The sequence below is a fragment of the Mirounga angustirostris genome, unplaced genomic scaffold (assembly GCF_029215605.1).
Source record: "Mirounga angustirostris isolate CCGP_5_RB_7025 unplaced genomic scaffold, mMirAng1.0.hap1 SCAF_12, whole genome shotgun sequence".
NCBI classification, from domain to species: Eukaryota; Metazoa; Chordata; class Mammalia; order Carnivora; family Phocidae; genus Mirounga; species Mirounga angustirostris.
In genome coordinates this window covers 25,817,729-25,889,817 of record NW_026991720.1, presented here as the reverse complement: position 1 = coordinate 25,889,817, position 72,089 = coordinate 25,817,729, and positions in this window count along the sequence as shown.

Below are 72,089 nucleotides of genomic sequence, written 5' to 3'. Positions count from 1 at the left end.
CCCTACTTTAAGGGGTAAAATATTGGGAATTGCCAAAGTTATTTACCCTAATTTAGAGATCTAGCCTTCAGTAAATAGAAGGAAAAGAGAATTACTTTGCATTGGGTACTGAAAGCAGACCCCAAATCATGTTAAGATTTCCACATATTTTATATCACTGAGGTGGGTATTGTTAGTTCAATTTACAAATAATTTAGCTCCAGAAACACTAGGTCTGTAGGTCACAAAAGCAGGTGCTTTTTCTATATCATTTTGCCCTCATCAAGGGCTAGGAAAATGGTCTAACACAGAAGCTAACAGTTCTGTTGGAGGTTATATTTTCAGATGCCAGTTCTGTCTATACCATTTTCAGAGAACTCTACCCCCAACACCTGCTGAGAGGTTGTCAGATCATAAGACTCCATATCACTTCAGCACCCCTCCTCAGGTGTGTACACCTGACCTAAGAAAAACCTTCTGTAGCTGGCTTTAAACAATATGATGAGTCAATTAGATTGCTTTCTTGGGAACTTGAATTAGAAAACCAGAAGCAAGTGTCGGTAACCTAGGGATTTTGAAACATAATTTATGAGGTCAAGTCTGGGGAAAAAACAGAAAATTTATGAAACAGAGTCAGGAATGAGGTTAGTGCCCTAGCAAGCCAAAGCTACTCAAAAGCTGAGACTATTAAAGAATAGAAATAATAAATTAGGAAAGACAAAAGAGCAAGGAGCCCACAAGCTGAGATTAGAGAGAACATGTAGCTCCTAAGAAATGACAAGAGAACCTTTGATTTCCTACTACTTCGTTTCAGTCCCTGTAAGACTATGTGTCCTATCTTTGGATACAATTGCCTACTATGCTTTTATCTGCTACCTCTGTTGGAGAAAGGAGAATGAATCTTGCTTGTAGGAGCTCTTACTTTTAGGAAAGGAAGCAGTTCAAAAATAGAATAGAAAACCATGGAAATCATCATTTGTTTGTTACTTCCTCCCAATGTCAGTCCTATAACCTGAAAACTCAGCTTTACATAATGAGAGCTACATCCATCACATAGCTACAATTGCAGAAGAAATTTAGTTTTGCAGGAACAAGCAATTAATACAAATAGCAAATGAGGATCCCTTAACCAGCTTAAAGATGGCATTTTACACCATCACAGCATTCAATTAATGCAAATTTTTATTGCAACTGTTAGTGTTCCATTGACTTAAACTAAGCATTATTTTTCAAAATGAAAGCTGCACAAATCAACATGACTTTGTAACTTAAAGCACTGATAGCCGAGCTTAAGTCTGAGTAGGAAGTACTTTATGTCATAGAAACGTACAGACAAGACTATGGTTGATATTAAATGGAAGGATATTGTATCAGGCTAACGCAGAAAAAGTTCTGCTAATTATATGCCAGGACTCTGAAGGAATAAGATTAATGTCCTTATAGGACTTTAAACCCAACTTAATTATGTTATAGTCACACTGCTATAACCTCAGACTGAATTAAAAAGTGCTGTTATTTTAGTTTTAATAAAAAGTAAAGATAGGCTTTCTGAGTGTACGAATGTTTTTAGGCATGGATATAAAGATGGTAGTCGGGTTTCTGGATATGGTAGAAAGAATAAAGTATGCAACACAGATTTAAGTAATCAAGCAGAAGGAGCAAGAATTGTGAAACACTAGCTCAGCTTTACACAGGGGTAAAGTCATTTCAATAGATTATTCTTCAAGACAATAGTCGCCCATTCGCCAAGGGCAGAACCTCCGTTCTCATCAGGACTTTTTGTAAATACAAAAAGGGCTATGTTCCCATAAACCATTTACTCTGCCAGTTCTGTGGTTCCTCTGCTCTGTTGTCACTTATTGTCCCATTAATTTCTTCTTAAACTTTGATGATATCCTGCAGGTCACCATCCAGAGGCCACTGTCAAAACTAATGCTGATCCCTCCTACAGTCCATACTCTTTGGCTGATGGTCCCCTGAAGCAAATGCAGAAGCACTGAACTCTGTTCTCACTGCTGTCACAGTGAAGATTGCCTCTCCATTTGTCACCAGCCTCTGGGTGCTGCTTCATAGAATAACCTACCCTACTAGGGTTTACAAATATATGTAAGACTGTATGTCCTACCGGGGTACCTGGGTGACTCTGTCAGTTAAGTGTCTGACTTCACTCAGGGTCATGAGATCAAGCCTCACGTGGGGCTCCCCACTCAGCGGGGAGTCTGCTTGTCCCTCTGCCCCCTTCCCTGCTGGTGTTCTTGTTCGTTCTCTCTAAGTCCTAAAAAAAAAAAAAAAAGTACGCCCTATATGTGGGCTAATATGTGTACCATATCCCCCAACCAACTACTCATGAAATGTCAAGGTGTGAATGCAAGCATTCATGCCCTTGAAATTTATTTCTCAACAATACTAACAAAATACCCTAGCCTAATTACACACTTTTCCTAATGCCAGCAGTTTATGTTCACTAGATAGGAGCCCAATGTTTTTACATATTTCATCTCCTTTTACATTCATCTCCTTGATTTGCATTTAACAGATTCTCTGTAGATAGGAAAGGAAAATAATTCTCCCAATGAAATAGCCTTTAAAGTGAACCAATTTCAAAATCTTCTGCTGTGACAGGAAACAAAAACAAAAAAAAATTAAGGTGAAAGTATATAGCTTACTTACAAATAAACTGTTTTCTAAGGAAAATGGGAACTTGGGTATCTTTTCTGAGTAAGAGGATGTGTATATGGAATCAGATTTTAAAAGTAGAGAGAAAGCTGTGAAGCAGAAGGGTTAAGAAAGATGGTTGAAAAGCAAGAATGTAAAACAAAAATGAAAATTTGGGGAATGGCTAGGTGCTGTGTGTTGTAATGCCCCTTCCTTCCTGAATCAATCCCTAAGATCTTTAATAAGTTAATCTCCTAAAACATTACATTTTGAAAATGCAACAAAAGTGCCAATGCGCTGGTTCAAGGTGAGTAAGAGGGGAAAGATGTAGGGTCTATAGGCACATGTATATTCCTCTGGCATAGCACCCTCCTGGCTACCTTTTATGTCTAAATATTTATCGCTTTAAAGACTGACAAAAGCCTAGTTTAAATTTACAAATGTTAAATATTTTAAGGGCATTTTATGGAATATCTTATATATACGCCAAAGAGGTTTCAACGATTAAAGAAAAATTTTCATTTGGCTAAAAATAGGAATAATATTGACATTTTCTGAATAAAACTGTTCTAAAATAAAAACTGAGTTTAGCACTGTTTTCATAGGGTTTTGACAAGTCATCAGAGGGTACATTAGTTGATGAGCACAAATTTAAAAGTGTTACAGATGGAGATCTTCAGCTGTTTATTGCAATATATTTCTTACCTAAGATGTACAAAATATAAAAGCACCTATTGATTCTAAGGTTTTGCATGTATAGTGATTAATAGTTCTGTGTGGTTTATGTATAACTGGGATGAAATGGAAATTATTGGCATGATCCTTACCTCTTTCCAGATACCAGAAATGTTTGCAGTAATATTTTCTTCAGAAAATATACATGCTTACTACTTAAACGTATTAGTGCTTGCAATCTCAGATAAACCAATGCTACAAAGTGTTCTGTTCTGTAAAATATTCTTACTTCAATTTAGTTGATTTGGAAAAATTTAGTTCTTGAAAGTTTGAGTTTTGTTTAGAGTTAGCAACCCACTATGTTAGGTTTTAACGGTGGCTTTAACCAATTGCCAAAAAGTTCGTGGTTTAAAACAACTCAAATTTGTTATCTTAAAGTTTGGGAGGTCAGAAACCCAGAATGAGTCTTGCTAGACTAAAAAATCAAGATGTCAAAGAACTGTGATCTTTTGAAGCCTCTACAGATAATCTGTTCCCTGCCTGTCTCAACTTGTAGAATCTTCCTGCATTCCTTGATTTACGGCCCTTGCTACCATCTTCAAATATTTGACTCTTCTGCCTTACTCGTCCACTTTTAAGGAAATGGTGTTTACGTTGGGCCCAATAAAATAATCTAGAATAATCTCAAGATAAATTGATCATCCACCCTAATTCCACCTGCCACTTTCCTTCCCCCTTTGTCATGTCAGCTAACATATTTATGGATCCCAGGGATTAAAACATGGATATTTTTGAGGACCACCACCAGCTACTAAGAAAACTGAAGTTGCTTCATTTTATAATCTCTATGATTTTCAAGCATTTGTAGTTCACTTTTAGATTAATATTTTACCATAAATTCTAGAGTCCTATAGGACAAGTTTTATGTTTGGACAGAATTGATCTATTCTTGTGTTAAAAATTCTCTGGGGCGCCTGGGTGGCTCAGTCGTTGGGCGTCTGCCTTCAGCTCAGGTCATGATCCCAGGGTCCTGGGATCGAGTCCCACATCGGGCTCCCTGCTCGGCAGGAAGCCTGCTTCTCCCTCTCCCACTCCCCCTGCTTGTGTTCCTGCTCTCGCTATCTCTCTCTCTGTCAAATAAATAAATAAAAATCTTTAAAAAAAAATTCTCTGGTAGCACTCAAATTTGGGGAGACCATATGATGTACCAAATCATAAATGCATTGTTTGCATTGCCCACTTTGTGAAGATTGGCTAGGACCTTACTATAAGTTTCCATGATAAGTGAATGCCCAGAAATGGAGAGATCTTTTTCTACCTCCCCCCATTACTCTTGGCTATACAAATTATGCTGTAAATGTCAGAAGCTTTCTACAATTCAGTTTTAAAAGTTTCCCTTCCATTGTACTGAAGTTTAACAACCACCGAGCCAAACAATAAATCTAAGCCATATAGGCAAAAGTAGCTTTCAAATAGAATTTTAGGATTGACTGAATAAACCACTATATCGTAGAAAGTTTTTATGATATTTGTTGTAATACTGTATTTCATATTTGGCATTTACAACTCACAACTAGAAGAACAAATTTAAGTTTCAGTCCCCATTGAATTGATACAGTTCAATTATGCTTAAAATCGGACATTACTCTCTAAGCATGTGTCTTTATAAGATTTAGAAGGAATGTAGTTGAGTGAATTACTGTTATAGAATAACTTTGTAATAAATGTCTTTTAGTCTAATATTCTGAATGTTCTATAAATGGCCACTGGGGAATGACTGGTTAAAAGTATTTTTATGAACACTGATTTACCTGAGGTGGGTGTACAGGGTTCTAAGGTGATCACAAACTTTTCCCTGTGGTTTTCTAGTTTAGTCCTATAGTAAGATATTATTTAACCTAAAATTTAGATAGTCTAATAGATGAAGATGCCTAAATTAGAGGATTCTAATAGTTGATAATATCTAGTATTCTATAGACCTGGAAATATAAGGACTTAGAGTCAGGTCTGGATTCATACTCCAAACTGCTGTTAATTACGTGTGTGGCTTCGTACCTCTGTTTTCTTACCTGTAACTACACTAAGTTGAACTGTACAGGTTGACTTTTATGCAAATTTGATACAGCAAATGTATTCTCTTCCTTATTTTCTTACAATAGAGAAAATGTTAAAAATATAGTATATAATACATATAATATACCAAACAGGTGTTTATCAACTGTTAATAGCAGGGCTTCCAGTCAACAACAATAAAGTTCTTTAGGAGTCAAAGGTATACATGGATTTTTCAACTGCATGGGGGAGTAGGGTACCACAACACCCACATTGTTCAATGGTCAACTCTGTCAAGAATGTGATCCATCTAAGATTCCTTGAGGATTAACTATAAATATGAGTGCTTAGCATCACATATGTATTTTACTTGACGCGATGAATGATAGAATTTTTTCAAATAAAAGATTCCACTACTATATTCTGTTAGTCTGAGGAAAGCTGGTAACAAATAGTAACCCACATGGATAAAGAGTATATCTTGACTCTCAGATCTGTAGAAGAGAGAAACTAGTCCTGAACTAGTCTTCCCCTCAAACAAATGGGGGGAAAACCCACATACAACCCTGCCTGGAATTTATTATCAATGGATCGATTTAATATTTAAAGATTTTTATTATTTTTCAAATATTTTTTTCTCCCCTCTTCATATCCCTTCTTCTGGGTTCCTAATTACTCACTTGCTTAATATTAGGCCAAGAACCATTGAGAATAAATTTATTTCAATCTTTATTCTGAGGATTCATTTTAAAAAAATCATGATTCACTTTAAGGTTATTAATTTTAACATAACATTTCAATTGAGGGTGTACATTTGATTTCATTTTTCTGTGACTTTAGTTTATATAATTCCTACAGACTTTTGTACCTGATCACTTGATGAGCTTGATCAGGAGAAGTATTTCAAATATGGTGTATTTCTCAGTTCCTATTTTATTCTTTGGGGTTTTCTATGATCTATTGCATCCTTAACCACAGAAACTTTTTATAGCCCTTCTCCACTAATTCCAACATCTGCAATTGTCTTCTCACTTTTTATCCCTCTTGATAATGGATTTTCCTGCTTACGTATGGTAATCTGTTATACTCTGGACCTAACAAGACTCTTGCACAGATCCTGAATTTTCATTTTCTTCTGAAGATTCAATGTTGTCCAACAGGCAGGTAAGTTATTGGTGTTTCACTTGATCAAGTGGAGATTTTGTGTTTTGCTAGGGTATATTTTGGTTTTACATCTGCTTCTGGGGAAAATCTCTTTTCTGGGGTATGGTCTTTATTCCCAAAATAGAATCCTTCTAGGATTTTGCTGAAAGCCTGAAGTGTTCAAATATACCCTCTAAATTTGACAACTTGAACATCTATAGCTCCAGAACTTGGAAGCTTTTGAATAATCTACTGTTCCTTAGCCTTCCAGATGTTTTTTTTCTGTGTCCTTTGGAGCCATGCTCCTGTTTTAGTCAAGTACTGTATCACTGCTAGTATTTACAAGAAATCCTACAGCAGCTTTATTACCACCACCCAAAACTGGAACTAAGATGGTTACCAATAGATGAATGAATGAACACACTGGTACATCCACACAACAGAATCTTATTCAGTAAATAAATGAGCAATCAACCTATGAAAATACAGGGATGAATCTTAAGTGAATATTGCCACGTGAAAGAAATCCATTTGTAAAGGCTAAATACTGTATGATTCCAATTATATGGAATTCTAGGAAAGGCAAAACTCAAGTTATAGTAAAAAGATCAGTGGTTTATGAGAGTTTGTCCTGGGAAGGTGGGACAGGGTTTAATAGTTGAAATAAAGAAGATTGTGTAGGGTGGTGAAGCTATTCTGTATGGGAGTGTAATGATTCCTACAACAATGCATAGGTCACAATCCATAGTACTTTACTGCACAAAGAATGAATCTTAAGATATGAAAACTTATAAATCATTTAGGAGATCAGGGAATCCCAGGACAGAATGCAGAATGTAATAAAGTCATCAAACTGTTACAAATTCATGAAAAGACTTCATTGAAGAGGGCAAAAGTAATGTTGGAAATGAAGTATATAATACAGACAAAAGCAATTGTGTGTAAGTACCATACTTTAGTTGATAAAGTTGTTTCCCATCAGGGTAGAGATAAGCAATTGATACTGCTATACGTGTATAATGGAACTGAACAATGTTCAGTAGATGGCAGGGCCAGATTTCTCAGTTTTGGAGAAGGAGGTTACACATAAACAAGGAAGAAGAGTCTACAATGATGCAGGTGGTAATAGATCAGAGTTGGAGACATCATATGAGCTCATTTATGGTCTAATAAGTAAAGATGGTTACATATAGAAGTATTTGTAGATATATGTATATATGTGTTAGTACATATACATATCTACTTGCTCAGTTATTTAAGGGAACCTATAAGCAACTATATCCCTGTAACAATGAACACATTCAGCACAGAGTTCTTAGTTTCTAGTATTATTCAAGTTTTAAAAACCAGGGTTCCTTGGAAAAGTCCACAGCATACAAAATGAGCTTGGAGCATTTTTGTAGTGCCAGAGAGTGAGAAAGTGCTAAGAAAACAAAATACAGAAGATACATGATGAGCATATTTCAAAGACACAGAAGCCAACTGAAAGAGCCTCTAATGGTTAGAGCTGGAACCATATGAGCAGACAGGATTATACTTCAAGGTATAAAATTAATGAGTCTTTTCAATCATCTAGACCAAGTCTCCTATGCAGAAAAGTTCCAAATAATGCATATGTGGCATTCCATCTTCAAAGTGGTGATATATTCTGAACTCCTGACTTTAGTATGAACTGCATAGACTTCCTTGCAAAGAGTACAATATGGAAAAGGAGGGAGGAGGTAAGTTTACAGTGGACAAAGCTGGCCTACCTCAAGCCAGATGATAGGGTTAACAATAAGTCACGTACCCTCAATATGACAGGATAGGAACACTGTATCTCTGAGGTCTTCCTCCCCCAAATCCAGAACACCAGTATGATCATAGTGGGGGAGGGATCAGAAACCAAAACAAGTAACATTTTTTAAAACATTTGACCAGTAATCCTCAAAACTGAAGGTCATTAAAAAAAAAGTCTTAGAAACTGTCAGAACACAGAGATGCCAAAGGAGACAGGACTACTAAATGTATTGTGTGATACCCTGGATGGTATTCTAGAACCAAAAGAATAATATTCAGAACTGCTTACTTTTAACCTGAGGCCTATATTGTAGCACTTTACTAATTATAACAAACATACCATACTAACACAAGATGTTAATCAGGGAAACCTGGTGTGGGGGGGAGATAAAAGCTCTGTATTAGCTTTATATCTTTTCAAGAACTCAAGTTCTAAAGTAAAAATTCTTTACATGTAGATTTATAAAGAGGACCTTCTGTCTTTTAAAAATGGATATTTAATACTGAAAATAAAGTAACATATCTAATTGCCAAAGTACAGAACAGCCTTAATGCTTTATCCCTCATATATTATCAATATTTATATATGTGAATATGTAAATTTAGGAGGAATATTGTTTAATTTTATTTGATGTTCCTCACCTTCTCTATGCGACAGTAAGACATCTCTGAGAATTACGCATCAGAAGAAGAGCAAGGAAACTGGATGTTCGGCATTACCAAAAAATGCTTTATTATACATGATAAATATTATACATAATAATACATGTATTATTACAACTACATTAGCAGAAAAAACTTTGCACGTTAATCTGATCTTATGCAAAGAACTCCTCTGTTCACATCCTCCCCATACTCCAAAGGACTGTCTTCAATATTGGCAAAAGCATAAGGCACAGAACTTTGCGGTATTTAGGTGCACTCACCTCTCTCCTTCTTGGGACTGGAGTTGATTGGTGAGGAGATGCATTGGTTTCCTTGGGCTTAAAGGATATTCATCATGAGAGTAGACGTTTATAGTTGTGAGTTGTATGGTGTTTGCACTGAGTACCAGACGACAGAGTGTTGATTTTTTTTTTAATATCTCATTTTTTTAAATTTGGCATATGGAAGGTCCTCCTAAGCAGTGCTATTCAAAATCTGTTCTGTGCCTTAATTCTAGTGCATAAGCTTTTGGCAGCTAGGTATTAAGAGGTAAGTATGGAAATTGAAAATAAGCACATAGAAAATTTTATTGCACTTTGAAATTGCCATTTTATAAAAATATTTATCCACAAGGGATTAAAAATAGGACTTTAATCCTTGATTACAAATGGTGAGGAACACTGTTCTCAAGCATAGGGCCTAGGGTAGGGGATCCCCTTTCCCAAAGTCTAAATATGATGCTCAAGGCAGGGAGCAGAGGGAGGGGGAGAAGAGGAAAAAAGCACCACAGATGAAGATCACCTTTGACCGTTCCACATTAAGATGGGGTCAACTTCTACTCTCAAAGAACTAAAGATAGTAGATTATTTTTAACTCTCCCATGAGCCTTTAGTTAACAAGCCTTATAAGTCACATTCACAAAACTCTTAACAATTAACTGGGAAACATGGAACTAAAACATTTCATCCTGTGAACTTGAAGGAAGGAAAATACAAGGTTGAATTGTGAGATTACAAGATTAGTCATGCTTATTTTTCATGGATTGATTTTTGGATCACAGCATAAGGATAATGAGGATGCCTGAAGAAATGTACTGCTGTCTTCTCATACATCGTGAATTAGAACTATAAAGGGAAACATTGATTTTTTTTAGGCCTGTGATGTATTAGGAATTATTATGGTTTCTTACTTTGGAGAATTTAGCTCAGCTTTTTGAAGCCATAGGTAAACTTCCACTGTCCTCCTATACTACAAACATCAGTTTTAGGTTGGAAATGTGTATGATAGCATATACATTTTTAACTCAACTTGTCTTTTCATATAAATATATATATTTTTAAAGACTTTTGACAGAACACACAAGTAGGGGGAGCAGCAGAGGGAGAGGGAGAAGCAGACTCCCTTCTGAGCAGGGAGCCCGATGCGGGGCTCGATACCAGGACCCTGAGATCATGACCTGAGCCGAAGGCAGACGCTTAACCGACTGAGCCACCCAGGCGCCCCTCATATAAACATATTTATATATAGAATCCCCGTTTGTGATTCACGTTACTGCCTTGCAAGCATGAAGGTCGCTACTCCCCACCTCTGCCTGTGGAGTGCTACCTCTGTGATAGGTTTGCACTTCTTAATCCCAGACTCTCACATTTGCACTTCTCAGGTTTCATTATGCCCAGGATAAGGTGCTTGGTCTGTGTCTTAGTTTGGGTTGCTTTAACAAATATATCATAGGCTAAGTGGCTTAGACAATAAATATTTACTTCCTTATACTCCTGCAGACTGGGAAATTTAGAAGCAAGGTGCTGGTAGATCTAGAGTCTGGTGAAAGCTTACTTTCCGGCTTGCAGATGGCCCACTTGCTGTTTCCTCACAGGTTGAGGAGGAAAGAAAAGGGGGTAGGGAGGGTGGGGAAACAAGCACTCTTGTGTTTCTTACAAGGACACTAAAATCCCATTATGGGGGCTCCATCTTCATGACCTAGTTACCTCCAAAAGGCCCCCCTACTTCCAGCTATTATATACATTGATTAGGCTTCAATATATGAATATTGAAGGAACACATTCAGTTCATAGCATTCCTTCCCTGGCCAAACAAAATTCATGTCCTTCTTATAAGTAAAATACATTCATTCCATCCCAATAGCTCCCAAAGTCTTAAGACTTTAGGAGTTGATGCTGCAAAAGTTAAGTCCAGCATCTTGTCTAAATATCATCTAAATCAGATAAGGATGAAACTTGAGGTAGGATTCATCACAAGGCGCAAAAAAGAAACAAAGAGAAATCCTCCAGCTGTGAACCTATGAAACCAAAGAAGTTATGGGCTTTCAAAATACAATGATGAGACAGGTGGGGAATAGACTTTATTCCAAAAGGGACAAATATGAAGAATGGGGTGATTGGTTTTGAGCGAGTCTAAACCTAATGAGTCAAACTCCATGAAATCTTAAGACTTGAGAACAATCTTCCTTGGCTCAATTCTCTTTTAGGTCTACGGTGGTAGTGTCACCCCTACAGATCAACAAGGTACTATGCAATCCTTGTTTCTGTGCATGGACACTGCTCATGTTGAGACTGAGGTTGTGCCCTTGGGGCTCCAGTGGGTTGCCTGACCCTACAGCTTCTGTTGGAAGTCTAGACAGTAACCCCAATGATCTGAGTTCACCTTTGGTGTCCTTCCCTTTTCTTAAAGGATGGCACACATTCACAGCCGTCCTTCATTCCATCTTGTTTTTTGGTTCTTTAGTCGCAGCTGACTGCATCTCTGCTGGTATAGTCCCATCTCTGTTCCTGGATTCTGTTGAGATTGCTGATTAAATCAATGGTATGCACCTGCACTGATCTCCTTATAAAAAGATCATTCTAGCACATCCTTAGTGTTTTCTTCCAAATACGCTGTCTCATTTTTTTGTAGGAGTGGATTGAAAATTTTCCAAGTATTTAAGTTAAAAAGAAACCATAACTTAATTTCATCTTTATCGCCTCGCATTTTACTAAGTAGTCAGGAGGGCCCAAGTTTCAAAACTTTGCTTAGAAACCACATCAGCTAAATATGTAGTTTCACTGCTCAGAAGTTCTACCTTCTATAAACCACAAAAACATGAACACCATTCAGCCAAGTTCTTTGCCACTTTATAATAATAAGGATTGCCTTTTCTCCATTGTCCAGTAATAGGTTTCTGGATTCTGAGATCTCATCAGAATGGCCTTTACTATATTTCTCCAATATCTGTGCTAATTTGTGTTCTATAAGATGGAAGCCTTTTCTATAACTCTCCTCTGATCTCTTACCAGAATCACCTTTAAAATTTCCTTAATGGCTTTTTCTAGCATGCACTCCAAGACTCTTCTAGCTTCTAATTATGACCCAGTCACAAAGCCACTTCCACATTTTTAGATATTTGTTACAGCAGCATTCCACTTCTCGGTACCAATTCAAGTCTTCTTGTGTAGGCTAATTTAACAAATACCATAGACTGGGTAACTTAAGTATTTCTCAGATCTGGAGACTGGGAAGTCCAAGATCAAGGTGCTGGCCTATTCAATGTCTTGTGAGAGCCCACTTCTGGTTTTCAGTGGTTGTCTTCCCATTTATCCTCCCATGAGGAGAAGCAGAGAGAGAAGCAGCAAGCACTCTTCTTGTGTCTCTTCTTCTAAGGGCATTAAGCCTATTAGGTGGGGGTCCACACTCATAATCTAATTACCTCCCATGTCCTCACTTCCCAATACCAACACACTGGAAATTAGGTTTTAATGTATACATTTTATGGAAACACAAACATTCAATCTATAGTTGTCAGTATACAAAAACAGGGCTAAGTATTATTTTAGGCCAACTATGTTCAAAGCAGCTGAACTAATTGCTACATCTGGTGATGAAGCAATAAAATATACAATTCAAATCCCTCAAAGTGAAAGTTCTTATACTCATGCATATTGAGATAATTTTGCTCACTTTCTGTGTTTTCTATAGTCAGCCTTATGTTAGCAGTGGTAAAGATCTGGCCACAGAGCTCTTACCGGGGATGATTGTCACTTGAAATCTAAATGCTGATAGCATCACTTAGTGTGATGACCATCATCCTTACAATTGGTAGAAATAAAAATTCAAGGGAAAACTGGGTGAAAGTATGATATCTCACTAGAATTCTTGGCCATCTTGTGAAGGAATTAGGGACAATAGCTCTACTTAGGATTGTATACAGGTTCCATACCAACACTTTCCCTACCCTTTTCCTTCTTCATGGCAAGACCCACCTGAGGGCCCTAATAATGGATTAAACCAAAGCACGGATTTTTTTTTTTTAATTTTGGCAAGACTTCTGCTCTAATAGGTCTATGCTCTAACCGGTCTTTACATATAGGGATGGAAATGAGAATTAAGTTGTCAAGGGTTAACATTTTTACTATAACATTTCTTCCTGAAACAGTTAAATATGCCATTTCTTCCAAGGCTATTGGACCTAGTCAGTAGGTTAGACAAGAGAATAGGATTTTAGAAGGATGAAGCAGTCAGCCCTTACAAACGTTGCCAATGGTGACCACAGAGATAAACCCTATAGAGGTGAACAAGTATTTTTAGGGGAGGGGTGAGAAGGTATACCTGACTGGAAAATACCAAGGGAAGAGTGGGAGGAATAGAATTAGAGACAGAGCTACCGACAATCCAAGCTGTTTTGTTGTCAAATGGGGCAACTCCAGTAAAGGAACTGAATTAATGTGGGTTTGTTAGATTGTTCTAACAAAAGACTTGAGCATCTATTTGGTCTCATACACTAAAGCTGAAATATTCTCTGGCCAGGTTTTTAAAGTTGTTCATAGATTACCAATTGACTAAAAATTCAGCCAGAATCATTCTCAACATAATACCATATGGAAGTTGTTTAATATATTCATCCATTCCTTTATTTCTTCATTTGAGGGGCAGGAATGAATTTAGCTTTTGCTCTATACCTTGTTTTTAGTCCCTAGTATCGGTGGCTTTTCCAAAGTATAGCATCAAAGTCCTCTTTTGCTCTTGCTAGCCAAGAGAGACCAAAAATGGTGAGAGCAAAAAAGAACTGAAATACTCAATATCACCTTCTCTATCACCAGTAAGGTTGGAACCTAGTTTCTCTGAACTTCGGGTTAAAGAGAAGCCTGAACTAAGAAAGTTAAAGATTTTATTGGGGGGGGGAGCCATAGGAGGGAGAGAGAGAGAGAGAATACAAGTGGGGGAGAAGGTTGGAGACTCCGCTGAGCAAGGAGCCCAATGCAGGGCTAGATCCTAGGACCCCAAGATCATGACTTCAGCCAAAGTCAGATACTTAACCAACTGAGCCACCCAGATGCCTCAAGAAAGCTTCTATTGACAGATACCTGAAGGGTGAAGCTGAAGAGTTTGCAGAGAAAGGGACAGGAGCTTCATAGCCAAGCTAAGCTTTGAAAGGGAGCTCTTAGAGGAATACAATGAAGAGTGTGAGGAGACCTACACAGAGGGGATTATTCTTTCCCTGTTTCTCCATCCCATATGGATGAACAGAGGAATAAGGAATGAGTCAGTAGCATTTGCATTTTATGAAAGAGGGTTTGGTCAAAGGAATGGGTGTTTCCCAGAATATTTAAAATTTTTCACTTATGCAAAACCCTGATTCTAATTTCCACTGTTAGTGATGAAGCATTTCATGAAACATTTAGAAGACATGGTTTCTGTTTTCCCAGAGGATACATAATTCAGTCAGGACTAACATCAAACAATGAAGAGATATTTCTATCATTTGTTGCTTTAGTTATAAAAGTAAAAAGCCAACCTCAGCTGTTCAAAAATACCCAAGTGCTGAAGGGAATTGTTAGAGGGATGGCAGCAGCTGAGTTGGGCTTAGTCTGGGAAGGCTCCGTGTTGCTAATTCCCCGAGTGATTCATCCTTTCCTTGCAACAACCTTGAGTTTCCTGCCTCCTGTTTGAAATTTAGCCTTAGTGTCTTCATTCTTTTTTAAATGCACATCATAGGTGTGTGGGGGGGAATATAAAGTTGATAGACAACTTTAGAACAATTTCTAAATATTGAGAAAGTTACCTAAATTTGTTAGATGTTTCAGTTACATGGTCTTATTTTCCTGATTCACTGGGGTTAGTCCAGTTTATTGATTACCCTTTTCATACCATTTCTCCTTAAAATTGGATAAGGCCAAAAAATAGAAATAAAATAAAATAGGATAGGGCCTATTTGGATGTCAGTAATACAGGGTGGGAAGTAAGTACTTGGGCAGGGGCCTGGAATAAGTAGGGAAGATCAAGTATCACATCAGCAGTTTAGGTGTTGCCATGGCAACAACAATGGCAGGGCCCCAGCCTGTGCTTATAAAAGAAACCCTGAGGGCATCAGGAAGAGTGGAAAATCAGAACTGCAAAGGAGAGAAAGGAGGAACGGAATATACATTGTAAGCGTTTGCAACTGGGTGATAAGGAAGTCACTCTGTTTTATCCAAGTAGGACCCTAAAAGGACTAAGATGCACCATCCATTGGCATATTGATTCAACAAAAACACTCCATTCTGTGTGCTACACACCATGTTAAAATATAGGACATTAACATGGTTTCTCGAAGTAGTACTTAGTCAAGAAATACACTTATGGGATGATACCAAATTATCCATTGGCTATCACTGCTATTGCTCTTAAGAGAAAGACACTTCTAAGTTGCTTAACTGTATATTTTCAATTAATTATTTCCCCTACTGGTATTAGTTTCCCCAACCTACTTTGTTAGCACATCCATTCATTCACAAGTTTACTTCTATTTATTGATGTCATCTATGTACCAGCTAGTGGAGATTCAACAGTGAACAAAATAGACCTAGTCTCTACATGATCTTACATAGTTACTACCTAGTCCCATCATTTGTTTACAATAGGCAGACAAGACATTTAAAAAGTGGTCACACAAATAAGTAACAAACATCACCTAGAGATCAAGGCCATCAAAAGTCTCTGTTCTCTTTGTAACTATCGCTAATAACTATCACTAGGCTTGGTGGGGCTTGAGGAATCAAAGTCTTGAGTTTGAGGAAATCAGTATCGACAAGAGAGACACCCCTCTCAAGAAACATCGGTGGGGAAATTGGTAGGTATTGAGTGCCAAAACAGTACTTCCTGAAGGTCTTGAAATCGGCCTTAGGCATTTTCTTACTATCCCCAAATGATACTATTCTGATAGGACTTCATCTGCAAGTCAAATTTACTTAAGATATTCACTTCTATATTCATGCTTATCAATATGCATTGAGTGCCTGCTCTGTATAACTGTCAACCTATGCTAGATGTTTGGAGAGAGAATAAGTGGTGCAGACGCAGCTCTCCTCTGGAACTTATATTCTTATTGTAATGCGGAAGGCAAGGCAGGCATTAAGTTCCTATTATTTACATAAACTATGGTAAGCGACACAAAGGAAGATACAGAGGGCCAACAGATTATAACAGGGAAAATTAACCTGGTTTGGAAAGAAGGCTAACAAAAGTATTTGAGAAAGGGACATTTAAGTAGAGGTCATAATGCAGCTAGAGGAAGAGATGGGAACCAAAGACCCAAGCTTTGAGGTCGAAAGGAGCAAGTGACATGAACAGAAACCTTTTACTATAAACTCAGATGGAAAATGAAGGTCAGTTTTAGATTTCCCTTTAAAGCAAACTAAAAGGGACTCCAATCATGCAAGATGGGGAATTTCTGTTCCTATCCTGGATTCCAGCTACATTTGTCACAATCACACGATAGCCCAGATCTTCACCTAAAGAGACTTTTCAGGAAAGCCTTTCCAGTTACCAATTCACTATCATCAAAAGACTCACAAATGTAGACTGGCTTGGGGACCTTTAAGCCCAGCTGCTCCCCTGTTCCTGTACAATCTTGGGCATGGGAAACAGTTTGTGGAGAAGATCCCCTGACTCTGGGGTCACCGTCTTCTCTAGATGGATCACAGATCTTCCCTAGGATCTTAGGAGGAAGCCAACCAAGGAACATTTCTGTTAGTTCAGCTTCCTAACAGCCATCAATTTCTCACCCTTAAGGGGGACTGCTCTCTTTACCTTGCATAAGTCACTCAAATAACTCGGGCTACTGGGAGAGAAAAAAAAAAAAAGCAAGTGGCTTGCAACTTTTGTTTTTGGTACTTCCAAGGCAATGGAACAGAAGTCTCGAGTATCTGGTAAATTTGAGGAAACATTCAAGAACAAACCAAAATGTAACATCTCAAATTACGATGCTGCACATATTATGTTTAGAAGAAAAAAAAAATCAAATATGCCACAATGACCAAACAGGAAAGATTCGTGAGAATTTCAATAGAGAGGAATAAAATCATACATGATCTTGAGACCACCTTAAAAAAATTAATGTCTATGGTCCTAGGAAATCATGTTAATATTAGCATCTGTTAATGTTCATGTACATTACAATTACATTTACAGTGTCAGTACAAAATTTAGGACACAAAATATACGTAGGTGTGTTTAACTTGATTTTCTGAAGTTAAAGTAATAGGTGTATAGATATTAGGTATATATTAAAATTTAAGTTACTATGAATAGAAAAGTCTAATTAGGAAGCCATCTAACTTTTAGAACTGTATAATAACCACATGAAAACATACAAAGTTAAAACTGTTGTGAAGAAGGTGGAGCATCTCCCACTTTCCAGAGTGTACCTCTGTTTCTCATCAGCCACTCATCATGGAGTAAAGAAGTAGGAAAGATCTAGATTAGTCACACTGTCATTTTTATCAATATGAAAGTTCAAAATCCTGAGTATCATGTAGGCAATTGAGAAATAGGACTTTTCTTATTTTTAGGACTTTTCAAAAATATCTTTATCATGACAAAGGGACATGGGAGGAAAATAGCATAGAGAGCATGGTAAATCAAACCCAGGACTGGTTGCAAAACACCTGAGCTGGAAAGGATAGGTCTTGTTCTGAAATATTTTAATTTCAATCCAGACATACAAGAGAGAAAAATTTGAAGGCATTGGAGAAGTAGATAGTTTCAATTTGAAGCTATGTGGCTTGGCTCTGATGCATGTGAATCAGAAATTAGTCACTGCGCAATAAAGGCATTATGGGCTGTTCGGAGAGGAGGAGAATTATGTTGATGTTAGTGAGAGGGAGAGCCAGCCAGAGAGAGAGAATCTTGATGTTCATAAGGCTCAGTCACCTAGGCAGTATCTGCTGGCTACTTACCAAGGTTGGCAGTGACAAATTGATGTTCATTCAGTATTTATACAACAGGTATTTTAATTCTATTTCTGGTTTATGGTAGGCACTAAGTCCTGAGGTTAGGACTGTAGACCAAGAACAGATTAGTCAAGAACCATCAAAATGTTACTAACTAATGTGATGGTTTTGCTCCTAATGCTATTTTCATGATAAAGGGGCCCCTGAATTGTTTTCATTAATTCATTTAAATTTCAACCATGTCTTGATTAATCATTTAGTAAATATTTTTTCAAGGGTTAAGGAGTTCCAACACAGTTCTACTTTCTAAATTTCCTTTAGCAGAAAGTTTAAAGTATGTTTATAATGATATCTAAGGCCAAAAAGGAAAGGTTCCTTCACATGATAATCATAGGGAGTGTAATGTTTGAAAGTTAAGGTGACAATGCTATGCTAACATGAGGCATATCTTTGTATAAAGTTCGATACCATTATCTGATAAAAGTTAGTGTAAAGACATTTTCAAGAGGAGCTATAACCTAAAAGAGGGGCTTGAAAGAGGAAGGAGGGAAAAAATATACAGGGATGAGGTGCTACAGAAACTTTTTAGAGCACTGCCTTGTAAGTGGTTTCCTAGCATAATACAAAAGTAGGACTTGGAAAAGCTAGTACCTCTCAATTCAATTCTCAATTCACATTCCTCCCTGCCACTGTAACGATGACTCTCCTATATCTGCCGTCTATTCTGGCACAGGTTTTAGACTGACAAAGTAGTAATCCAGGAAATACTAATCACCTTCCCATATCACCTTACATATGCTAAGAAAGAATAGCACCATGCTAGAGAAGCATTTGACCACTGACTTTTTGACCAAAACTGGGTTATCCACAATGCTGGAAAATTCCATGAGGCCACAGCAGCCCAGAAAATATGCCCACACATCCCTGTTGCAAGATATTAAGATTGAATTCCCTGGTTAGGCAACACACACGCACGCACGCGCACGCGCGCAATGAGAGCCAATTAACTTTTCTAGAAGTACTATAGCGCATGAGTCTCTTCCTCTGATTTTTTCTCCCGTCGTTTTCCCCTCACTTTACAGGGGGGAAAAAATTAAAGTCAATGAATACCTCCAAGTGAATATTTCAGTGAAAAGCCAATCTTTACATTTAAAAAGCTGCTTGAACAAAGAGGTTCCAGGATGCAAGCTATGTATAGACCTTAATTATCCATATTTGACCAGAGATCAGGTAATTTTTGCTGGTATTACAGAAGCATTATTTAAGCCAAATATCCTACCACAGAAGTTTTGTATTTAGTAGAGGAGATATGATTTGGCCTATGAATAAATAGGACTTATTTTCCGTAAAAAGTATTCCAGAAATCAGCATTCATGTATCAGTGATTTAGTACTCACATTTTATCACAATACTATATGAAACGGTTACCTTCCAAAGGGATGCCATGAAACTAAGTCAACTCGATATAACTGACCATATACATATGTCACAACATCAACTCAGGACATTAGGATTTCTGTAATGTACTTCAATGGTATATTTATGTATTCATTTTGTTACCATCACCACACCTGTAGTTATAGTGAAAAATGGCTGTAACAAAATAACCCATGCCTGAAACTTGTCATAGAAGGTATCATTGCATTGAGATAAATGAAATGGAGGGGTATGTAGTTGGCTAAACATGAATTCTAAGGGGTCCTACTTGATGATCTATTACTGTATTTAAATATTAATGCAGGGGAGGATTCTAGATCTTGTGGCTGACTAGGACTTCTGGGATAGTGCAGACTTTAGAAATCCTCTGGTTAATTAGTACCCCTTATATTGATCAGATATGGTATAGGAACTGGACTGGAGAATGGGAAAGCAAGAGATCTACTATCAGCCTTCTCTCTTTTTTAAGGTATTATTGCTATTATTTCCCTACAGAGCCTGATCTTCCCACAAAATCCTCTCATATTGTCTCGAGAAGATTATTGATTTTTATGTGTGAGGGCATACACTGACCACTTAATACTCCTTTTTGCCTTTTTATTAAGAATTTTAAATAGAAATATGCACAAGTAATTATGATATGCTACATACTTTACTTTGGGATGCAAGCTATAATACATTTTGTTCTACAGTAGGTCATGATGGGGAGGATTCACTGCTAAAAGCAAAAGTACTAAAATGTGAAGGAGGAACTTGAATGGCATTCCGAGGACTCAGCTTAGGAATAGGAGGTAACTAGGAAACTGGCTTGCAGTGGAAAGAAAATGCCCTGGAGATACAGAGAGTGAGCAACTTCTGATGGTTCCTTAGTTCTCTAGTTTCATTGTTGCCTATCATGTCCCTACTCTCCTTTCCTTATTCTAGGCCTTAATGCCACTACACATGGCTTAGGGCTAGGGAGTGTTTTCCCCTCACATTTGGGGAGATGCAGAGGAAGACAGAGGGAAATATACCTAAACAGGTGATAGTTGGGGTGTCAACATGTATGCATGTAAATAGTGGTGGGGGTATCTAGCCATACTTCAGAGAAGCATCTAGAATCCAATTCCTCTCAATTCTGCATTCACATTTGGAATGTGAAACATGATCTTTAGGAAGTAAAGAAACCGAGTTGGGCCAGAGTTGTCTGAAAGGAGGACCAGACACGAGAGTCCTCCCCTGAGGAAGGTGAGGGAACCAAGGTCATGTGCCCTTTCCCCAGCCCCCACTGTTTAGTCTCTACAGGTACCAGAATCCCATTTAGACCAGATCTTCAGCACATGAGACCAAAAGGAGTGAACAGCAGCATCCACCCAAGAAAAGTGAGACCAGAAATGACCCCCAAGTTCCAAGCAGCACCAGTGGGAACCCTGACGTATTTGGGGTAAGCACTGGCTTTTAAAACTTATTCAAGCTATTGTTTAGGAAAAAAATTAAAAGATTGTACAATGGTTCATTTTGCTTTAAGGAATTTATGGGGCAATTCATTATGAACTAATGTCTGCTCCCATGAAGTAAATGTTTCAAGTATCATAAAACTCTCACCATGTATAATAGGAATTTAAGCCCAAGTGTTCTTACACTAACTAAAGGTATTAACAATATTCTCCCCTCACAAGTGATGTTGCTATTTGATTTTTTTCCTTTCCTTGACTAGTGAGATTTCTGAGGATGTGTGAAGGAGGTGGAGACTAAGAATAAAATGGTACTGTCTTTGCGGAGTTCAAAGAACTCAGCAAATGTTAAGTCAGTTCTCAATATCCATGAGTGAGGATAGACAAGTAGTAACGTTAGCTTTGATTTATAGAGGAAACTAAAGCACACTCATTAGCTTTTCTAAAGGTCAATGACCATAAATGAGCTTATCACCATGGAGATTCAGGGAGCAGGTAATTCCCCTCAATGTGATTCCAGTCGCAAGCTATTCTTACAATCCATGTTGGAAGTAAAAAAACAGGATTCTCCTGTGAGTCTTTTATTTTAATACACCCACTTAGTTCTGTTTCTGAACCAGCTGTGATGAAATATACAGCTGATTATCAGATTTGATTATTGCTAGTCAAATCTTAGCATAAATAGGCTTAAAATGGAAGTAGGAAGACTACAAGAAAGGGATAAAAATCACAAAGATTATGTATATGTAAGATGTGTGCAGTTGATGGCTAAAGTCTATTGGAGAAATTATATACATACACAAAAACACTTGTGATATTCTGCAGGTTGCTGTCCTAAGACATTTAATAAAGTCATTAATTCTGCAATTCACTCTTGCACTAGACAATTTATATGACCACAAGTAGAACACAGTGACTCCTTAAAGAGAAATGAAGGAAAGAACATATATTTTAAGAATTTGCCTAGCAGTCCAATGAATTATTGACTGTAGATATTAAGGCATACAGAAAGTCAAAAAAAGGTATTAATACAGTTTGTTCTAGTACTTTGCAAATAGTCTCAACATAATTACCAATGGAACACATCACAGCCCACTAAGAAGTTTAAAGGGAAAGAATAGTCATGCATTTTAGGTCATTGATGAAAATTGTGATCATAAGCAATGAATATACAATTTTATTCAACACAAAATGCCTTAAAAGAGGTTCTACTTCTGGTAATGGCTGGAAGGTTGTGTAATAGATTATCGTCCAGAAGATCTTATGAACTCTGGCCAAATATACATATGATGTTATATTTCTTTAAATATAAAAATAGGTGTTCATGCATTTAGGGACCAACCAAAGTAGTCAGACTGGCAGAAGGTATCCTGCTCTTGAATGAATGGCACTGGGGAGAACAGCAATGTTCGTATGTCTTCCCCTGCAAAGGTCTTTCCTAAGATGACCTCCAATGAGCCCTACTTCCTGGTATTCATGCCACTGTATAATCTCCTCCCCATGAACAACTCCTTCTAACAGAAGTTGTGACAACTTCTAACAAACAGAATGTGGCAAAATAACTCGATTCGAGATTACAAGACTAGTTTCCATCTTGCGCCCATTCACTTGCAGCCCTCACCCTGCAGGAAGCAAGCTGCCATGTTGTGAGTAACCTTAAGGCAAGGCTATATGGCAAGGCATGGAGAGGTCTAGATAGAAAGAACTTAAGGTTGCCAACATTCGTGTGTGCGTGCGTGCACGTGTGCACATGCGGGCGCATGCGCTTGGCTCTACATGAATGAGCTCCTGAGATTTCCCACAGCTGAGCCTCAAGAGGACCACAGCCTGTGAGAACCCTGAGCCAGAGGACCCAGCTAAGATGCACCTGGATTTCTACACCTCAAACTGTAAGATAATAAATCTTTATTTTAAGCCACTGAGTTTTAGAAGTATTTGTTATGCAGCAATGAATATGCATATGTAATGAAAAATAGACTTTTATTCAACAAAGATCCCTCAAAAGATATTTAGCTTTTGGAGATTACGGAAGAGTTTTTACTGACTGTCCCACAGATATTAATTATAAATGCTGGTTAAATTTTAATTAAAAAACTTATTAAATTTTAGGGAGTAAAGTAGGCAGAGACTGGCAAATCCTTGATTCTCAAAAGAAAGGAATCCTTGAATAGGGGTAAGATAAGGCTCTTCTTCTGAGAGTCCTCTACACACCACTGGAAGAACATGGCTAGAACTCAGAAGCGTTGATCTTATTAGCATTAAGTGACAGAGGATGGAGATCAAGGCGGTCAGAGTGGTTGCAAAGCAAGGAAGGAAACTCCAGACCGGGTGCGGGGGGTGGGGGGGGGCGCTGTCATAGAGAAGTGAGTCCCTAAATGTTTATACAAACTCTCCTCAAATTCTTGGCTGATTCATGAACAGCATGTGAAGGAGACTAAAAACAGCACAGATTTCAGCTGCTAGGTACAGAAAGGAACATCCTTTAGTGTTTCTTACTAAGAGAGGATATTGGTAAATAACTTGCACTTTACATCAAAAGTATAGCAGCTTCATGCTTTTAAAAAAGCTTTTTAAAGGTTTTATTAATTTGACAGAGAAGGAGCACACATGAGCACAAGCGGGGGGGTGGCTGGAGAGGGAGAAGCAGGCTCCCCACTGAGCAGAGAGCCAGACGCAGATGCAGGGCTTGATCCCAGGACCCTGGGATCCTGACCTGAGCTGAAGGCAGACACTTACGGACTGAACCACCCAGGTGCCCCTGGTTCATGCTTTTTAAGTAAATACTATATGCAAGGAATAAGGGTTTACTCTAAGAGTAGGGAAAAATGAGACCTATCTGTAGTAACCAGATTTTAAACCAACACTCCACTAGTCCGAGTGATTTTTCCAAGATCAATCAAGTACCTCATAGAAAAACACAAAACAAAACAAAACAAAAAACACTCTTTAGGGAGTTTGGGTGAGATAGACACTAGATTCTATATAAGGTATCATTGAACATTCTTAATATGCAGTAACAAAAAGATACTAAGTTGTAGTAATTATTAAAAATATAAAGATACAGAAAAATATTATTTGGGTCACATCAGTCAGTAAGAAAGGACCAAGATGATTCAGCATTTAGAATTAGCAGGAAATAAATTTTAAAGGAGCAATTAGAAATGTTCATGACCTAGAAGATCACTGCAATGAATGGACAAGACTTTTAAAAAATGGAATTTCTAGATTATTTCTAACTTTGGGTATTTACTATAAACTGGGAGGGGTGCCTGCGTGGCTCAGTCCTTAAGCATCTGCCTTCAGCTCAGGTCATGATCCCAGCCAGGGTCCTGGGATCAAGGCCCCCGTCAGGCTCCCTGCTCAGCGGGAAGACTGCTTCTCCCTCTCCCACTTCCCCTGCTCGTGTTCCCTCTTCCGCTGTGTCTCTGTCAAATAAATAAAAACTAAAAAAATCTTTAAAAAAGAAATAAACTGGGATTATTTAACAGATTAGATAGGGACAAGAAGGTTAGTGATACTGAAGACCAATGAACAGATATTACCCATTAAAAAAAAAAAAAAAGACTGAAAAGATAGCCTCCAGGACCTATGGGAACATAGTAAACAATTTAACATACTACATTAAACTGGAATAACAGTGTGGGAACTCACAGTGCCTGGATAGACAAATCTGACTTGTATATGCCTCCCTGGATGGGATTCATTGAAAAGCAAAGGAGGAGTGCCCAGAAGGCTGGGCCTTCGTTGAAGTTTCTTGGCTGAAAGTGGCCAGATTCTTACTGGGGCTCAAGGTTCTCATCTAGGGAGTAAATGTTTAAATTTTGAAGAAAAGCAGGCACCTGTGATGGTCACATACTGTATCATGAACTCCTTGCCTCCTTATTTTGCGCTTGCACTTAGCATATTGATAAGACCCCAATAAAAGTGGAGACAAAGCTTGGCTCAAGGTCTTTGGCCACTAGAGCATCTGGTCTCCAGGCCTCTCCTTTTTCCTACTAAAGGTGTCTGGAGTAATCTTTTCATTCACTGTGTCAGGGTTTGTGAGTAACCTTAAGGCGAGGCTATGTGGCAAGGCATGGAGAGGTCCAAATGGAGAGAACTTAAGGTTGCCAACATTCGTATGTGTGTGCGCACATGTGTGCACAAACAGGGAGAAAGCTAGAAGGAACAGAATGTGTAAGACAGTAATGATGAAAATACAAAATTTCACTTATTAAACCTCAAGAACGTCGATACCAAGAAAACCACACATAAGTGCAAACGGATTAAAAATAAAAAATTGATAGCCAAAGGGAACAAAAAACAAAAAAAAAACACCCAAAATTCTACACCCTGAAACATTCTGAAAAGACATACTCTGCAGATAAATTAAGACTAATAAAGCTACAGTGATCAAGGTACTTTGTTATAGGCATAATAAGTATATAAATACAATAGAATCCAGGAATAAACCGACATATATGGTCAATTGATCTTCTCCAACATTGCCAAGGTAAGTCACTGAAAAAGCAATGGTCTTTAACAAGTATTTCTGGAATATTTGAGTATCCACAAATTAAAGTGAGTGAACAACTCTTATGTAGCACCATACAAAAAATTAAGTTGAAATTGATCAGAAACCTAGTATGTTAAGATGACATATCAAGAAAGCAGATTTTTCAATCTTGTATTAGGCAAAAATATACTAGACACGTAAGTACTAACTTTAAATGAAAATCTGACTTCAAACCCTCTGGCCTTCAACAGAGAATATTACAATAATGAAAAGACAGGCCAGAGAACAGAATATTTGTAATACACATATTAGGTGACTTGTATCCAGAATTCATTTTTTAGAACAATTTTTTAATGAAAAGGATTTGGAAAGTCACAAAGTTATATAGATGGCCAATAAGAACTAAAAGCAAGCATTCCTACACAATATTAGTTATCAGGGAAATGCAAGTTAAAACACTGAGTGAAAACATTGCTGAGATAGCTAATAATTTAAAAGTCAATTAAAATAATCAGTATGAGCTGGAAACTGCAGGTGTTTGATGGAAATGTAAAATGGTATTACTACTTCTGAAACAGTTTGTTTTGTATAAAAACAAGCATATTACCATAAAGTTTAGCTATCCGTTCAGGTGTTTACCCAAGGGAAATGAAAGCAGAGGTTTACACAAAGACCTGTACATGGATTTTTAGACCTTTATTAAATAGCCCAGAACAAGAAACAAAGCACACATCCAGAACAGATAGGTTAAACAGAAGAGTGGGGAGGGATTCATCTGGTCACTGACTGAGGGTAGATAGGATTTACAGCAAAAGAGAGGAAATTCTTTGTCAAAGGAAACGCTCTTTGTCATCCTGACTGGTGTGTGATGGTTACATGATTAAAAGAGTTACAATTCATTGAACTAGAGGACTTGAGCTGAAGTCAGACGCTTAACTGAGCCACCCAGGCATCCCGAACTAGTTTTTTTTTTTTTTTTTAGTAATTTTTACTAGGTAAATGACACTTCAATAATTTTAAAGTGGGGAGTGTCCTTCAGCTGATTGAGTGTGCATTTGATTGAAGTGACTTAAGATACTTAAGATTTGAGGATTTACTTTTCTTTAAATAATTGGACGATAACTTACAAGAACTTAACACTACTAAGCTCCATATGAATAAACCAAAACCAGTAAGGAGTAGTTGCAAAAGGACAGATTTTTCTCTCTAGAAAAAGTCCCACCCAAACGAGATAGTTTATTGTAGGAACTGGTGAATGCTTTAGCATTCACAGCTGAGAAGCTGGAACTTCCCTCATTTGAGAGGATGCAGAGGGGGTCATTACATTGTCTGGCTGACTTCTGTTAAAGATTCATTCTAAGGGTCACTCATTTTAACCTATAAATCTAAAAGGCAGGAATAGGAAATAAAATCTAGTGTTTTCACTTTTGTGAGGGACCCAAAAAAAAAAATCGGTTTTAGTTCCATTTTATATTTTGTAGGATCTATAAGTTGATACCAAATCAACTGAAAACTATTCTTTGTAGCATACGTAAAAATAAAGCAGATCAATAAGTTATTGAATGCCACTTTAGCATTACTTTGAATTAGAATTTATTAATTCTATGAAAGGTTAATGTCCCACTTTCTTTCTCTAATGGAGTGTGACCAAACATCTGCATTTTCACACAATACGTTGGATTATTTGCAACTGTTGTTTAGATTGTTGATTATACGCTGTAGAGAGATCATCTGTATATCTAGAATGTGGTTAGTTCCCTCCTCCCATGTATTAGTGTATTTAAGTACTAAATATTTAGTTGTCAAAATTTAAGAGGCAAAAGAATATATACAAAATTGTCCAGATATTGCATTTTCGCCAAAATTAGAATAAAATTTTCCTCAGATCTAGAAGAGAATACAAACTGTTGTTTGCTTAGAAAATTATGAGTTTATTAGTAAACATCTGCTACATGACACTGATTAGAACAGAAATACAAAATTGATTAGAAGTCTGCCTTAAAATGTTTTCTACAAAAGGATTCATAATGTCTAAAAGGAAATAAGTTGATCAACTGTTGAAATAGTATTTTTTAAACTGAAAATACATGAATATATCAGAGGTCAAATGAGAAAAAGATGCCATTTAAGTTTCTATCAACACTTCAAGGTTTCAAATTGTAAGTAGGCTAATTCTTAAAATACAGGTCATGTAGCTATTAAAAAAGAAAAACACCTCATATTTGGATACCTCTAATAACATGGTATTTCGGAAACAGCAATTGGGCAGTTCAGTTTGAGAGCAGAGAATGAAAAGATGTGAGCTATAAAAAGAAGGGGCAGGAAAACAAAGTTCGTAAGACAGAAAATCAAAATACAGCACACTTTGAAGACTCAAAGTTAAAGAGGCAAATGGTCATGTCTGAAAAAGAAATGAACTAACAAAGACCAATGGATTAAAGTTGCAGCAAGGGCTGCTTCTTCTGAAGATAAATAGGCATGGAAGGGAAGTAAGAGGAGACTGGGTGAAGTACACAGATGAAGGATAATGCCTGAAGAGCTAACATGTTTGTTACTGAAGTAGTTCACAGCACTATAAAACCAAAAGTGTATTAAAATCATTTAATAGCTTGCTATGAATTATGGAAGAAGACCCATTACTGCAGTATGTTATATAAAACTGCATGTTCCAGAAAAGGTATCCAGTCATCTTCAACCTTTCTTGGGGATTTATCAATTTAGAATTCTCTCATGTGAACTAAATATTAAGTGTCTGAGGAAGGACAAATCTTATATTCAAAATAGTGCAATAAAACTTAGCCACTTAGATGTACTGATTAATCACTTGATCTATTAAATGAAAAAAAAAAAAAAAAAGCTTGTGACAGATCAAAATTTGGATGACAAATGCCCCCCCCAAAAGGAATAGCTTTGAAGAATTAAAGGTAATTGCTGAATTATAGGAAAGGTTTTGAAACCAACTTTATATTTTTAAGATTTAAGACCTATAACAGGAATATCTTGAATTTTTTTTAAAATGAGTACTGAACTAGGATTTGACTAGTAATAAATAGCAATTTATACAAAGGAAATAGAAACTGATGACATTGATTATGCATTAGTATCCTTAGAAATAGGGATTTGGCTGAAATAACACCATAGCATATATTTAGGGTTTTAAATTTAGATTTTGGGCTTTAAAAAAATTATATATATATATGTATATATATAAAGTCATATGCTTTATGCACCTGAGACTAAGAATAGCAAGTTTTGATAAACATACATATTATTTACATACTAGAAACTAGTGACTTTCTAAAATGTGAGATAGTTCTGTGTTGATACACATGCAAAGGATTAATCACTATGATCAAACAGACATTGACTTGTCACTTTTATAAGTCAGCCAATCAATGATTAATTAAGCAGTAACAACTTTCTAGTAGGTACTAGACAAGGAAAGAGATACAAAGAAAAATGCAATTCATATGATCAAAACCTCAGTTGGCGGGTGACCACCATGACTTAGGATTTTTAAATTTTATAATACAGATAAGAATTTGAAATATATTGTAATTGAATTAGTTTTCTAAACAAATCAAAATAGCTAATATATATTTAAGTATAATTCCTTAGTAACTGAACTTACCTCCAATGTTGGCTGAGATTTGCACTAAACATGTCTGTTCTGCTATTTGACATTTTGTAGGAAAACAACTCATTGGTAGATGGGCTTTTTCCACTGAATTGGCTAGTTTTTTTTACAAAATCATTTACATTTATAAAACCAGACAAAGGTCTCCATGTACAGCCCTAGCAGTGGTTTATTATACTCAGAACATGTTAAAGCTGTTAAGCCTAAGAAATGAGACCCTGGGGCGCCTGGGTGGCTCAGTTGGTTAAGCGACTGCCTTCGGCTCAGGTCACGATCCTGGAGTCCCTGGATCGAGTCCCGCACCGGGCTCCCTGCTCGGCAGGGTGCCTGCTTCTGCCTCTGACCCTCCCCCCTCTCATGTGCTCTCTCTCTCTCATTCTCTCTGTCTCAAATAAATAAATAAAATCTTAAAAAAAAGAAATGAGACCCTGATAATTCTATTTGATAGTTTTTAAATGTATGCATAGACGCATTGTAAAAAGGAGCAAATACAACTTCGATTATTTCTCTTTCCCATGTGTATACTATTTGATGCACACGCTTTCTTGCTTTTACACACATACACACATACCCACATTTTGTGTTTTCAGGAAACCCATAAATGGAACGTTCGGCATTCCAACTAAGCTATTTTGAGATATTTGGATATTGTTTTAAGTTATTCTAGAGCAATGAATGTACTTATAAATTGGATATCAATTTGGATATCAATCTCAAAAATAGGTATAACAGGCATGGTTCCTTGCAAATTTTAAATTGCCACATTAGATTGAGATAAGTAGATTGGTTTTAAATAAAGTATCACTAAAGTTCTTTATTAAACTTTCCCCAATAGGATTTTTCTCCCTTTTTCTTCATCTCATCTGAGTTAACCACTACAATTGGTTTTAGACAGATCTTTCAATAATGTTCTTTTCTAGATGTAGATTTACAAGCTGTAAATAACTAAATTTCTAGAGTACATTTCATACACCTACAATTTTAGACCCCATTTTTTTTGAATAGTTAATTTTTCTTCAACATTTCTAAAAGCTCAAAATAAATTTTCCAGATGCATATAGATGTCAAGAAATTTATCTCTAGGATTTTCAGGCCCCAGGACCTGATTCCTAAATGTATTTTTGAGGTAAAGAAACGATTTTTTTCTCCTAAACACCATTCATTTCAGTAGTAGTATCCTATCGTAACATTATAAAGCAGACTTTTGTTCTTGCTATACATTTTTTATGATTGATGAAACTTATAACCCATTATTTCAATCTGATACGTTGTGTTTTTTTCCCCTTAGAAAAGTTTTCTCCTTGTGGTTTCATGCATGGTATTTCCCTGCATAGAGTAGGTATGCCGCTAGACAATATCCACTAGAGGTGTTTGAGTAGAAAGAGAAGAGGATTTTGCTACCCACCTAAGGTGCAGTAACAGGAATGAACTCACAGTAACATTCACCCTCCCCCTGGGAGCAATGGCAGAAACCCAAGTTCACACAGAACTAGAGAACACGAACAGTTGCAGATTGATTAATGAAATCAAATTATTTAAAACCTTTCCATAAAGAAAACCCTAGGCCCAAAGGATTTTAATGGTAAATTCTACATTTCAAGAAGTAATACTAATTCTATACAAACTGTTCCAGATAATTGAAAAGGAAAGATTTTCTAATCCATTCAAAGACACTAGAATTACTTCAGGAATTTTAAGAAAACTGTAAACTCCTTCATTAACATAGATGCAATTTTTGATTATAGTTAGCAATGTTACATTAGTTTCAGGTGTACAACAGTGATTCCATAGGTCTATACATTATGCAATGCTCACCACAAATGTAGTAGCTACTGTATCCACTACCATACAATACTATTACCATACCATTGACTGTATCCCCTATACATACCTTTTACTCCCATGACATTCATCCATAACTGGAAGCCTGTATCTCCCACTCCCCTTCACTGATTTTGCCCATCCCCCATCCTCTCCCTTCTGGCAACCATCAGTTTGTTTTATCTATGGGTCTCTTTCTGTTTTGCTTTCATTTATTCATTTGTGGGGTTTTTTGTGTTTTAGAGTCCATATATAAATGAAGTCACATGGTTATTTATCTTTCTCAGTCTGATTTCACTTAGCAAAATACCCTCTAGGTCCATCCATGTTGTCACCACTTGCATATTTTTTAAGGTGTAATTGAAGTACATTATTAGCTTCAAGTGTACAACTTAGTAATTTGAGGATATATACAGGAATGTTAAAATGTTAGCAGATCAAATCCCACAGCATATGTAGTAATACCTCATGAGCCTATTGGGTTTATCCCAGGAATGCAAGTTTGGCTTAATATTTGAAAATTGTTCAAATTCACCACGATTTAAAAGAAAAACCACATAATACTTTCAATACACACAGAAAAACATCCATTCCTCATACAATAAAGAACAATAAGTCCGTCAACAAGAAACACAAAGATATTTCCCGAACCTGAAGGGCACTTAAAAAAAAAAAAAAAGAAAAAAAACCCCACAACAAACCTCAGTTGTGAAGGTTGAGTATTTTCCCCCAACATCAGGAGCAAGATAAGGAAATTGACGGTCACTATTTATACTCAACATTGTGCTGTATTTCTAGCCAGTTCAGAATTAAAGAAAACAACAAGAAAGTAAAGGAAGTAAAATTGTATTTATTCGCAAAGACCATGATTATCTTACCTATGTAAAAAATCTAATGGAATCTACCAAAAAGCCGCTAGAACTGATGTGAGTTCATGCCAATTGCCGTACTTCAGCTTTGGAAGTTAGTTGCATTCCTACAGATAGAGACAAGAGGAGCACCAAGAAAAGCCTGCTCACTCTAGCCAAAGGACTGGGAAACGAGAGGCCTGGAAGGAAAGCTTTCTGACAACACATGCCCTACTACAGCCAAAGACCAAAGGAAAAATGGCTCCTTCCTCAGCTGAGTTAAGCGTGGCTCTTCCACCATCAGCTAGCGTGCAGCTACAAGGTGGTAGGACTAGGCTGCCAGTTTGCAGCTTTGCAATCTCAGGAATTCCTGGATGAAATTTGAAACTGGTCCCTCTACCCCAACAGCTAAGAAAAGATTAGGTGGTGGGTTTAATAAACAATAGAATTTACTTACCAGGCTTGTCTTCAGCAGCCGACAACCAGAAAGCAGTAAGATCTCCACACACATCACCCTTTCCCACCCACAGGGCCTCACCAGTTTATATAGAGGCCCTATTTGGGTTCAGTCATGTATCTGTCCAGAGGACCTCAATAATATGTTAATCTCTCAAAGCTGTGTCATTGAAATAGCTCCTAGTAGGGGAAGAGGGAGCAAAGATTATATTCAGGACAGATGATGGGGCTAAGGAGCCTCTGATTGCTACGGTCCAGCTTGTAGGTCAATGGGAGGTCACGTCATCTGATGACCTCCTGCAACAGGCTCTTCCTATGAGTCTATAATCATCTCAAAAAAAAAAATAAAGTAAATCCACAGTGATTGTCTAGAGCTACAGGTGAGAGGGGGAATAGGTTGCAAAAGCAAATGAAAAACTTTTTCAGGTGTGGGTGATGAATGTTCTTTCTCTGGATTGTGGTGGTGATTATGAGTAAGGGACAGGCGGGGCTAGGTAGGAAGAAACAGATAGGGGGCTACGTGATCAGGCTCACAGAAATCCCCAAAATGTGGAGGTGTAAGGAAACCAGAGATAAGGGAACACACCAGACCACCCTGTCCTGGGGGGGGGGGGGGGGCGGAGAACGTGGTAGTGGTCTTATTTATGACAGTCCCCTGTGGTCAACAGAAAATAACCAGACCCTAAAAAGATGTTATCACTAGTCCTTAATCCATGGTGCTGCCAGTAGAGAAGTTAAAAAGATTTAAGTTCCCTGGTTACCTTTCAATAAAAGACCAACTCTAAAAGCCCTCAGTGGCAACCCTGTCAGGACCCTTTTCACTCTTGAGAGCTTTTTCTGTATCTTTCCTTAATAAAACTCTCGCTTTGTCTCCTTTGTCCACGAGATTCATTCCACGGCTCTGTGAGACAAGAACCTCGCTCTCCTTGCTTCAATTACAGAGCTGTATACAGTTATTAAAACTCATCAATAGGTATATTTAAAATGAGTGCTGTTTCCACTCCAAAAACATTTATTTATAGTAAATTCCCTAAAATGTGGGACATTTCATAGTAAATAGTGGGGGAAATCATACTACATTAAGTAGGGAGTTTTGTTTGTATTTAACAAACTATACAATATTTCTTAGTAAAAATCGGGTTTTGATGTTGCATAATATTTTGACAAAATTATGTTATGACATAGTATTCTTTACCTCTTGTTTGATTTGAATACTTAAAAAAACACTTTTGCCAAAATATGAAGTTTTTCATTAACTTTCCTGCAAAGCTCCCAGAATAATTAGAAATTCTCTTTAACATGTTCTTTTATAATCCTTATAGATTTTTCTCTTCTATAGGTGTTAACTGATATAACACGTCAGATCTTGACAATGGCTTTGTTTTAAAAATATGATACTCAACTATGCTCTTGACCCAACCAAACTTTCAGTTTCCCCTCACATTTGAAGTAATGCTTTAAAATTTATTCCCATTGTAAGCAGATTAAGATGTGGACAATGAAGTTGACATGGTTAGCAGGAATAAAAGCTAGTTTTAAGTAGAATTTTATAGTGGTCAGTTCATTAGTGAATATTTTCACATTTTATGACTTTCTCTTTCCAAGCTGCAAGGATATGAATTCTGAGGACACAAGAATTCTGTATATATGAGAGCCCAGTGTTGAGGGGCCACTAAAAAGTAGGAGTCAGAGCACAGGGTCTACCACTAATAATGCTTACTGCATGACCACAAATAAATATTACAAACCTGGTTATGAATATGAACTCTTCCCCATTTAAATTAAACAGTATGCTAAAAAAAAAAATTAAACAGTATGCTTAACTTTTTTTCCCCCATCTCCTTTAAACAATAAGAAAGTATGCTTTGGATTCACCTACACTGGCCTCCTTTATCCTACAGCCTTTCCTCAGTACTTACAAAATATTTAAATTGTCAACTGATAAAATAATATCCGTTACAACTGATACATAGGCCTGCACTAATGCGGTACCAAATATAATAATCTGTACACATTGACTATAAATCTGAATTAAGGAAATCCACTACAGAGACACTAGCCAATGCCTCATGTAGTGCGTATTTAAGTTTTTATTTTTTTTACTTTTTATATTTTTTATATTTTATTCATTTATTTGAGAGAGAGCGAGCATGAGCAGGGGGGCTGGAGAGGGGGCGAGGGAGAGGGAGAAGCAAGCTCCCCGCTGAGCAGGGAGCCTGACTTGGTGCCTCTCCCAGGACCCCAAGATCATGACCTGAACTGAAGGCAGACACTTAACCAACTGAGCCACCCAGGTGCATATGGTAAAGCTCAAGTCATAGACACAAATCTACTTTCCAGAAAAAATAATTTATAGTTCCCTTTGAATTGTGATGAATATAAACAACAAACAAAGCACCCTCACAAATAAATAGGCCTTCAACCAGGACATCTATCTGCTCAATAGATAATAATATGCAACTTTACCAAGAATTTAGTCATCACATTATTACATATAGACCCTGGATACAAACTCATAATGGTGAGAAAGGAAGCTTGTTAGAATTATATTCCTATAAAAAGCTTGGAATTTGGAAAGGTTTTGCCAGCTCTATAACTTAAAATTAGGAAAAAAATGTGTACCTGAGAACTGAGATGAAAGAATGAGGTTGATATTCAGGCTTGATTTCAGTTCCTAAGTTAAATATTTTCAAAATACTTTTCTCATATATTACAAAAGAAAACAAAAAAGTAGGTAGAGAGGAGGGAGTTAAGAAACATGTATAATTCAGAAGACCAGATAAAAATTCCTCTTTCACTCAGGAAGCATTCAGCATTCCCCATTCTGATGAATGTTCTATTTCCTGTTGAGGAAAGCAGCTCAGTTAAAAAATGAAATACAATTTAGTTTTACATACACCATAAGCATTTTGGTCAGGAAGGCAGTTATATATTTTATTTCAAATAAGAAGGGCTTCCAGGTTGCTCACCAGAGACAGAATATAGAAGCAGAAATGTGGTTGTACTGCTTTATGACAAATTTTATTAGTATGCGAAGAATTATTCTATCAGCTTTTTTAGGTAGACATTTAATTGGATTTGTCTTAAAAAACCTTAAGTGACAGGAAGACAGCTGCATACTTACCTTGAAAATGACATTCTACGTTTTCCCTGTAAGCTGAACTGCTGCAGCTGTCTGATAATTCTCACTCTTTTAAGGAAATTATTTGTAAGAACTAGACAAGCGATCAGCTTTGGGCCCATACTGACTTTTGCAGGATTTCGGAAAGGCTGGGCAAAAGAATAAAGGGAAATTTATATCAGTGCTAACAATTGGTCATGCACTTGTGATTTCTGCTGGTCTGCTTGGAATTTGTCATAACATTAATGTCTCTTTTTCTAAAAAAGAAAAAAAAATTTGAGTTAAATTTTGAAATGCAAATATTATAGCCAAAGAAATAGATTCGGTCCTTGCCCATATGGTAATTTAAAATTAGTGCACTGTATTTATAGCATTTTATTCCTTTCCGGTGATGTTTACTTACCATTCAAGTCTATAAATTACTCTGGAGGCATTGGAATATTCACTTGTCCTTGGTTATTTTCGCACCGCCTATAATTTTAGAGGAAATGCATTGATATCTGGAAATCTTGCTAGAGAGACAGTTAACCCCGAAATGAAGAAATCTTTTTTTTAAATTACAGTAGTAAATGAAAAATTTATTATTTGTTACGTTTTCTTTTGGTGCTGAAAGTTCCAACGTTAAGCCTGGGAGTTTTAGTCAAAACATTTAAATTATGTGTATGATATTTAAATAAATCCTGAGCTCTGGTAGACTGAGAGAGGGATTTAGGGAATTGGTGGCATTGGCTGCCGAGGAAGCTTGTTCCATGTGGGAACAATTATTCAGAAGAAACCTGTGGTACGTTGAACCAGAAAAGATGTAATTTCTTGGAAATACATAATACAGGTGAAGGTCAAAGTTTATCAAAAAGGTAGATCAAACACAGGAGAAAAATATGTGTGGATGTAAAGAGTTAAAAACAACAACAGCAGAAGCCTGTCTCTAAGCTCTTTAGATCCAAGAGATAGGAAAATGGATGGTCAAGGAGGTACCCAAAACTGCCTATCAAACAATTTACTAGAACAGCTTGTTTTTGACCGCTCTGTGATTGCTCTATCCATCTTAAGCCAAGACAATTCTTTTGTTACAGGACTGCCTGGCTGTATTCAGTGTATTCCAAGGACTAACAATGCCACATCCCTGGGAATGCTTTGCAACTTAATGTTTTAAACACATGCTTATTTACAATCAATTATGCTTCTGTAGCCTCATCGCTGAATTCAAAGCAGCTTAAACAGATGAAGGGAAACTGCCTCAGGGAGTTTACCACGTGATGCGTGATGCCTGATGCGAGGGGACTTGGGCAATTTCAGAAAAGCAGCATCATGGGATAAAGCCAAAGATGAGTTGGGCATTCCTGCTCAGTTCCCTGTTTGCCTTCTCAGTTCAATCAGCCATTCCTCCATTAGGAATTACTCTTCTTTATGGAGGAATCAAGGCTGCAGCGGTGGGGTGTGAGGGGTGAGCACAGATGTGATCCTCCCATATTTTCCCTCACAGGAGATGAATTTAGGTGCTCCTCCCCCCAACTCTCCCCAGCACCTTGTTTTCCTAACCCACCAGGCTTCACAACTGATCCCATAGTCAACCAAAGGGAGGCTGGTCAGCATTAGGTAAGGAAAGTAAGATTTTTGCCTTCATGAAGCTGCTCTCCTATCTCCAATTATGTATCTCCATTGTGAATGCTCCCAGTATCACTGACAGGCAGCTCAGCTTTTATCCCTAAGCCTCAAAGCTCTGAAAGGCATTCCAGGCAAAAATATTCACACCCTAGTCTAATTCTTATATCAAATATATCCAGCCATGTGTTCTGAGATGGCTCATGGGTATTAGGTGACGAATCCAAATGCCAATAGAAAATTACTCCAATAGTTAAATGTCAGCATTATTAAAATATGCTAGAATTGAATAATATTTATTCCCTCACATTATCATATTCCAGTTGAAATTAAAGGCCATACATCAGATAACTTGCTTCTTCAAATTAAACTATAAAGAAATCAAAGGCTAAAATTCTTAAGTCTAAGGAAATTAAAATCCGAAAAATCATACTGCTAATTTTTTTTATTATGCTCAGTCCTAGCCAGATGAGTCTCATTCTGATGCCTATTATTGGGATTCCTTCACCAACTGCAATCTAGGCCCTGATCCAGTGGAATTGGGATAGCCAACCACAGAAACTGAATTATTTTAATGAAAATCCTCGTAATCTAAGGGTATGGACTTGGCTTCGCCAAATGCCTCGAATTTTCCACCTAGTATTTCAGTGCTTAAATTAGTATTTGTGATTTCTCAAAGTTTCTAAATAACAAAATATATGTTGGAATTTTAAGAGTTTGTCCCAAGTACAGACCTAGGACCCTGGCATCAGACAGGTGATCATATATGAGCATTATTACTGATAAAGTTTGCGTATGAGGATGCAGTTTAATATGAAGTCCAATAGGTTTCTGTTTTCTTCCCTTTATATTGAACTTAAGAAACACTGAACTAAGGAACCCAGCTAATTACATGGGAAATAGAGAATCTAAGCTTGCAAAGCCTAGGTACCTACGAAAAACAGGGCAGAGTTGTTCAAAGCATGCTTACTGTTTTTCTACCAACCTTACCAACTGGATCAATGAATCCTATCTTGAGGTTTCCTCTCACATGTCTTACTTTCTGGTGAGAAAAGTGGAGCTTCACTTCCCTCTATGGAAATTTGATGATGAAAATAGTTATTTCCTATGCAGGATAATATATCTAATCTTCTCAGTAAAATAGTAGCTTCTTGAAGAGAAGGATCATGGTTTCTTTTTCTTTTCTTCTTCATGGTAGCATAATAAGTTCTTTGATAAGTTGATTTGATACAGAATGAGCAATATGGTTTGGTGACATGTATTTGTTGACAAGTTCTTCCATTTTCTCTCTTAGAAAAACTGCTAGCCTGATTTGACAACATGAACCCTTCATAAAATCATCTGAAAAATTATAAAATTGAAAATGAAATAATCACTTGACCTATTGTTTGGTCAAGTTCACATAGACAAATGAATTTAAAAGCAATAAAAATTACGTGATTTTGCAAATGTCAGAGACATTTGTCATATTTTCCTCTCATATTTGTCTTCCAGTGAATGAGTTTCTTAGGCTTTAGGACAAATTTCAGGGTTCATCCAACCTTGAACATTCAGTACATTTTCATTTTCTTTTAAAGTAAACACTGGTATGCTTACACAGCTGGTACTCACACATGAAGGTAGGGGTCATGACTTCAGTGGAAAATCTCAAATTCTGCTATATTGCTATATCTGTCATTAATAATGTAAATGAAAATTTCAAAATTTTCTACACAGCACATGTATTTTTACATCTACTTTTTTATTTATGAATATTTATGCCAGCTTTTGATTTTGTATGACTACAAGTGAAAATGAAAGGTAATTGTAGTATTGTTATAAAATATACCATAGTAACATTTTAGATGATCCTCCAATATTTGGAGTTCAATGTTCTTTATGTCCCCAAAGCTTTTTGTTTGAGTTCAGTTTTTCTTTAAGAGTATAACTGATCTCGAAGACATGAACAGACATTTCTGCAAAGAAGACATCCAAATGGCCATCAGACACATGAAAAAGTGCTCAACATCACTTAGCATCAGGGAAATCCAAATCAAAACCTCAATGAGATACCACCTCACACCAGTCAGAATGGCTAAAATTAACAAATCAGGAAATGACAGATGTTGGCGGGGATGCGGAGAAAGGGGAACCCTCCTACACTGTTGGTGGGAATGCAAGCTGGGCAGCCACTCTGGAAAACAGTATGGAGGTTCCTCAAAATGTTGAAAATAGAGCTACCATACGACCCAGCAATTGCACTGCTGGGTATTTACCCCAAAGGTACAAATGTATGGATCCAAAGGGCACCTGTACCCCAGTGTTTATAGCAGCAATGTCCACAATAGCCAAACTAGGGAGAGATCCTAGATGTCCATCAACAGATGAATGGATAAAGAAGATGTGGTATATATATATATAATGGAATATTACTCAGCCATCAAAAAAAAATGAAATCTTGTCATTTGCAATGACGTGGATGGAACTAGAAGGTATTATGCTAAGCGAAATAAGTCAATCAGAGGAAGACAATTATCATATGATCTCACTGATATGTGGAATTTGAGAAACAGGACAGAGGATCATAAGGGAAGGGAGGGAAAAATGAAACAAGATGAAACCAGAGAGGGAAACAAACCATAAGAGACTCCTAATCTCAGGAAACAAACTGAGGGTTGCTGGAGTGGAGGGGGGTGGGAGGGATGGGGTGGCTGGGTGATGGACATTGGGAGGGTATGTCCTATAGTGAGTGCTGTGAATTGTGTAAGACTGATGAATCACAGACCTGTACCCCTGAAACAAATAATACATTATATGTTAGTTTAAAAAAAAGAGTATAATTGATCTCTAATTTAATAGCAGTGTCGGCTCAAGGATTTATTTTTACTATGTATTCTAAATATAATAATACATTAAATGATTCTTGTACAATAAACACAACTTGAAATATGATAAAGTTTGTTCTATTGCATCCAGGCATGTGAATATTAAGACACATAGGATTTAGAATGATCTCAAGGATGATATCTAGTCTCTCTCTTGGTGGTTTGATGTCAGAATTAAATCAACTTAATGGAGACTCTTATAAAGAATAAAAATCATTATATTTGGATTCATCCTCCAAAAACATGGAGAAAAATATTCTCCAAAAAGCCCACCTGTTTTATATTGTAAGGCAGTATCCTTTATCTTTAAATTAGTCTTCTTTAAATTAGTCCCTATTGATTTGAACTCTCTCGCTGAACATATGGTGCTGAAATGCTCCTGTATGGCACAATCATTCCTCACTTGTTTTAAAGGAAACCCCAAATATAAGTGACTGATTTTATGCAAATAGACACTTCAATGCATTTAACGTGACGTTCCCTTTAATTTTAAAACACAAGGTCTTAGCAGTAATCCTTGTAAGGCAGGTTTGCAGCACTGGTGTAACTGGATGGTTTCCAGGTATCTAAATTTGGGCTGTGTTTTTCCCAGGAGTACATTCTGACAAATGTCCAAGTGATTTCAGGCAAAGCTACTATTTTTTAAAGGAACTTTGAAACAAAGAAAATGTCATTGGACTATAGAACAGCAAGTTGTTTGGACGAACAGTTAAATGGGTTTTCCTTGTTCCATGATTATAACATCAAAGGCTGCAATTAGTATTGAATTTTTTTAAAAGATTTTATTTATTTATTTGAGAGAGAGAGAATGAGAGACAGAGAGCATGAGAGGGAGGAGGGTCAGAGGGAGAAGCAGACTCCCTGCCGAGCAGGGAGCCCGATGCAGGACTCGATCCCAGGACTCCAGGATCATGACCTGAGCCGAAGGCAGTCGCTTAACCAACTGAGCCACCCAGGTGCCCATTAGTATTGAATTTTTAAAAATTAGTATATTTAGACACTGATGATCTCTGAATAACTATGGAATTGAGAACTTGAGTTCACATCAAAAATTTTAATCTTTAAGTATGATTTGCACAGCTTTTATCTTATTGTATCTTACTCTAAACAAAATACTGAAATTCTTCTTGTATTTCCTTATAATCCTCTTCATTTTTTAACCCTTTTAATTTTAATAAGCTTTACTGACAGAACGAGTACATCACACTCCATTACTCAGGTTAACTTTTATGTGTATTGTGTATTTAACCTCTCTACATTTTTTAATGATCTCTTAGCTCAAGGATTGATTATTTATGACTATCAGAGCAGAATTCGGAACCCAGATTTACTAACACCTAGAATAAGATCTGTCCCATTACTTCACACTGCTTAAATTAAGAGAGTTGCCATTTGGTACTGTTCATGGTCTAGAATATGGTAATGCTTAGAAAGAAATTTACAAGTACCAAAAGACTATATTTCAAACACCTTTTTATAAACTAACATATATTTAGGAAAGGGGACAACTAGAATAATTTAAGAAGCATGACAAATGAAAATGAATCAGATTTTAATGTTCTTTTAAAATAATAAGACACAATTCAAAACAGCATTTGATTACTATAAATTGATAAGTTGAAACCTCACTGTCAAAAAACCATTTCATTTCATCATAAGAAGTGTGCTCTTCAATCCCCTACTTCCCCCATTCCCCACCCATCTGCTTACCCCTCTGGTAATCATCAGTTTGTTCTCTATAGTTAAGAGCCTGTTTCTTGGTTTGCCTCTCTCTTTTTCCTTTGCTTGTTTGTTTTGTTTCTTAAATTCCACACATGAGTGAGATCATATGGTATTTGTCTTTCTCTGACTAACTGATTTTGTTTCACATTATACTCTCTAGCTCTATCCATGTTGTTGCAAATGGCAAGATTTCATTCTTTATTATGGCTGAATTATATATATATTCCATGCCTTCTTATTCATCTATCAATGGACACTTTAGCTGCTTCCATAATTTGGCTATTTATAAATAAGGCTGCTATAAACATAGAGGTGCATATATCCCTTTGAATTAGTGTTTTTGTATTTTGGGGGGTAAATACCCAATAGTGTGATTCCTGGATCATAGGGTAGGTTTATTTTTAATTTTTTGAGGAACCTCTATACTGTCTTCCATAGTGGCTGCACCAATTTGCATTCCCACCAACAGTGCAAGAGGATTCCTTTTTCTCCACATTCTCTCCAACACTTGTTTCTTATGTTGTTGATTTTAGCCATTCTGTCATGTATGAGGGGATATCACATTGTAGTTTTGATTTGTACTTCCCTGATGATGAGTGATGTTGAGCATCTTTTCATGTGTCTATTGACCATCTGTATGTCTCCTTTGAAGAAATGTCTCTGTATGTCTTTTGCCCATTTTTAATTGGATTATGTTTTTTGAGTGTTGAGTTGTATCATTTATCTATTTTGGGCATTAACCCTGTATAAGATACGTCATTTGCAAATATCTTCTCCAATTCAGTAGGTTGCCTTTTAGTTTTGTTGGTTGTTTCCTTTGCTGTGCAAAAGCTTTTTCTTTTGATGTAGAGCTAATAGTTCATTTTTGCTTTTATTTCCCTTGCATCAGGAGACATATCTAGAAAAATCTTGCTACAGCTGATGTCAGAGGAATTACTACCTGTGCTCTCTTCTAGGATTTTTATGGTTACCAGTCTCACATTTAAGTTTTCAATCCATTTTGAGTTTATTTTTGTGTATGGTGAAAGAAAGTGGTCCAGTTTCATTCTTTTGCATGTGGCTGTCCAGTTTTCCCAACACCATTTGTTGAAGAGACTTTTTCCCATTTTATATTTATTCCTCCTTTGTTGAAGATTGATTGACCATAAAATTGCAGGTTTATTTCTAGGTTTTCCATTCTATTCTATTGATCTATGTATCTATTTTTATGCCAATACTATACTGTTTTAATTACTACTACTTTGTAATATAACTTGAAACCTGGAATTGTAATACCTCCAGCTTTTTCTTTTTCAAGATTGTTCTGGCTATTTGGGGTCTTCTGTGGTTCCATACAAATTTTAGGATTGTTTTTTCTAGTTCTGTGAGAAATGCTGTTGGTATTTTGATAGGAATTGCATTAAATCTGTAGATTGTTTTGGGTAGTATAGACATTTTAACAATATTTGTTCTTCTAACCCATAAGTGTGGAATTTCTTTACATTTCTTTGCATTGTCTTGAGTTTCTTTCATCAGTGTTTTATAGTTTTCAGAGTACAGGTCTTTCACCTCTTTGGTTAAGTTTATTCCTAGATATTTAATTATTTTTGGTGCAGTTGTTAATGGGATTGTTTTCTTAATTTTGCTTTCTGCTGCTTCATTATTAATGTATAGGAATGCAACCTTTCTGTACATTGATTTTGTATTCTGCTATTTTACTGAATTCATTTATCCATTTTAGTAGTTTTTTGGTGGAGTCTTTAGGGTTTTCTGTATATGGTATCAAGTCATTTGAAAACAGTGAAAGTTTTACTTCTTCCTTACCAATTTGGATGCCTTATATTCCTTTTTCTTGTCTGATTGCTGGGGCTAGGACTTCCAATACTGTGTTGAATAAAAGTGGTGAGAGTAGACATTCTTGTTTTGTTCCTGACCTTAGGGGAAAATGTCTCAGTTTTTCATCACTGAGTGTGATGTTGGCTGTGGGTTTTTCTTTTTTTTTTAAAGATTTTTATGTGGGTTTTTCATAGAAGGCCTTTATTATGTTGAGATATGTTCCCTCTAGACCTACTTTGTTGAGGGTTTTTATCATAAATTGATGTTGTACTTTGTCGAATGTTTTTTCTGTATCTATTAAAATGATCATATAGTCTTTATCCTTTCTCTTATTGATGTGATGTGTCACATTGATTGTTTTGTGAATATTGAACCACCCTTGCATCCTAGGACTAAATCTCACTTGATAGTGGTGTATAATTTTTTTAAATATATTGTTGGATTCAGTTTGCTGATATTCTGTTGAGTATTTTTGTATCTATATTCATGAGCAATATTGGCCTGTAGTTCTCTTTTTTGTGGTGTCTTTATCTGGTTTTGGTATTAGGGTGATACTGGTCTCATATTGAATTTGGAAGTTTTTTGGAATAGTTTGAGAAGAATGGGTATTAACTCTTTAAATGTTTGGTAGAATTCACCTCTAAAGCAGTCTGGTTCTAGATTTTTGTTTTGGGAGAGTTTTTTGATTACTGATTCAATTTCATTGCTGGTAAGTGGTCTGTTCACATTTTCTATTTCCTTCTGCTTTAGTTTTGGTAGGTTATATGTTTCCAGGAATTTATCTATTTCTTCTAGTTGTCCAGTTTGTTGGCATATAGATTTTCATAATATTCTGTTACAATTGTTTGTATTTCTGTGGTGTTGGTTGTTATTTCTCCTCTTTCTTTAGTAATTTTGTTTATTTGGGTCCTCTCTCTTTTTTAATGTCTCTTACTAGAGGTTTATCAATTTTTTTCTTTTCAATGAACCAGCTCCTGGTTTCATTCATCTGTTCTATTGTTGTTGTTTATATTTTAGTTTCTATGTCACTTATTTCTGTTCTACTCTTTATTTCCTTACTTTTTCTGGGTTTGAGTTTTCTTTATTCTTCTTTTTCTAGCTCCTTTAGGTGTAAGGTTAGATTATTTGAGATTTTTCTTGCTCCTTGAGGTTGGCCTGTGTTGCTATAAACTTCCCTCTTAGAGCCACTTTTTGTTGCATCCCAAAGATTTTGGACTGTCATTTTTATTTGTTTTCATGGAATTTTTTATTTCATCTTGATTTCTTGGTTGACCCATTCATTGTTTAATAGCAAGTTATTTAACCTCCATGTATTTTGCTCTTTCCAGATTTTTTCTTGTGGTTCATTTATAGTATCAAGCATTATAGTCAGAAAAGATGCATGGTATGACTTCAATCTCTTTTTATCAATCAAATTTTAATGTTCTTTTAAAATAATAACAAGACACAATTCAAAACAACATCTGATTCTGGTAAACTGGTAAGTTGGAACCTTATTGTCAAAACCATTTTAAAAGGCATCCCAAAGTTAACAGTTAATAGTACTAAAAGCAAAACTTAAAAGTGTCAGAGATTGAAGAACATGGTATTTATAAATGTATTTATATGTTTATGTATTTATATGTTTGTATATAACTTGTATGTATTTATATATACACATATACATATATGAATTGATATACCATGGGTATGTTTATATACATATAAAAGGTCATACATATGCATGCATTACAAACATATAAAATAAAGTACCTATGTATATATGTATATTATAGGTACAATTAATTGTATGTTAGTGCATAGAGCAAAAACTCCAGGAGAAGACAGGCCAAACAGTTATATATGGAGGGGGACATTGGGCTTGAGGCATGGTAAATTGACACTATCAATTTTTGCTTCATATACATTTGAAGTTTAAGGAAAATTTGCAAAAAGCTTGTCTTTGTGGATTATTTATTATATAAAAAAAATCTTAAAAAGAGTGAAAGTCATGCCACATCTTTGTAGTAGTTTGTTCTGTGGTGGCATTCTGGAATTATGAATCACTTCAGTTGTAATTTTCCAGTTACACCATTTATTCTTTACAAATATCTTTTGGAATACCTCTATCACAAAATTTTGTTATGAATTTAAAATTTTTAAAAATACATATTGACTAATAATTTTGCAAGGTATTTCCACAGCTAATGGATATGCATGGGTTTCTTTTTGCTCAAAAAAGGTACACTGGTTCAATTATTTATATTCATTGCTGTGCATACCATCTCCTTCTATTATTCCCAGAGTTACTAAGCTAAGAGAATATAAACAAACATCTGCCTGAAGCAAATACACTCAGATTTTCGCTACAGACAAGATTTCCTGAAAATAGAGAACAAAGAGAATAAAAAGAAGAGAGATTCTAAATGTAAAATATTATTGACTTCACTTCTTAATTTCCAGTAAGCCTGTCCTAATTTCCTTTGGATTATGGGCCAGTATTGGCCAGTATTTCCTTTGTTAGCAAATGTGGCAATTTTAAATATTTTAATATTGTAAATACATTTTTTTTAACTCAGTGGATAAAGGGAAAAATGTTATTTGCCATTCCTATTCCAATGTGTATTATTAGAATTATCTAAGGGGGAAAATGCACAATGGTAATGATATTCTTTAAGGGTTCTGGCTTCATATTTTCCTGAGCTTTACAACTAATTTACTTTTTTCCTCTGCTTTCCATCATATCTTCTGCTGATAAAAGTTATAAATCTCCAATAGGGTCTTAATATCTACTATTAGATTTATGTAGAAGTAAACCAATTTCTTAAGGACATAAAAGGATTTCAACATGTTCTGATTACAGAGAACATTGTAGGAAATACAATCTTTTTAAAATGTAATCTTTGACCAAAATATTAACAATAAAAATTATCATCATCAAAATTGAGGCTATATGTTTTACTATTTAAAACTTAATTTTACAGATATTCTGAACAACCAGCTAATAGCCAAAATTCCAGAAAAGGTATTGCTTGTTATTTTCTGACAAAGGTATCTTTTTTTTAAAAGATTTTATTTATTTATTCATGAGAGACAGAGAGAGAGAGAGGCAGAGGGAGAAGCAGGCTCCCAAGGAGCAGGGAGCCCGATGCGGGACTCGATCCCAGGACCCTGGGATCATGACCTGAGCCGAAGGCAGACGCTTAACCATCTGAGCCCCCCAGGCGCCCCTGACAAAGGTATCTTAAGCTTAAATATAAAAAAAGAAATGTATGACTTTCAGTATGCATAGATTAGACCTAAACTGCAGTTTGCAATTAATGAGAATATGTACCAAGAATAAAATGATGAAAACACAGAATCAAAAAGCACTACTTATTCATGTTAAAAAATAAAAATATCTGACAAACCAGAAATTAAATGAACAAAAAATGGTGACAGAAGTCACATAATAGCATACATTTATACTGCAGGAGGGAGCATGAACTAATTTTTTTTCAAGTCAGAAGGTGTGCAATGATTATTTCTGAGATTTAAAATAAAGCTCAAATCTGACAGGTTTTGTCAGATGCAAGTGATAGAATCCTAGTATAGCCAAGAGGCTATAGAATATCATATAACTGAGCAATTTGGGGCACCTGGGTGGCTCAGTTGGTTAAGCATCTGCTTTCAGCTCAGGTCATGATCTCAGGGTCCTGAGATCGAGGCCTGCATTGGGCTCTCTGCTCAGCGGGGAGTCAACTTCTCCCTCTGTTTTGCCCCTACCCCTTCCACCCATTCTCTCTCTCAGTCTCTCTCAAATTAATAAAATCTTTTAAAAATTATATAACTAAGCAATTTAACTCAGTGTTAAATATTCTCTCATAGGCTTATGAGAATATTTAAATGGCAAGGGCCATGATATATTTCACTTTGGAGGTGATATTTATTCAAGTGTATATATATATCTTGCCCTTTAATTTTAAAAAACTTAACTGAGAAAAATACAGTGATGCTTCAAACAATTAGAAATAAAGAAGAAAGTATTGCCCTTATTTCCTAATCATTTACATAGTCATGATTTAACACTGACATGACCAACCTATCGATAATGCCAAAAGCCAGAGATACAGGGTCACTGATCAACTACAGTAAGTATTTTTGCAATGTATTTACCAGTTGTCCAGCCCAAAGGATTGCCAATCTCATGGTTCTTAAGGACTCATCAGTATTAGCCTCAAGGAACACCAGTTGGAGACCTGAGGCTTGCTTTCATCATCTCTTGGCTTCCCCAAGCAAGCCCATCCTCGGGGAAAATTTCCTGAGCTAGACTAAAATACCCTTCCCATTCTAATCATGATTACAACTTCCTCCTCTTCCACTAACAATGATAAACTGTTTTTAATTAAAATGATAAGGAAAATTTGAAAGCATAAGGTTAGAAATCAGGGAAAATACTAGTCCTGCTAAACATATGTTAGGTACCATTATAAAGTCACTTCAGTTTCAAAGTTTGTGTTTCAGTGCCCTGAACTGTATATTGAGTATATGGTAACTGAATGTGTCTTGATTCTACATAGGTTTGCAAATAAGTTTTCTCCTTAAAAATTCTTTTATTTCTTTAACAAATAACTGTTTCTTTTCACTAAGTTTTAAAAATGTTTGCAATGCTTTAACATTGTGATTAATATGAGCACTGGCATCTAATCGAATCTGGTAACTTATAGCTATATGCTTATTTGTTTATAGTGATTTGCCATCTGAATCTACGAGTTTTCATCTGTGTTTTACAATTTCTCACAAAAGGCCCAAGAACTGAAGAGCCATGAAATAATTTCAATTTCCAAACAAGCTAAGAATCACTTGCATAAGATTCTCATAAGAGAAAAGAAAGTTATACAGGGAACTGAGTCTCCACATATTTTCAATAAATATTCTGACATATTTATCAATGAACAATTTGCCACAAATCTTGTGAGCTCCCCATTGCGCTCAGAATTATTTCAGTAAACATTCTGAATACTAAACTTTAACAAAATAAATATTTTTCATATTTTCTCTTCATAAACACTATAGTTACATTGACTTGATTCCTAAATATTTCTGATAGTTTATTATCTTATCACTTTAAGCATTTGCTGTGGTTATCATGTAGTAAGAAAATACAGGGAAGCTCAGAAACAAGAAAAGAAATTATGTCCTCCGAGTTATACTCGTCTAACTAAAGAAGTAAGTTTATGGGAAGAAGTGAGAGTGGTGAATAGGGAAAAGCTAAGGGGTCCTAAGACTCCACATAGCCAGAGGCCTCTCAGGTCATGGGTTGACAACTCTGCCATGGAGAGCCAAATATGTATGTGTACGAATCTATCTGTCTAAATACTTTCCATGAAGGAGAAGTATTTGTCAGTCAATATGGAATAGAACAAATTATTCACTCACATCACTGAGCTATCTTGTAATCTGTATAAAACAAAAAGAATGTTATTATGGCTTTAAACTTACTTTCTGTTTCAAGACATAGTGGTCCTTACGCATCTTCATGAACAGAACCATGAGTTAGAGAAGTGGGACAGAAAACAAATGTTACAGGCCCTCTGGTTGGGGAAAGATTTCTAAGGAATGTAGCAATCAGAATATTTCAGACTGAGTCTGTGAGCAAGAAGAGTAGCACATAGGAGTATAAACACTTGCACTTTAGGACAGAATCATAAGTTTTGAAAGCCCCTTCTGTTTTGGTGTCTGAGGGTTGTTACAGCTGGCATGCAAGTTACTTAATTTTTCTGAAATGCAGTCCTATATGAAAAGTTCTTAGCTTTTTCCCTTAAATAAAGGAATACAGGCACTGTGTTTTTATTTTTGTTTCTGTTTTTTAATCAGAGCATTGGGGGGGGTTAGATTATAATTTCTGAAAACTGCATTTTACATAATTTGGGGTATATTTTGCAACATAAATTAGAATATGAGTGTGTAAGGTTAGAGACACTCTTAAGAATACTTTATATCTTTGAATCCAAGTTCCCAGAGTCAAATGTCTTGCCTCAACACCATTCAAGGTCACTATACTAAGGAAGAGCCAAGGGAGATGGGACAGAATGCTAACTTACTAATTTTAGGACTATATTTTGGTATGCATGCCAAAAAAATCATAAATCTACTAATAAATCACCTCTTTCATCCTTATATAAATACCATACAAAATTTGCAACTTGTTTTATCTCTCACACCTAATCTTCATCTTCTCTTTCTTCTCTTATTTTCTACGTTCAACTTTGAGGCAAATATAATTATTTAATATAATCTTCACATGCAGTTTTCTGAATAGTTTCTCTGATCCTATTGTCTACAACTTCTAGTCTTTTTTTTTTTTTTTTTTTTGCCAAAACAGTGTTTAGGATTATAGTTGATTTTATAAGGATCAAAAAACACATACACAAATCTATATTTTTATTGTTCTCATTCTTTTTTTTTAAGATTTTATTTATTTATTTGACATGAGAGAGAGAGAGAGCTTGCACACAAGCAGGGGGAGTGGGAGGCAGAGGGAGAGGGAGAAGCAGGTTCCCGCTGAGCAGGGAGCCCAATATGGGGCTCATTCCCAAGACCCTGGGATCGTGACCTGAACTGAAGGCAGGTGCTTAACCTACTGAGCCACCCAGGAGCCCCTGTTGTTCTCATTCTGAATGAAACATGAAGAGCCTAAGGATACAAATAAGAGAAAGTCATGGCAAATGAGAAGAAAATATCTAACATTAAATGCAAACAAAATTTAATTTGCATTAATTGTACATCTCTGGCTCAGAGGAAGTGAAATGTCATAGCTGTGGTCTCATTTAACGGGGACATTAAGCTTTAAAAAACACATAGGGCAATTGACACTGGAGGATAGTTGTTTTTATCTTTAAGTCTAATTATACTTTTATAGGATTTAAACTATTATTTAATTATCTTCTTTATGCAATGTCTCATAAGAACTAATTAAGGCCAAGCATAGTAGATTTGGCATTTATTTTCATTTTATCACTATTATTATTGCTATCACTACTCTTTTCCTGTGGTAAGACATTGGCTCTTTGGATATTTTAGAGGACACAGATTTAAATAGCCAGCTGCAGGGGAAGAGATCAAGTCTCCTTTAAAGCCCATGCTGGTGAATTGTATGTCTATGACACTGCCTATGACAATGATTGGATTCAGTTACCAAATATTGGAATTCCAATTAAATTAATTATAACTTTAATGTTTACAACACACATTTTAGGAAACATTTGTTTCAAAAATTTAACTTACAATGGTGAGTTCCTACATTGGTATGCTTACTGTTGTGACAGTTTTGTTCACTACAAGAAAAAGTGGAATCTGGATTTGCTCAATCAAATTAATTCTTGCAGAGTAATAATAACAAGCACAGCAACAAACTGCTATAAAAGACACTGTATCAGGCACTAATCTAAGCATTTTACTTAAAATATTATTTCATTCTTTTTATCACTATTAAAGTTTTCAGTATACAAGTAAGGAAGACATGTCTCAAAGAGTTTAAATAACTTGTCAATACACATTCGGTTAATAAGTGTACTGTTCCAATTCAAAACTAATTATTTACTTATTCCCCCCTAGTTTGTGAACATTGTGCCATTGTTATCTATATTTTCCAGATGTGGATAACTATGTTTAGAGAGTGAAGTGGTTTTCTCAAGTTTAACACGGATAGCAAATTGCAGAACTAATGGATGAATTCAAAATAATATATCAAAATAGAAAATCAAAGAAATAAACATCACTGAGCTAAGAGTCACGGAATAAAGGTCGAAAAATTTCTATGTGCAACATCAACATGATTGGCTATATGCATTAACTATATTAACACATTCACTGGCTTATATCTTAATAATTAGGTAAATTTTTAAGTAACTAAAAATTTATTAATTCAGTTTTTAAAAGTCATACATTTCTCCATTGGTTAGCAACAGCGCTACAATATCCTGGTGATCATGTCAAATATCTTTTTTGCTTGTTATTCTTTGAGTTAGTGATCAACTAAAGTAACTGGATAGAGCTTGAAATGTCATGAGATTTTTTTTTTCTATGTCCTGTATTGAAAGCATTTTCCCTCTGGAAACTCTGTAAACCTGCAGAATTCAGGATTCTGACTTTAAGTAAGAAATTTATCCTAGTGAGCCTCTGGGCAAGATAGTAAGTAGAGCCATTCCTACTTACTCTCCCAAGTTCTCATATCCAAGTAGTCCACAGGCTATGTAGAATAAACAAAACAAAACAATGATTGTTTACTTAGAGTATAAACTCATCATGGAGGATGACATCCCATCATTGCAGAGTTTCTTCAACAAGCTGGCACCTCATGGGGCCATTTCATTATTCTAACCAGACTGGCAGTTTCCAAGTGGTGCAGCATGGAATAGGTCCAGTTGATCTCACGGACATGCTCCCCTTACTGCATCTCCTTCTACGTAAAATGTATCCCTTGGTCCAGTATAATGTGGCAAAGGCAAACTATGAGAACAGAGAACATTTCAGTGGCTGACAGAGTTTAAGGGAGGAGGGAAGAGGGGAGAGGTTTTGCTGCAAAGGGAGAATATGAGGGGGTTTCTGTGGAATGATGGCCCTCTTCTGCATCTTGATTATTGTGGTGGAGGTAACATCCTACACATTTGTCAAAACACATAACATCACACACACACACACACACACACATTTAATTTTACTATATGTAAGTTAGAAATTCAATTTTTTAAATGAATAAGTGGTAAAAATTTTAGGACTTTTATATCATTTTCTTTTGTAAAGAGATAACTTCCTCTCACCCCCCAAATCATAAGACAGCTCATTTCTTTAATGCTGATTATGGCACCTATTTAAATAAATAGAATTTTGAGCTATTAATAATATCAGCTTAGAGAATTTCAACACTTAAATCTCTTTTCTATTCAGCATTTTTTAAATTGGTGGATCATCAGTGAATAAAGCAAACTATTCATTCTGCTCTATAATGATCCTCTTTTAATTACTTCAACTGTTTTCTACATGGCACTATTTCCTAAAATCTAGAAGATCACCAATATTTTTTGAACTCGAGACATTAAAAAGGAGAATTATCTTTATAGCTCAGCTTTTATTCCTTTATGTTCATTCTTTCTTCTCAGAAATCTCTTAATACCTAGCCAATCTTCTACTTCTAATTAACCAATTATCAGTACTTGTTTTTAAGGTAACTCTATGTTCTGCTAAAACTGCTAAATGCCTTTATTGACTGTCTCTGTTCCTATTTTTAAACTTTTGGGTTTTTTCTTTTTTAACTCTTTATAAACTTTGAGGCAGGAAAGAGGGACTGTGTACATTCCTCTCAAATCACTGACATGGATCCTGACCCTGCTCAGGATCTTGAATCCTGACCCTGCTCATCATTTCCCATCAGCTTCTGGGGTTGGATGATATGAAATAACGAGATGCTAAAGAGAAAAGGCGAAGACAAAGAAAAGATACAGGAAGAGAACATACAATACATATTCAACACGGTTCATTCATGTTCAAGTAAAGTCACTTAAGAACAAATCAGAGATTGATTTCACGTGGACACCTGTTACCTGAACTGTAAATCTCTCTAAGGAATTTAAAATTCACTTTATTCTTATTCTTCTCTAAACAATGCCGGGAAAGAAGGTACCACTTCCAGATATTGGTTCCACCAAAACAAACTGCTTATTTGTCAAGTAAACATGCTGCATCTGATAGCTGTGCAAGTGAACATCAAATACCAAGACTCATACACACCAGAGGGAAGTAGAGGATTTGGAAGATTTGGTTCTGTTTTCTGACCTTCTCTGGTTTGACGAGCACAGCCATAAATAGTTTCTCAGTCCTTTTTTCATTAAATTTTAGGAGCTGTGGTCTTCGGATCCATTCTACCAATGGCTCAATCTACACAGGCACTTTGACCACTTGATGATATTGGGAGAAAAAGGAAGGGGAGGGAGACAAGAGTCCCAGCAGCAAAAAGAGGAAAGAAAAAGTCTGAAGAGCCCTGCAGTGTAATCTACACTGGTAAAGAAATGAGCACGACTGAAATGATTATGAGTTTCATAAAACTTCATGTTTTTAATTTATTTTTTAAAAACTTCATCTTTTTAAAACTATATTCACATTAATTATTTTACTTGATGTTTGGGGATTTTTTTAAAGATTTTTATTTAATTTATTTGAGAGAGAGACAGCGTGAGTGGGGGGAAGACAGAGGAGAAGAGACTGGGACAAGCAGACTCCCCACAGAGCAGGGAGCACGACCTGGGGCTCCACGTGGGGCTTGAAGGGGGCAGGACCCTGAGATCATGATTCGAGCCAAAGTCAGATGCTTAACCAACTGAGCCTCCCAGGTGCCCCTAATGCTTAGGGCTTCTTCTAAAGTAAACAGACCAAGTGAAATTTCTGGCTTTTGTTTGTGATAAGACTGAGTCTCGGAGGAATCTATCCGCTTGGTTGGACATCACTCCTAGCATCTGTATCCCATGTTCTAAGCTCAGATCTCTCTTCACAATACTCAGCAGCCTATAAGCAAACACAAACTAGAAGTTCACTTACCACTGTCTATTCATATTTCAGTTGCTTCTCATTTCCCTCTTTATTCTTAAAAGAACACGAATATTCTCAATAATAGCAACAAGTCGGGGGTGAGGGAATCCCTTAAAGATCCCCTGCTAACTGCCAGTCTCTGATTTCAAAGGCCAAGGTATAAGACGTACAATTACCTGGTCTCTCCCTCTCTTCATTTTTATTATCCTTTTCAAATCTTTTATTGTTAAAATGCCTGATGTTTATTTTTGTATCTTATCACATTCAGCAATTCTATGTAAGATGAGGTATGATTATTCTTGATATTTTTCCTGAACTTTATTGGCAACGTCAGTATTGACTCTTTTCTAATGATGTAATGAGAGCTTAGTGGAATAAAACAATAATGATAATAATGCCTGACCTCCCTATTATGTTAGAAGCAATCAGCCCCTATTTTAAGATGAGTCATTATGGCTCATCATGAGCAGATTTCTGTGCAGTTGGTATTCTATCTGTTTAGTTTTATGAGGTCCTTTGGTGATAATTGTATAATCTGGATTCCTGGATGTCATGCTGGACCTTTAGGTGAGATGATGAAAATGAAGTTCTGCTACCTGGATCAGTGAAAATGTAGAAAGTTTCCATTGCATCATTCTTCTGAGGAAATACCGCTATTGATCACTGTAATCTATCTTTAGAGATCATTAAAAATGACGAACTGTTTTGCCCTGCTTATACCCCAGAAGTCTTGACGCCACCAGCTCTGACTTGCGGATCCGGCAACTTAGGAATGTCATTTGCTTCAATAATTTTGAGCAAAGGGCACCTGGGTGGCTCAGTTGGTTAAGCGACTGCCTTCGGCTCAGGTCATGATCCTGGAGTCCCGGGATTGAGTCCCGCATTGGGCTCCCTGCTTGGCAGGGAGTCTGCTTCTCCCTCTGACCCTCCCCCCTCTCATGTGCTCTCTCTCATTCTCTCTCTCTCAAATAAATAAATAAAATCTTTAAAAAAAAATAAAAAAAATAATTTTGAGCAAATACAAGAAAATAATATACAAAATAGATCCTTCTCATGATGTACCTGGATTTAGTTAGTCTCACTGAAGATACTGCAAAAAAGAAAAAATAGCATGAATATAATTTTTCTCTAACAGACACTATTCTCAAACCAGGATATGTTTGTATGTAAGGTGACCTTTCCATAATTCAAAGCTCAGTTTGAGTACTGAGATATATATATAGATAGATAGATAGATAGATAGATAGATAGATATGTATCTGTATCTGTGTATATAATTTTATACATATATAAGAGTGGTGATATATATATAATCATCCAATTATACAATAGTCACCCAAGGACTCTAAACTCATGAGCATGCTTTATTATTATTTTGGTAGTAGTAACAGATAATAGAGTGCCTACTATGTGTAGGCACTCAATAAATTACTCTGAAAGAACTTGTGAATGAATATGAATTATAAATAATTTTGATTGTAAAAAATTCAACAGTAAATTTAAATTAAGACCAAAAGGATCTTGTAAAAATTTTCTTTCCATAGATTATAGTATAAACATAAGAGGTAACTGTAAGAGCAACAAATTTTAGTGTCAGAGCCTAGGACTCAAAGTAAACTATCTTTCTGCCTGTCTATCTGTCCCATCTTTCAATTAATCTGTAAACATACATGCATACATACACACATGCATATACATTTGAAAAAATCAGATAATATTCTGATTTTCATTTTTTAGCTAGTAATAAAATTCGCCAAAAACACTTACTATTTCTTACACTTTTCCTACACTCATAACATCCATTTTAAAGTTGAATGTATTCCAACTATGAAAAACGGAAGAAACTAAAATATGTAAATTTCTATTTAAAGCTATAACAATGTATCTCAAAATATACTATGTAGGAGACACTGCCTCACCACATTAAGTAAAAGCAAATGAGGAATAAAAATTCAAAAATTTTTACAGTAAATATAGGTAATATTTAAGAGTCTTTTTTTCCAATTTTAATTCAGATTTTATCCATGTGTTGAATGTATTTACTCACTGATCTCAATAAAATAATGCATCTTGATTAATCTTTGTGATCTTTTCAAAATGCTGCCTGCCATCAGATGGCTATAGACATCAATGACACTCCTTTTTAATCATAGAAGAATAGAACTTTATGGAATAATTTAATTTCTTACTATCATGGAGCCCAAATGCACTTTTTTTCTAAATCATTTCTTAAGTCTAGTTTAAATTCTTCCTATTTAATAATTGCTTTCTACCAAAAGATGTAATCTATATTTTAAGACACCAAAATGAAAACTTCTAAAATAACTATAATGTCTACATATACATTGTATGGTATTTAATGTGACAACTTTATTTAGCCACTGTGATTCTGTGAGTCATATTTCTAATGTGTGGTTTTTAATAGTAAAAGTTGAAATAAAGCTATAGTTGCATCAGGAGATGTAGTAAAATTGCATTAAGGGGATCAAAATCACTTTTTAACTGTGCTGACAAGTGAACAAAAAAGCCTCCAAAATTTCTCTGTGGTTAAGTTATATATATCATGCCAAATCAAGTAGAAGGTCATCTCACAAGAAATTCATAAGCAAGCCAGGATACAAGTTTGTTTTAAAACTTTAAAAATATGCATTCCCTAAAGAATGCATATTTTTAAGTAATCATTTCCATGTTAAAATGCATTAGTGCCCAAATTCATAAATGCAACATACTCTGAATTTAATAACATATTTAATTAACAATTGACTCTAACAAGACAATTTGACTTGTCAAGAGCCTGGTACTTAAGCAGGAGGAGTTAGTTGCCCTCTGTCAGGTGCCCTACCTCCCCTCATATAACCACCTGGTTTGGGAATTGGAGGGTATATGGTTGGGTACCTTTTTTTTTCCCTGTAGAGGACTAAATGTGGAACAAAATAAATTGATATTCAACACTTACTTTACTTGAACTTGTCTGATATAGTCTCAGCCCTATATAAAAAGAAATGAAAGATCCCGAGGGGGAAACTTACCATATGGAAAATGGGTCTCCTCAGGTAATCAAATTCAACTTTAGAGCCTAGGATATAGAAATCAAGTGTTGATTCTCTGCACAGCATGCAGCTAATGCAAAAAGGGCCTTCCCTACTAACAAACAAGAATAAAAATCCCCATCCGAGTATTAGTGCCACAGTGAAGACTTGAGGAAGGTTAATTATCAAAAGCTAAATCACTAGCGACATCTCTGCTACCCTCACTGAGCATTATACTAAAAAGAGTATATCATTGCTCATAGCAAAAGGAGCCATCTTGATCTGCATAAAAAAACCACATAGAAGTAACCATGATGAAGGAATCATGGGCTTCCTGGGGTCTTGATTTGTCTTGATCTGTCCTGAGAATGAGGCCAGAAAGATGAAGGAAAAGGAAACCAGCCAGTCACTGTTTTCAGAGTCTTGCCTAATCAGGACATCTGACTTCCTGGGGGTTATCTCAGGTGAACATGGGAAGGACTGGTTCAGAAATAGGTATAAGTAACCCTGGAGACCCTGAGAATTATATTTGGAATGAAACTTTGGAAAAAGACCAAATTCCATACTAATTTAACAGGTAGAGTTTTATAGATATTTATTTAATAGTAATTATTATAAGTAATCCTAGCAGTTAGGGCTAATTATGTGCCAAACATTCCTTTGAATCCTTTACATTTAATGTGCCTTTCAATCCTCAAAATGACTCCATTTAATAGATGGGATAATTGGGTTCTTGAGGCAGTAAGTAATGTGCCTAAGCATACACATTTAGTAACAGGTGGAATCACTGTCAGAACTCAAGAAATCCGATTTTAAAACTTTACTTTTAAAACCACTACCCTAATACTGGATATTAGAGGAAAATGGAAATTTACTGTGGAGATAAGGCTAACAAGATCTGGGATATCTGGGTTTCGGCTGAACCCCTCTTATTTACTTGAGTTGATTTGAAGATTGTTTAATTTACAATACATAATTTCTTATAGCTTCCCAGCTAAAAGTTTAGTTATTTTTACCAAGGGAGCTTGGAAAACAAATCTCTTTTTTGATAAATAATCATCTTGCTTTCAGCATCTAAAACTTATTACCAGAAATATACCTTGTGCCAGACAGACAAATAGTATTATTTCTTATCCCAATGCCGTAGGGTATGATAGGCATTTTGATTGTTATTATTTTTTATTGTGTTTATTTCTGGAATTTTCTGCTTCTTTGAGGTTACTATCCTTGTCATTAGCTGGAAGCTACAATATGAATTTTGCATTCAAATTTCTGTGCTTTTCCTTTGCATGCAAATATAGTACTGCTTTCAAATGATAATACAATCTGTTCACATTCTTATTGAAAGAACTCAAATATTAACACTTTGTTCTCTTTGAAGATGGTCATCTAAGTTTTACACAGTAAACATTTCAATTAAATTATTGGTTTGAGAGGAAATATTTCACATTTTGATGAAAGATACTTGACAATTCTTTTGTCAGATTAATGAGGCATAGCTTAATTTGTTTTTCATAGCTTTATTTTGATACATGAACAGCTTTATTTTGATTAATGGATAGATTATTTTTAAGAAAAGAATATCTAAATTTCGGGTTTATATTTAAGATGAGTATAAACATGATTAGATTGCTCCAACACATCCACTATCACTACCTTTAAGGAAGATACGGATTTAAAAGTTGCTCTATTCCCTTCAATGCGCCTAAAAGTTCAGAGTATGAGTAGTTATATAAAAAACGTTTACATAAACAAAAACTTATGCTCACAGGATATTAATCAAAGTAAATTTGTCAATTTGTAAGAGATATAAAACAACCTTTTCCAGAGTAGATGCAATCAATTACTACTGTAACAAAGAAAATTCACTCAACCAGGTTTAAGAGAATTAAATACAATCCTTATAAACACTGCTTCTTCATTAACAAGCCCACTGAAAGATTAACAAATTCACTGTGTGTCTGGAGATATTTAAAATATCCCAAGTTAATGGTTTAGGAATTATGAGTGGGTTTTTAAAAACAAAATCTTTGAAAACCTCAATTCTGAGTGCATATGAAGTCTGAAATCTGCATATGAACAGGACTTATTTGAAAATTTCCAAAGCCCTTCAAGATTGGATAAGAGGGGAAAATGTGGCATTGAATCACACACCATCTCGTACGTGATGTATTTTAGGATGGTCAAGAAAGGAACATCACTTTTGTTTATATTCCCCTTTATATTTCCTGCAATTTTGCCTCTCATCCTTAAGAAGTATTTATTAATGACATTTTGACTTCGTTTTAGTAAAAGGAGACTGTGATTTACACTAAATTTCCTGCTGGGAACAATTAGAAAATCTAGACACGAACACATACTTGGAGGCATAAAAGAAATAATAAGATTGCAAAGAATAAGCAGCCAAGATCCATGGAGGATGAAAGCCTAGAGAGGTGAATTTAGGGCTTCTTCTAAGTATTTTCTAACTCAAGAGGAAGCAGCAGAAAAGCTGAGAGGCTAAAAAAACACTTTTCACAGTCCTGCTGTGCCAGAGGACAGAAACTGGAATTCAGACATGGTAACCTGGGGAGCCCATCTTAATTTGAGAGGAGTATAATCAATAAGTAGACAAAACTCACAAGAACTGAGGCTCAGATTTAAATCTACTCAATCCCTGAAATTTGATTAAGTTGATCCGGGATTGCTAGCATCTCAAAGAGCCTTCCAGAAAAAATAGGTATTATTTTGAAAGAGAATAATTTCATATAAGATCTTACTATTTCTACAAACAAGTTTGCTGATACAAGTTGTAGCACACAATCTTTAAAAAGAAAAAAAAAAAAGCAATATACCTGAGGAATGCAACACAATACAAACCAAGAAAATCAATATGTAAATAAAAACTCATGGGTGAGGTCGTCGTATATAGACAATATAATAGAGGATAACCCTGTTAAATTTGAATTTCAGATAAACATTAAATACCCTATATGATATTTGGGTCATACTTATACTAAAATAGTATTCACTGCTGACTAGTTGATGTTTACCTGAAATCCAAATTCCACTAGGCATTCTGTGTTTTATCTGGCTAACCTACTCATAGGGAATTCAAATATTAGACTTCCCAGAAATAATTTAATAATTAAGCTAACAATGTTCAGGGAGTTAAAATACAGGCAAGAGAGAAAGGATGCCATAAAGTCACCAGCTGCAGGTTTCAGCAGCATTTGGCAGCAGGACAAGCAATGATCTGGCAGACAAGACACACCATTCCTACAGAGGCTTGTGAACAGCATAGTGACATCACTTGGTTCAAGGTACCCCTTCCCTTCCCCAAGAGAACCCAGGAAGACTCATTCCTCATACATCTTGATCCCATCTCTAAATATGCTGAGCTTTTACTTAAAATGAAGAAGTCATCCAGGAGCTCATGTAAGACAACCCTATGATTCGTTTTAGAGTAGACTGAATTTGGAAAATAAAATGAAACCATTTAAGACAGAGGTGGAAGAGATTTGGACAAACGGAAGTTTCTTTACTCAGCAGGGTGGAAACCTGTGAGGCAGACCAATCAGCCATAGAAGTCATTCTGTCTCCCAGATATATTTTTTTAAATTAGTGCTAACTTTACTCTTATTTCTCATAGTTTTCCATCCTTATCCATCTTTTGGTAATTCATCTCTGTGAAGGTATTTTTTGCTTCCTCCACATGTGAAGCTCCTCTGTGTGTGAAGCTGTCAATGTTACCATGCCTATACCCAAATACTTGTGGGATCAGCCGAGTCTACTCCTTTTCTATTTTTAGTCTTTCTTCCTTTTATCAGAATTGAGATCTAAAGTTAGGGCTTATATTGAAATCAGCTTTAAAAATATTCCAAATAATCTCCTTCAAATTAATACATTAACAACTTTACTGGCTGAGATGCCTGCCTGGCATTTCGTATGAAAAAAAAGCAGATACCCAATTCAGAGGCACTACATTTAGAAAATTTCCTTTATCCTAGAACTACCTGAATATTTTCTTCTCTGCTGTCCTATAGAGTGTAGAGGGAGAAATAAGTAAAAATTGAATTAAGTAAAAGTTATACTATTCTAAACACCACATCTCACAGATAGTGTAAGACATTATCCATGAAACCTTTAAAAGAAACTACAAACAGGATTATCAGTAGACAAGACCATCATTTATCATGCATAGTTTCCCTTTAAATAGTCTGTTCTTTGTGCAGCTTCCATTGACAGTAATGGAAACCCTAAACATTTGAAGAGATAGTCAGAAAATCAATGAAATTTCAGTAGAAATCAAATTGTAAAACACCATGTAAAGGTAATATATAAATATATAATATGTAAATAAATACATACTATATAAATATAATGTATAAAAAAGAGGAAATTTTCTTACAGCATCCCTTAGTAATTTTTACTCAATTATATATCTCAATTGCTTATTATTTACTAATCTAACAATTTGCTTGTCATTTTCACTACTCAGAGGGAGAGAAGAAAAATATTTCTATTTAATAATAAATTATAATCATGATACTGCATTTTCCCAATTATGAATATATTTAATAAATACAACTTTACAGTTTACAAGTCCCCTTTATCCTGACAATTCTTTAGGAAGTAGAAAGTTGCACATGACAACTGACATTTTGTGGATGAGAAGACTCAAGCCAGAAGAGTTCAAGTTACCAGCTATCAGCTCAAGATCAGACTCTAACTCAGAAGCAGAGGCAGGATTAAGACAGAAGTCTTGGAAGTAAGCACAGTGCTCTTTTTGGTACAGGATTCTTCTAATTCTTCTGAAAAGTTTATATTTTATGAGGTTGTACTTCTCTGCTGGTATCTGATTGGAGCATTTGATATATTTTATATTGATCTTATTTAAAAAAAGAGAGAGAATTAGAACATGTTTTATTATTGACAGCTTACAATATCCCAGCATTGTAGTGTTTTACCTACTGTAACTCCTTTAATCAGTCCAAAATGCTATGAAGAGGATGCTCTTGCTAAACCCCTCTCCAAATGGAGACCCGGGGACTTAGGCAGTTTCAGGGCCAGGAAGCAGACTGTTGATCTGATACTGAGTACAGACTTAATTTGGTAAGAATATCGAAATGTCAGTGAGGCTGCTTAGAATAGTATAGCTTTTACTTAATTCAGTTTTTACTCAATTCTCCCTCTATGTTCTATAGGAGAGAGGAAAAGAAAATATTCAAGTAATCCTAGGATAAAGGACATTTTCTTTCTAAGCAAGGCCTCTGAATTAATTTGAACTGATTTGCTCCCTGCCTCGAGTTGCCACAGACAAGGTCCATTTCTATGACAAACACGTATGGATCAAGGGAAATGTTTGATCCACTTGCAACCAAAGCACATTTTTTTTTCCAGGCCTCAAGACACATTCTGTAAAGTTCAAATGGCCACTATTTTCTTTTTTTTTTTTTTAAAGATTTTATTTATTTATTTGAGAGAGAGAGAATGAGAGAGAGCACATGAGAGGGGGGAGGGTCAGAGGGAGAAGCAGACTCCCTGCCGAGCAGGGAGCCTGATGTGGGACTCGATCCAGGGACTCCAGGATCATGACCTGAGCCGAAGGCAGTCGCTTAACCAACTGAGCCACCCAGGTGCCCATGGCCACTATTTTCCAAAAGAATACTGGAGAAGAAATTGTTCATGCTGATCAACATGCCCGTTATCCTCGGGCAGTGCCTAAAAAAAGCAAGACCCTGCAATGTGCTGTCATTATCACAAGGCTCTGAGTTTCCTTGTCTTTAATCCAGAGCTCAAGACCTCTGCTGTCTATAAAATCTGAACACCATGGCTTCACTAACTCCTACATCATTATAAAGGGACCCCCACATCCCCCACATGGCCATGTCCTCAGCATTTGCTATTTCACACTACTCCTAAAACATGGGGTTTCCTTAACACAACATTTCCTATTTATGCATTTGAGTGAAGACTGTTTACATTCTCAGAAAATATATAACCCAGGGCCAATTTCTCTTTGATAAATATTTCCACCCCTCTAAAATTAAGCACTCAAGGCATTTTAAAGAAATTCAAATAGGTAACATTTACTAAGTAAGTGCTTACTACATGCCTGAACTCTTTTAAGCATTTTGCATGTATTTGTACAGTAAGTCCTCAAAATACCTAAGAGAAAGGATTATTTGACTCAAGATTGTTTAACAGATTTTATATGTCTTAAGTCACACAGCCAGAAATTATTATTTTAACCCTGATTATTGACATCTATGCTGTATTGTTTAATTGCATTTGCCCTCTTAAACCATCCTTTAAAAAAACAACAATCTTTTTGTCATTCAATAATAATTAACTTTTCTTATTCCTATCAAGTAAATATTTGATGCTTGTCTCTTTTTTTTTAATGTTTCAAGTTTTGTTTAAATTCTAGTTAGTTCATGTATAGTGTAATGTTAGCATCAGGTGTAGAATTTAATGATTTATCACTTACATATAACACCTGTTGCTCATCACAAGTGCCCTCCTTAATGCCCATCACTCATTTAACCCATCCCTCACTCGCCTCCCCTCTAGCAACCCTCAGTTTGTTCTCTTATAGTTAAGAGTCTCTTTTATGGTTTGCCTCCCTTTTTTTTCTTTCCCCTATGTTCATCTGTTTTGTTTCTTAAATTCCACATATGAGTGAAGTCATATGGTATTTGTCTTTCTCTGACTGACATTTCACTTAGCATAATACACTGTAGCTCCATCCACTTCATTGCAAATGGCAAGATTTCATTCTTTTCTATGGCATTTGGGCTCTTTCCATAATTTGGCTATTGTTGATAATGCTGCTACAAACATCAGGGTGCACATGCCCTTTTGAATCCATATTTTTGTATCCTATGGGTAAATGCCTAGAAGTGCAATTTTTGGGTTGTAGGTAGTTCCATTTTTAACTTTTTGGGGAACCTCCATAGTGTGTTCCAGAGTGGCTGCACCAGCCTGCATTCCCACCAACGGTATAAGAGGGTTCCCCTTTCTCCTTATCCTCGCCAACATCTGCTGTTTTGATTCTTTTCTCTTTCTTCAATTATGTTCTAACCATGCATTACTTAAGTTTTTAATGAGGAAGAATCTCCTTCATTCTTTGTCATTCATTCCCAAAGGGATTCAGATCCTGATTCCAATTCATGGAGGGGAGTTCCCCTCCCCCGGAATAACAACAAGCAATGCTCTGGGACACCCACCTGGGTGTCCTACAGTTTGACTCAAATCTGACACTATCTGCCCAGAAAGAGTGTCAGATCCCACAGGTTAAGGTTCAGTCCTACATGATTGTCCCCCCTCCCTCAAAAGCTTCAGACATCAGTCAACAAGACCAGGTTATTACCTGTGCTTCTGACCAAATGGCTATGAATTGGAGGTTCCAAGGACTCCCTCTAACTCAGGATGCCCATCGCAAGTCCAGGTTGTTACCTGTATTTTTAACCAACTAGTTATAAATCAGAGGTTCCCATGACTTCCTCCTTGGGTTCAATTAATTTGCTAGAGCAGCTTACAGAATTCAGAGGAACATTTTACTTACTAGATTACCAGTTTACTCTAAATATGTAACTCAGGAAGAGTTAGACAGAAGAGACACACAGCACAAGGTATGGGGAAAGGAGGGTGAGCTTCCATGCCCTTTCCAGATGTGCCACTCTCCCAGCACCTCCCCAGGTTCATCAACCTGGAAGCTAGCCTTCTGTGTTTTTATGGAGGCTTCATTATATAGTTAGGATTGATCTAGGCACTGGTCATTGGTGATTGATTCAACCTCTACCAGTCCCCCCACCCCCACCCCCACCCCCACCCCCGTCCAGGGGTAGGGGAATGGGACTGAAAGTTCCAACACTCCAATCACAGGGTTCGGTGTCCTGGCAACCAGCCACCTTCCTTAAGGGAGGTCCAAAAGTCACCTTAACATAATAAAAAACACCTCTGTCTTTCTCTCCACTTAGGAAATTCCAAGGATTTTAGGAGCTGTGTGCCAGAAACAGGACAAAAACCAAACCAAATATATATTTATGATAACTTACAATATCACAATTCCTTTAAGGAGACATTCAAGCCAAATTTGGGTAAGAATAATGTTTTTATAATGTTTGTTTTATATTGCTAGTTTCTTTTTGCTGGATCTATTATACATTTCCTATGTGGGAAATAAGCTGTAGATGAGAAGTCTGATGGACTATAAACCCTACCTTTAAAAACGTATTAAATAAGAGCCTTAAAGAAGGAAAAGGTGTCCAGTTGTAACAATCTCCATTTTCTGACTGCAGTAAATGTGATTTGGCTGCTCACTAGGTCATGTGCATTAACTCATTTTTAAATCAAATCCACTGGCCATGTCATGATTCAATATGGATGTAATAATCATTACACTTGAACTATTTTTAATACCAAAGATAATTTTTAATACACACGTTTAAGTTTTGTCCTCCCAACAAGCTAAATAACTTGTGGGAAATTGTTAGTATCATCTGTATAAAAAATGACTTTGTAGCTAGGCTACAGAAATGTATGTTATGTGAACACCCTACAAAATTATTTATGAAGAGATAACTATTGGAAATATGCACATATACTTAGAGAAAGCATCTAGTAACTTGTAACTTCTCTATTAGAATTTCAATATAAAATATTAAGCACTTACCACCAAATCCATGTGTCAATAATGTCTGACAGTAGGAACTATGATTATTTTTTAAAGGCACATGACATGAAGCAAGTGCCACAGGACCCCACAAAACTTCCATGATGACCCCTTGATATGTACTTTTTTTGCTTTGTGCTATTGCATTATGACTTTCTTCCTAAACACATGCAATTGCTATTAGCAACAAACCTTAGCGGAAAATCAAACATTCATATTTCATGCAAATTATTGAAAGAAACTTTGAAATTGACATTGTGGACCTCAAGTTTCTGGATGTATTTGACATCTGATTTAGTAACAAAATCAAACTGACTACTATGTAACACTACTTATTTTTTAAAAAGATTTTATTTATTTATTTGAGAGAGAGAACATAAGCAGGAGGAGGAGCAAAGGGAGAAGCAGACTCCCCACTGAGCAGGGAGCCCAATGCAGGGCTCGATTCCAGGACCCTGGGATCATGACCTGAGCCCAAGACAGACGCTTAACCACTGAGCCACCCAGGTGCCCCTGTAACACTACTACTTATAAGGTACTTTTTTGGTTAACAAATATGTTACAGGGTTGATCTTTGTTCCTTTTGTTGTTGTTTACTTTTCTTTGTTTTTTGTTATAATTTTAAAAAATATTGTATTTATTTATTTTAGAGAGAGAGAGGGCAGGGGGAAGGGCAGAGGGAAAGAGAGAAGGAAACTCAAGACTCTGTGCTCAGCACAGAACCCGATGCGGGGCTCAGTCTCAGGATCCTGAGATTATGATCTGAGCCAAAATCAAGAGTCGGACACTTAACCGCCTGAGCCACCCAGATGCCCCTGTTTTTTGTTACAATTTTTGAAAGACTAAACTTTTTTCCAATCTTAAAAGATGTTTTCAAGTATCAGTAGTATGAAATTATGCTAGCTATATAATATTTGAAGTCTTTTCACTCATATTTATCAGTACTTTTCCCTCCTTATTACTCTACTCATTCCTATCCACTTAATTATTTATTGAGAAACTACTATGTGCCAGGCATGGTCCTAGATTCTGGAAATACAACTGTAAACAAAATAGACAATCCACAGATTATATTTTAATGAATGGAGATGGATAATAAATAAAACAACAAATAGAAAAATAAAAAAAAAACATAGCAGATGATTATAAATGCTGTGCAGAAGATAAAAATGGGTGATGCGCTCGAGTAACTGAGTGGCAACTATCTTAGACTGAACTGTCAGAGATGATCTCTCCGGGAAATGTGGCCAACCTCCTCAGTTGCCAATCTAATGGTCAGTCCCCTGACGCATTTTCTTTCCTGAAAGAGTATTGATTGTATTCATCTAATCACTCTTGGATACAGCACTCCGAAGGCATTGTAACCTTGAAAAGAAAGTAAAGAGAATGAGCAGAGGAACTGCATAGAGTGCCTTGATATCCCTGGACAGCATTAACTAGCACTGTAATAGTTCTCCTTCCAGAATTTTTATATGTGAAATGATTAAACCCATTATAAAATTACTCTTTCATTTATTGTGGTATAAACATTCTAACAGATACAAAAGTAGCATACCAGTTGAGGCAGGAATGATAAAGAAGAGCCAAGCTATACCAGAGTCAGAGAGAAGTGTATTTCAGACAGAGAAAACAGCTGGTCCAAAGAACACGTGGCTGGAATGAGCCTTCTGTGAAAGGACACGATGTGTCTGGGGCTAGGCGGGAAGGAAGAGAGCAAACAAAGAACAGGACCAAATCGTGTAGGGCTTTGTTAGTCAGATAGGTGTCTGACTTTATCCTAAAAGTATGGGAGCCATTAAATAAAGCGTTTTAACCTATGGATAACATTACCTAGATTAACATTTTTAAAAAATCACACTGATTCCTAAGTGTGGAGAGTGGAAAGAAAAACTGAAAATGGTGTGATCCATTAACAGAGAATAGGAGAAGTCTAGGTAATAGTAGTGATATGGATAACAACAGTGAATAGCAGAAGTGAAGAGATTTGATATATATTTTGCTTAGATCTATAAGACCTAATAATGGATTGGATATATACATGAAAAAAAGAAAGGACATAAAGGATGACTCTTTTAGTTTTTTGATTGGCTTTTTAACTGAAATGGATTCAAATGTTTGGATAAAAGAAGGGTATATTAATATTACATAAAAATATATATCTAATTCAAACATTTTGTACATACAAAAAATCTATTATTAAGTATCTACTATAAATTAGATTTTGAGTCATTGATTAGGTATTAAAATTATGTATGAGATAGGGGCCCTACCTAGAAGGTACTCATGAACTTGAAAGATAATTATGTAAATAATAACTTTGAAGTGTAGTAAATGTTCTAAAAGAAGTATATGTAAAAGAACTCAACGTAGTAAATGTATAATTCTAGGTATCTTTTGCTCAACAACTAGGTTGGAAACTTCCTTAGAGTAAGACATGTTTCTTTTACTTCTTTGTTGCCCGCATGGTACCAAGCAAAGTACAAAGCATACAATGATAATTACTCAAGGAAGTTTAGAAGTTCAGATCTGTATATTTCACCAACATGCAATTTCCAGTAGAGGCATAAGGTAAATTCTGAGTAAAAACTTCCTTGTAAAAGATTCTTTGTTCTTTTGCAAAGACCAAAAACAACACCTGGAGAAGAATGGCCTCCTCTTCAAGTGATAATCCTCACAACACAGTAGGTATGATTAGACACAAGTCCTCCATCTATAAAATAAATATCCAGTGATCAAAGACTAAGTAAAAAGGTATTTGTTTTAGGTATAAGGATAAATAAAGGTTTATTTAGCTTTTATACATCTGAATTAACATTTTCCTTGAAGAGTTCTATCATCTAGTGTAACTCTGTTTTCAGGGGTTAAAGTAAAGCTGTTTAAGACCGCGCCTCCGTGTCCCACTGAGCTCAGAATCCCTGATGCAGCTGTCCTTCAAAACAAGAATGCAGCCAAGTATGCAAATCCTCTCTGTGTGCTGAGGGAGGAAACGCAAGTGACCTGATCCTCTGGCCAACTGGCAAATGCCATGTTGGCGAATTCACTGATTTCTTTTTTCCCTTTTGCTGGAAGGGAAAGTAAGAATATTCTTGTTTGTTTAACAAGATCCCTGTGTGTGTGTGTGTGTGTGTGTGTAACTTGTTTCCTGATTTTAGTGGGAAAGGGCCTAAAGTTAATCAGCTCTGCCCTCATTACTGCAGTCAGTGGAAATCATTACAGTTGGCTGCAGGGGACTCAAGGATAATTTGTCCGTCCAAAAAAAGAAATTAAACATTGCAAAAACAAAAATCATCACATTGTAGTATGATGGTATGAAGAAACCAGCCTTCTTAAATTGCATACAAACGTTTCAGCTCTAAATAAGAAATGAACAAAGTAACATATTCCTAAATTAAATTACAACTGTTCATGATCTTCCAAAACTCAGCTTTGTTGCTTTGTTAAGAACTATGCCAATTGTGATCTCAACTTTGCGGCTGTATTATTCTCCATATGCCTTTCTTTCTTTTGTCTTAACATTTAAACTCACCCCTTCATACTTTACTATAAAAGACATTTACAAAACAGATACTCTTTGCAGGACTTTTAGACAAGCTCAAATGCCTGCAGCACTGAACTCCATTTGGTAGATATACAATAGAATGCTTTAATTTCTAACCTTAAGCTGTTCACCCAAAGATTTAAAATGCCATGGGGATCAATCTATTGTTGAAATGTGCTTTTCAGAGAGACTAATTTAAGAATAAACCTGATAAATAAATACAAAGATTTTTGTTGGGTTAATCATGATCAAGCAAGGTGCTATCTTTGCATGTGACCCAACTCTGGTTAAGAATTAGCATCAACCAAACCCCAGTTTTTCTCTACTTAAAAAACATTATTCTCCCACTTAAATATAACATTATCTGATAATTATAATATTATGCCCTTAAGGAATACATTTCTTTCACATTCATGGTTCCTCTCATAGAATAATGCGAATGTAACCAAACAAATATGTTCTGAGATGCTATCATGACAAATTAGGTAGGAACCAGAAATATGAATATCCAAATCACATCTAAGTTCTCATACATGAATCTTGGATTAGTCATATTTTAGTGGATTTGGGGCTAAGTCTTGATTCTGCACCTATCTGGTGTGATAACTTCAGCAAGTCAAGTCTCCTCTAACATTGGTTTTCTTGTTTGAATTTTCTTCCTTGTCTTTTCTCACTCCCACACTTGCTCCATCTTTCCCTGCACATTCTAGTGTAAATAGTTGGACAGTGAAATAGATGTCATATCTCATGGTAGTAAGTGCTATGAAGAAAAAATATAGCAAGGAAAGAGGATTGACAGTGCTGGAAAGGAAAACTTGCTCTTTTATACACAGTGATCAAGGAAGTCGTGACTTAAGAAAGGGTGAAAATTGAGATGATCTGAAGGAGACTAGGAATAAGCCTTATCAGCTACCTGGCAAAAGATCATTCATTCTAGGAAGATTGAGCAGTATGAAAATCTTCAAAGTTAGAGGACAGTCTATGTGTTCAACAAAGAGAAAGTTAGTGAAACTAGAGCAGAGTGAGGTGGGTGAAAGTATGACCTGAAGATGTCAAAAAAGGGATACAGAATCACGTGGTAGGAAATCATATATGATAGCCAAGTAGGTTGTTTCATGACCTTAGGCTATGCAACTGAGTTAAAAGCCATAGAAAGATTTTGCAAAGAGAAGAGACCTACTTTAAGTGGAGCATTCTGGCCTCTACACTGAGAACACCCTGTGCAGGAGCAGGGCCAAACAATGTGAAAAATGATATGGTGATCTAGGACTAATAAGGGAGCAGCAGTGGAGGCAATAAGAATTGTATGGATTATGTTTTTGTTTTGAAAGTATTTCTTCTTAATTAATAGGCTTTATTTTGGGCGCAATTTTATATTTTAAGAAATTGAACTAGAAAATATAGTCAGAAATACCATCACTACTACTACTTAGAACTTAACTTAACCACTTAATGAACTAAATATCAAGAAACTCCAATACAGTTGCCATATAAAAATCAGATGCCTCCGCCATCATATGTGACCAAGGATCCAGTCTTTGCTCATGTGGCTTCTCTCAATGGCTTACCACTGACTCCAAAGCTAACTCAAGATTCTAGCCCACATGAGAAATAGTAGCTAAAGAGATTCTGGAATTGGGGCACCTGGGTAGCTCAGTCGGTTAAGCGTCTGACTCTTGATTTTAACTCAGGTCATGATCTCAGGGTTGTGAGATAGAGCCCCGTGTCAGGCTCTCTTTTGGGCATGGAGCCTGCTTAAGTTTCTCTCTCTCTCCCTCTTCCGCTGTCCCTCCCTGCCACTCTCTTTCTCTCAAAAAAAAAAAAAAAGATATATAAAATATTTCAGTTATCCTCCAGAGCAGTAGATTGGATGATGAGTAAGTCGATCTTTTCTTGACATCGTAAGTCAGAAAAAAGGTAAGGCTTCAGATTCCACCTATACTTTTAAAGGAGATGCCACAAGGGTGCCTGGGTGGCTTAGTTGGTTAAGCATCCGCCACAGGCCCAGGTCATGATCCCAGGGTCCTTGGATTGAGTTCCCCACTGGGCTCCTTGCTCAGTGGGCAGTCTGCTTCTCCCCCTGCCCCCCCACCCCGCTTGTGCTCCTGTGTTCTGTCTCCTTCTCTCTCCCTCCCTCCCTCTCTCTCTCATGTGCACATGCAAAAATAAATAAATAAAATCTTTAAAAAAACAAAGTAGGTGCCATGAGATCATGTAATTAATGACTAAAATAAGGTGGACTAACAAATATCAAAGTTATGATTTAAAATGTATTTTATTTATATGTTCCGAAGTTTCCTAGGTTGTAGGCACAAAGTACATTGCTGTATTTGCTAAATCTGAACTCTTCTATTTCTATGCATTCATAAGCTCACACAAAAGCCCTTTTTCCTGCAACAATTTGCCCAGTATTTCTACCACTGCCTTCCCCCTCCTGCAAAATACAGATGTCTGCACCCCAACCCAAGGCAACCTTGAGTATTTCTGTGCTCCAAGGGTACAGAAGCTTTCTCAAAGTGGGAAGCCTGGCTCTAGCCCAAATGCTTTACACTCCAATTTTGATCAGTTTTAACAACGTCATTTCTGGAACCACTAAAGTCTTAAAGAGATTAGCAAAACGACTTTTGTAGTTTCGTCTTTCTTCTCAGGAGACACAGATCTCTGCTTTGGGAAGGATTCAAGTAGGATTCCCCACTCCATTCTGAGAACAGTGATGCTTAGGCTCAGTTAGTAAATTCAGCTTATTTTATTTGAAACCTCCTACCTTATAAAGAATTCCCTCCAGGTGTACCTGAAACTCCTCCTCCAACCTGGAATGTGTCACCTTCCTCCTGCTGTCCCCACTACTCCAGCAGCCACAGAAGCATAGGCCTAAATCACAAATATAGACACAGATAAGATCTTACCCATTGACTCCTTAGATCTCAAGTAAATCTATCCTT